This window comes from the organism of the source record quoted next, unplaced genomic scaffold (genome assembly GCF_019419815.1).
Source record: "Pyrus x bretschneideri cultivar Hongxiangsu unplaced genomic scaffold, Pyrus_bretschneideri_v1 Contig5, whole genome shotgun sequence".
Lineage (NCBI taxonomy): Eukaryota > Viridiplantae > Streptophyta > Magnoliopsida > Rosales > Rosaceae > Pyrus > Pyrus x bretschneideri.
In genome coordinates, this window is record NW_025999787.1 from 3,903,570 (window position 1) to 3,964,517 (window position 60,948).

Consider the following 60,948-nt stretch of genomic DNA (forward strand, 5'->3'; position numbering starts at 1 on the left):
TTTAAGGTCAAAGATCTCAATCCAATAACCATCAGGATCTTTTAATGAATGCTATACCTTTCATCTTTCCTGCAATCAACATCACGAAACTTAGGAATCAGAAATCAGTATATACGTCCCCATCATTTACTTCTTCAAATATAATGGTGAAAAATAGAAAATGCACCATGACAATGACCCCCATCATATTTTTGTTGCTTCACACATGCACATATGAGCACACACCTAGATATGCATATAAATCCTTAAAAACCATAATGCTTCTCAAAGTGTTTTGGTACAAACTTAGAAGTACTGCTGCTTTCAATTCAGGAAAAGTGATGATCTTTTGGTTAACTCAAACCATCTGCCTGATACTGAAATGTATCAATGTATGCACACAAAAAGGATCTACAGTGTCCCAATGAATGCCTGCCAATTATCTCTGCTAATGTTCAGTGAGGATACATCTCACAATTCCTAATATGTTCTACAAGATGAATGTTCTTACCATCATCAGGCTTTTTCACAAATTCCACCCCCAGACTTCCAAATCTCTCACACACCTTGTATGTATCATCAACGGTGATGCCAATGTGTCCTGAGAAACAAAATAAAACAATTAGGCCAATCACTGTGAATGCCAGAAAGAAGAATTGATTTAAAGCACACGAGTCCGCCAGAATCACTATGTACAAACTAGGAAAAGTACATGTAACATGTTTGAACGACCATTACCAACGCTTTAGAATTTAATTATTCCCCTAAATGCAGAAAACCACATCCTGTATGAATTTCAGTGGTTGCTGATCCTGTCTTGTAGTTTTATGATGGTATAGTAAACAAAAAGATTCCCGTTCACAAATCAAGCCTTCTTGATAATAAGGTCAACTGAGGATGGGAAGCCCTCATATCTTTTGTTAATAACATGGAAACCTTTTACTCACACTACACAACGAATCCAACAAATGAGTTCACTCTTATAATTTTCTTTATTCTTGAAAAATTGTAGCCTAACTTTTTTTACGGACAGAACTAAGCATTAGGAATGTATTTTAAATTCATGGTTCAGAGAAAGTTCAAATGCATGCATTTCTTAGAAGTTAGAACCATCAGTACTTGCGGCATAAGAAGACATGATATAATACGTGGCACTTGACATCAATTAGTTAATCAAAGTCTAAGTAAGAGAAGAAACAACTGTGTTGTAATACATAAAAATAAAAACTTATGTTTTAACACATTCATAGGACAACTAACATACCAAAGCACCGAGGTTCTGAATTCCCATTGTGATATCCTTTAAATTCTGGATCACTTTCAGTACCCCAATTACTGGAAATGTAAGTGATTGTCAGATATTACTGAAAACATTAGACAAAAATTGTGCAGAAAATAAGACCATGTCGGAAACATTAGAGAATCTCACTGTGTCAACTCAATTGTAGCTTTCCGACCAAAGGTCCAAACTGTTCTATCAACCGAGTTAGTTGGAGCTGACGCAGGATCCTACCCCAGAAAAGATCAAATAAAATTAAACGTCTCTGGAAATATCAGGAAAATTTTTAGAAACATACTATCACACTTTTACTGCATATAGGGGTTCCACAGATTAAAATGTGAAAGGCCAAATTGCTCCTTTAAGAAAAAACATTAAATGGGATGTCGGAGATGTGTCATATGATTGAGGGAATGGAAATACAGTAATCCAATTACCACAGTAAAACCTACAAGAGCACCTACTATAAAATTCTGTTACAGCAGATGGGACGTTATGAATTTTACCTCATAGCCCAAAAAGTACAAACTAAACTTCATTTCTGGAAAATCAAGCCTCTTAAGTAGCCTGAACAACAGTATAAATCACCATCAATTTCCACTTACAGAGTCAATTTTTTGAACAAAAACATCCAGTTACAGAATCTCCAGCCACAGGAAAGTTCATATATACAGATTCACACACACAATCATACACAAAACCATCAAGGAGGCAGACATCTCATGATAACATAAAACAAACCAACTGAAATCCTGCTATCATATCGCGATAAATCCAAAGAAACAACCAATGCACCCAAACTATGAAGCACTAGAAAACAGAACAATTCTGAAAAATTCTTCAACTTAAACAAAGAAAATGCAAATCTTATCTCATACTTAACATAAAAAAGCATAAAAAAACATAGAGAATTCAAACAAGACGCCGTAAAACAATAACAAAAACTTACGACATTCCCAACACACGCGAATAAAAGTCGTGACTCGCTTTCGGGTCCTTAATTCGGAACATCTGCAATCAAAGTCCATAGTAAAAAAATCATTTCTAAAGCAAAATTAAATACATAGAAAATGTCAGAAAAACAAAAATACAAGATTTTTATATATTCATTCAACGGGACGTGGTTGCATACAGTTTGCTGCGTGATGTAACCCCAAGTCGTTTCATCTGGGGTGGCCTGGAGGACCGGATTGTTGGCCGGAAAATCTTTCGGTTCGGACGCCATTGAAGAAGACAATCGGAATCGGTATTTCGGACCCTGCAAGCAAGACACATAAAAGTATGCGAGCAACCGGACTATCGAATCCCGAAGGTTAATATGTGGGATGAATTTGGACCTTGGGATTGGGGGAACAGAATGGGATTGTGTAAGGAGATGACGGGGAGGGTGATGGTGCCAAATGGATTAGGGAGAGACGGAAAAGGGTGGTTGTGATTGCAGAAGCAGAAGAAGCCATGGAGGCTTCTTGTGAGTGAGAAAGTGAGAGAGAGAGTAAATTTTACCTTGTGTGAGAAAGGAAACCAGAGGAGCGGGGGATTTTGGAGATCTCTTGCGCCTCAGGATGTTTGTTTTTTTTTTTTTTTTTTTTGACTTTTTAGCTGAAACGGTTGTGAAATTTGCATAATACATCACTTTAGTTTTTGAGATTGAAAATCAATAGAAATGATTCCTGAGATTGTCCACCATCCATTATTTTGGTTATTCCTTTAAAAACTCCATTAAGTGTCCCGGAGCTCTTGGTCAAAAGTTTAGACAATTTTCAAAGTTTCGTAGCTCTCGTTTCTTAATCAAATTTGACCCATAATATATCAAAATGAAGATAAGAAAGTGTAGAAGAAATTATATCTATTTGGAAGCCCAATGGTTACTAGAGATGGCCAGAAAATAGCCTAAAAGGTGACTGGTCAATGAGAAAACTGGAAAACTCGCCGGAAACTAGGTAAACTTTAAATGTTCATAACTTTTTCAATACTCAACGAAATCAAGTGATTCAAAAATAAAAATCATACTTATCAACAAGACAAAGAGAATGGTACCTTTTTTGACAGCTAATTCATCGTGGTTTGGTTGGAAAACGGCTCGAAAGTGGCTAACTAGAGACCAAGATAGCCACTTTCGAGCCATTTTCCAACCAAACCACGACGAATTAACTGTCGAGAAAGTACCATTCTCTTTGTCTCATTGATAAGTATTGTTTTTTATTCACTAGATTTCATTGAGTATTGAAGAAGTTATGAACGTTTAAAGTTTACTTAATTTCCGACGAGTTTTCCAGTTTTTCCGTGAACCAATCACCTTTCAAACTATTTTTCGGCCATCTTCGGTAATCATTGGGCTTCCAAATAGATATAATCTTATTCTACACTTTCCTATCTTCATTTTGATATATTATGGGTCAAATTTGGTTAAGAAACGATTGAGTTACGAAGCTTTGAAAATTGCCCAAACTTCCGGCCAAAAGCTTCGGGACACTTAACAGAGATTTTAACGGAATGACCAAAATAATGGATGGTGGACAATCTCAGGGACCATTTCTATTGATTTTCAATCTCAGTGACCAAACTGATGTGTTATGTAAATTTTAGGGACCATTTTGGCTAAAAAGCCTTTATTTATTTTTTTATTTTTTTTTTTTTTATTTTTATTTTTGGTGGAAACCTCATGGATAATTTTTTGTCTTTAAGAGAAATGATGGGTAGAACAAATTTGCATACTAAATGTCACTAATACAATGATAATTTTAGGAGTAGACATGGTTTGGTTCTGTGCGATTTTGGGGTAAAATTAAGATAGAACTTTTTGCAGTTCAGTTTGGCGGTTTTGAAGCCTGAATGGAAATGGATCAAATTGTTTGGTTGCGGTTCGGTCTGGTTTCAGTCAGTTTTAGTCTGATTTTAGATCATTTGTAACTAAATGCTTTATGCCGTTAATAGAGCCCAATTGAAGAAAATTCATGATCAACACACTAAATTCAATTTGAAATAAAGTTCAACATCAAAACCGCTTATGGCATTACTTTAGTACAACCCAATCGAAAAATTAATTTTACCATTCTAAAACTTAAGTTCAAACAAACTTCAATGTCAAAATGTCTTATGGCATTAATAGTACAGCTTGAAAAAATAAATTAGTCATGCAAGTCAACAAAAAAGTTTTGGTGTTTTAACTTTCAAGTGACTACGATGAGATGCATGGAGGAGGATGACTATGTCGAGTTTGTTGTTTGATTAAAGATAAGTCAATTGGTGGTGGTGGATGACTTTGAGATATATGGAGTAAAACGATTGTGGCAACGAAAATTCGGGAAAAAGGTGAACTCGGATCGCCTCGAAATCGTGACCAAACGGGGAGAACTTAAGGTGGGTCTTGTTTAGGGGGATGAGAGGAGATAGATGGTGGTGTTGGCAAGCTGATTTGTGGCCGAAAATGGCCAGAAAATCGACCTAATAATGCTGCCAGTACTAGGGTCGGCCCGAGAATCGGACATGGGATCCGAGTGTTGTCTAGGCCAACCTTCTTTCGTTTCAACTCCAATTCGGCAACAGTTTTTGCCTACGTGTGTGGGATTGAGCTCTATCCAACCAACTCAAGAGTTACCCAAAAGGTTGAGTAAATTGGAAATGAAAAAAATACCTCTCAATACACTTTTCTCAAAGAGTAGTGTTACACTTACTATCTATTTGTACCATTATTTAAACCATATTTCTACTAGAGCTAGATCCTATCAGCACATGTAGGATCCATCTCTGTAGAGAGATGGTACAAATGATGGCCCAAATAGATGGTAAGAATTATATTTTTGTTTCTTAAAATTAGAGAATCTAACGAACTAGCTTTAATTTAAACCTCCGAAAAACTTCAAAAATGAAATCAAATACTAAAATATGGGATGAATATCACAATCTCATCGTTTTCTACTATGGATTCATCTTTTATTCTAGTCATTTGGAAGTTGCCAATGGTTGGGCGGCTTAAGGTTAATATTGATGGGTCTTGAGCCAACGCATGTGCTGGATTTGGGAGATGTTTTTCGCTCATCGGAGAGCGGGCCACTTGTTGCTTTTGCATTTAAGGTAGATTCTAAACAAATAGTCAAGAAAGTGTCTACCTTGCTTATTGATGAAGGTAACGATGATAAGGCTTGAAAGGTTTCTACATCTGTTACGAAAAATACATGGATAATTGATTTTAGTGCTACTAAACATATGACTTGTGATTATAGACAAGTACAAGCCTTAAAACCATCTATCAAAATTGTCGTGAGTGTTGCCAATAGTAATGTTGCCCTCACTATCAGGGAATGCTCTGTTTCCTTTTCTGATACCCTTGATCTTGATACCATACTTGTTGTTCCTTTTTTTATTATAATTTATTATTTGTTGCTCAAATAAATGTCGCCCTATATTGTCTTTTGATTTTTTGGCCTTATTTTTGTGCTTTTAATGACATTCGGACTCACAAGACAATTGGTATGGTATTAGAAAGTGGAAGATCTACTACTTGGACTTGACATCGAACAATACTTGGATCTTGACTCAAGTTCTTGCTGTGAAATGATCTCAGAGGGGAGAGGAACAGAGCTTCGGAGGTTTGGTTGTGGTATCGTTGACTTGGACATGCGTCTTTCGGTTGTTTACCGAGGTTGTTTCCTAGCCTGTTTATTAAGGATGATGCTTCTAGCTTTAAATGTGGTGTTTATGAACTGGCTAAGATTCATCGTACTTTGTTCCCATCCAATTTAAATAAAAGTTCCGTTCAATTTATGATAATTCATTTTGATGTTTAGGGACCATTTAAGACTGCTACATTTGGTGGTGCTCATTAATTCGTTACTTGTATTGATGATTGCACACGTATGACTTGGGTTTGTTTGAAGTCAAAAAGTGAAGTTACTTCTTTGTTTCAGTAGTTTCAAAAGGAGGTTTTACTAGTTGGATGATGTTATTTATTAAAAGCGAATGAAGACATTGGGGATAAAGTCTTTAAAGTTAAGGATTGAAGAGGGAAAAAAAAAAAAAAAAAAAAAAAGGGCATTCATAGTACTATAGGATGCAAGAAAGAGGATATTTTTTGCTCTTGTCATCTATTTGAATATAGTGGATTTCTTTGTTGACATGCTATGGGTATACTCCAATCTTTGGGAATTTTTCATATCCCACCTCAATATATTTTAGAAGATATAAGAGTGTGAGAAGCACGTATACCACCAGAAAGTCTACTCCAAAGGATGTTCAGTAAAAAAACTGCATTTCAAGGAATTGTTCCAATAAGCTAATAAGTTGAGTGAGGAAAGGTCATTATCACAAAAGAGTTGAAATTGCATATATTGCATCATAAGAAGCCTTGGCAAAATGTACAATGACAAATCAATCTCTAAAAAGCTAGGGAGAAGTATCTCAACGTGATATGCATGACATTGATGATGAGAATATGCACAGCATGTATGCAATGTCAGTGCTTAACCCACAAGTATTGACATGCCCCGATCCCGATATCCCTCTAATACCATGATGAGCATGTGTTGGCCGACACCCAGGAATGACGAAGCCATTTTAAACATGTCTATAACTAAAACATATAATTAGAAAGAGATTCACAAATGCATAATCGCGTTTAAAGCATACAACTAATCAAGAATTAAGTGAAAGAATTATGATATAAACCAGAACCCAGGAATAGGTCCTACACAAATAAGGCTCGAGATGCCTAAGCGGAAGTGTCTTGACTTCTGGATTGTGTGCCTCGAATCTAAATTCTGAGGGGGCGCAAAAACATAAAAAGGTGAGTGAACCAAAGTTTATAATAATACTAATAATAGGAAAACCATTTTATTTCTGAACATACTAACCCCCTGTTTTGAAAACATATATAATACTACATATAGTAAGCTTTCTGAAAACTCTAGCATGCCATGCAATTATTTGTAAAAAAAAGTACGCATAAAACAATTCTCAATAATGGTGATATCGCCGCCCGAAGGAAAATTTGTAAATCTTAACCATACTGTACTCTCTAGGGGTATCATAGTCGGCTAAAGGCAGGACCGGTCCATCACCAAAGGTAAAGCTGTATGACATTGGGTTACGCCAGTGAAGAAACCATGGTTCATCATCCAAAGGTGAAGTTGTACGACTCCAGGTTATGTGCGCATAAGAGGATATATAACATCACACACCGACACTTGCCCCGGGCTAGTGAAGCTGGGGGTATATCATCAATATCAACAACTCCTTATTCGCCTGAAAGCAGTACATGTCCATCACCTGAAGATGAAGTTGTACGACACTGGGTTATGCTAGTGAAGAAAACCATGGTCCATCACCCGAAGGTGAAGCTGTACAACTCCGGGTTACGCCGGAGAAGAGGTATAGACATAAATCTTCTCAACTATGTCCTATGGCCATAGACGTCTACATACCTGTGTTGTGTGGATGTGTTGTATGATAACCCACTACATAAGCACCAAAAACATATCTCAAAATCTCACATCAAATCCGAAGTTCAAAAGCTCAAAGCCTTATCTCATCAATCCATGATAGCACATATTCATAAATTCGTAAAATAAATCATATTCGTAAATCCATAGAATTTCATATACGAAAATCCAACCATTCATAATCTTTCATAAAACATAAGTTCGATAAATCATAAATATTCCGTAAAAGCAATTTAAATAAATCATAATTATGAAAATCTATAAAACATATTATAAATCATGCTCATTTCATGAAATATGCAATGCATGCAAGCCTAAGAGTTTATAAAAGTATACAATTTAAGAAGGGGTCCACTCACAAATATTTTATTGTCCAGAAGTCGCTCAAGCTAGCAAGGATGGTGTCACTTCCCACAAACGCACCTAACCACATATAGAGGCCATTTAGTAAAACTCTACCAAAAGGATAGAATTTAGGAAAATGGACAGCGAAATTGGAATTAGGACGTCGAAATTAGTCTAGGAGGGGTCCTGGCCGAAATTCGAAAAAGTCAAAAGTCAATGTTGACCGGTCAACGGTCAACGAAAGTCAACGAGTCGGGTCAACGGGTCGTCAGGTTGGGTCGAGATGCTGGGTTGGATCCAGTTTAGATCTAGGTTCTAAGCTTAAAGGAATAGACCGGATTAGGCTAAAAGCCAATGGTTGGGCTGAGTTTAAGGATTGGGCTTGGGCTAAGGTTAATGAATTAGGCCTGGGTAAATGGGTTTGTGGATTGGGCCGAATACAAATTAGATTTGGGTCTGGTTTAAAGTTACGGGTCCAGTCGACCCGAATTAGCTCGCAGGTCACCGAACCCATCGAAGAAGAAAACCAGACTTTTGGCCGAGGAAATTTCCCAAGCTTTGGTGGAGCTCGATTCCTAACTATTTTTTCAGAGATTTTATGTCAAAATAAAGCTAAAGCAAAGAGAAGTAAGGATTTACCAATTCCATGACTAGCCGTGGCTGGAAAGTGGCTAGGAATACCCTACAAGAATCCTTAAAACTTTTAAAAATTCACCCTATAACGCAAACCAAGAAGGCTTAAGGTGATCTATGAACTTACCTTTGTCGGAGATGGTGAGAACTCATCGGAGTAGGATTCAAAATAGTAGGGGTACCGCTGTGTAGAGAAGGAATGAGAGGGAGAGACCTTTGTCGATTAGAGATTCCAATGAAGAGGTCTCGAGGGTGGTTGCCATCTCTTGCTTGCTAACAAGCCCTTCTATTCCTCAAGTCCCTATGGAAGTTCCTTGTGTGACCCATGATGAGGATGGTCCAGTCGTCACTGCGATGCTCATGTACGTGTGTGTGTGTGTTCACAGAGAATAAAAAAGAGAGAGAACTGAGATGAAAGATGAGAGCTGAAGTAGTTTAAGGGAATAAGGGTGATGGTGGTGAGGTAGTTGCTATTGTTGTATGTTTGTATGTGTGTGTGTGATGCTCGGGAGTGGAGAAGAGAGTGAAGGAAGAGCTGAGAAAGTTCTAAAGAGAGTGAATAGAGAGAGAGAGAGAGAGAGAGAAGCTTACAGGATAAAAAGAAGAATGAGAGAGTTCTAGAGAGAGAGATAGAGATGTCATAGGACTTAAAGAAACACCCTAGAAAATGGGGGAAGAAACTGCCACATGTCACCATCCCAGTGGTCCATGACAGGGAAATATCTTCCATTGTAAAATTACCAAAATATATGTATCCTTCCTAGTCCCATAAAACCTTCATTTTAGCTCCAATTTCGATTCCACAAGCGTCCACACGTTCGTAGCAACGAGTGTTACAAGGGTACGCCAATGGAATGAATCTCACGTGACATGGCAAGGCGATCACCAAAGTCAAAGTTTTGCCTCGAAAGGCATTTTCGTAAACATCTTAAAATTATAAAAACCGTGATAATTAGGGAGGGGTCGTTACAAGTATCAAAGAAAAAAGAAGCACTTAAGGTAATTTCCAACCGAAAGAGCTAAAACATAGCCCCATCTAGAATTATAACCTTGTAAAAAAATAATTTTTTAAATAAATAGTGTCAGGTCAGACTCATATACCATCTCCAACCGAATAGGCTAAACATAACCCCTCAATAATTTATTAGTTAATTTAATTAAACTACTGTTGGATGTTTACAAATCTAACCGTTGAATTTCTATCAATTATTGCAACTGAAAAGCTGGGTCTTGTAAAAAGGCTAAGAGGAGGGCTACATTTGGCCAACCTGATGACCCTTTGGCCAAATAATGGCCTAGAGGGTTTTGTAAAATTATAACCCAGCCACTCGATTGGAGATGAGTTTTTCGGCAAATCAGGCTTTTTTTTTATTTTTTTATTTTATTTTTATTTTTATTTTTTTAGAACTTTAGTTCCTTTATTGGAGATGGCCCCTCTATTGGAGAATACGAAAAGGAATAGAAACATATGGCCATTTTGATCACATTACACCAACAGAGCAAGATCAATGTACCATTTAGAACTTTATTGTTTTCTTTTATCGTTTATTAATATTATTTTTGATCTAGTTATAATTTCCATTAACATAATTCTTTTTTCTTTTATTTATTGAGCTTAGCTAGAGGTGGATATGTGCTTGACAACTCACAAACATATGTGCTTGATAACTCACAAACATATTACAGAGATTTCACATATTTTTAAATTGTATTTTACCTTATAATTATGGATGGTAACTAATTACATGAAAATTTAATGTATTTATTTACCATCCATAATTATAAGGTAAAATACAAGGTAATGGCATGAAAATATCATTTAATTATTTAAATTATTATTGTCTCACTCTTTATTTGACGTTTGAGTTCTCACAATTTCTAATTTTTTTTGTTTTTTAAGAAATGGGTCCCATCTTGTATTGAAGTCTTCTACAATCTGAGGCTTTCATGTGGGCTTCATCTTGTATTGAAGTCTTCTACCATTTGAGTTTTTTCATGAACATATTTATTTCTTTTTTATTTTTTAATGAAGTAGGCCTCAGCTTATATTGAAGATGGGATGAAAACACAACATGTCTAGCGAGTCTTGCTAGACTTGCTTTGCTAGTGAGTCCGGCTAGCAATTCCCATTGTTTAAAGATAAATGCTAAGGAGACTGCATTTTAGACAACTTTCCAAAGTCTCTCCCTCTTCTCTCCCTCGCCAAGGTCTATACACACAACATCTGGTTCCAGTCGCAAGCCCTCTCTTGGTTGGGGTCGGTAGCAACCTTTAAATTTACATTTCCTGCAACTCTAGACTTTCCTTACTTTCCTTGCTTTACTTTTGGTCCTTGTATCTGGTGATTTTGCATCTAAGGTCAATCTCAGTTTCCTTGAGCTCTGTCTTAGTTTCCCTGGGCTGTGTCTTAGTTTGTCGTTGTTCTTGTCTCAGATTCGAGATTCATGCTTTTTTCCACTCCAATGGTTGTTCCTAGTTGCAAGTCACCTTCTCAACCTCAGCCACTTAACTCATCTTGTGTTTCCTCCATCGATGTCATTAGGAGACATACTTTGGGTTTGTGTGGCTCTAAGGTATGGTTTGGCATTGAGGTGCTTAAAAAAAAATATGCTTATTTTCAAAGTTTTTATGTTGAAGGTGTTTGGTAAACTTAAAAAAAAAAAGGATTATTTTGGAAGTTACTATGAGAATAAGCTGAAATCATGAGAAAAGCTGAAGTAGCTAAATGCTGCTTTGGAAAACTGGCTTTTTTTCAAAGCACGCAGAGCTACAGTGCTCCCTTAATGAAACTTTCTAAAGTCCAATAACACCCTCAAACCAGAAACGATGCTCCTTTGCCGATCTCCACAAAACCCAAAAACGGATTTGCCGATTTGCACAAGAAATGGAAACATAGAAACCCTCCAGACTACCACAGCCAAAACCGATAATCGCAAAATAAAAAGAAGCATAAAACTCTCATTTTTCCTCTGTTACTTCAAAATCTGCAGACAAAAAGAACAACAACAATTCAATTTCTCCTTCTCCAAAGTTTACAACTTTGAATTTGTTTCAAATCAGAAAAAAGAAAACGAGGAGGAGATGGAAGAGATAACCTTGAGTCACTGCTTGCAGAAGGAACAGAGGCTGGATTGGAGACAGCGGGAAGAAGAGGATTGAGTCATTGCCTTCGTTATCCATCTTCAATTTCTTCTTCTTCAAAGTTTACAACTTGGAGACAACGAGAGGAAGAGAGGCTGGATTGGAGATAGTGAGAAGTGAAGCAAGGCTGGACTTGAGTCACTGCTCCAATGGTAGTTACCATGTCGGCTAGATGAAGAAGAAGGAGGAAACTAAAAAAATGAAGAAGAAGCAAAAGTAGAGAAAAAAAATAAAGATAAAAAATTGGGGAGTAGGGGAGAGTCGGGAGACTTCTACATAGATTATTAACAAATGAAGATGGATAAAACAAAGATAAGAGACTTCTAGAGACACTATTAATAAATAAAAGACATGGATTATTAATAAATGAAGATGAATAAAAGAAAGATAGGGCTGGTTTATTATTTTACATTTAACATTATACTTATTTTATACCTTTTTTGATCATTTCACATAGTCACAGCTGTTTTACATAAAAGTTTACCAAACACTATCATACTGCTTTTTTTTTTTTTTTTTTTTTTTTTCCAAAAGCACTTTTACAAAAAAATTTACCAAACACTTTGCTACTTTATTTCATAGTTGCTTATTCTCACAGTACAACAAGCAATTTTTTTCCAAAGCACAACAATATCAAACCAGCCCTTAAAGTATTTTTAGCGCTATTTGGTATGACTATGGGAGCGCTCATAGCACGAGTGGTTTTCCGCCCCTATTTTCTGTTTCATCTAGTTGGTTTGTTAGGCCTTCTTCTCGATGACAGCATGGTGGTGTGGCTACTTGGGTGGCAGCGGCTGGTCCCTCTTTCCAGATCTAGGTTTTATGTTTTAGTGTGTTATAGGCTCTCCTGTTGGGCTTTTTCCCCTGTACTTTATTTGTTTGTACTTTTGCTTGCTTGGTTGTTTTGGTTTGTGTACGGACTTTCCTAACCTTGTATTAGCCTTTGTTTAATGAATTTCACTTATTTTGATATAAAAAAAATGTTAAGGAGATTCTCTCAAGGTGAAGCTCTTGGACTCTCGCCATCTCATATTTTTAGTATAATGTTTTATAATGTTGACACAAGAGTTGTGCCAAAATATAAGGTAATGGAGAGTCTATAGAGAGTTCCACATTTGATAGAGTCTTGTTAGCATTTCTCTTGTTTAAAAATGGGAAAAATATAGTAATGAATCTATATTTATCATAATTCATTACTCTACTACCGCTTACTTCAGAGTTTTCACTTGCAGTATATTTTTGTCTTAACAAGAAATAATGATGAGACTTTCTCAAAAGTGGAATTCTTCATAGATTCTTTGTCACCCCATATTTTTGGCACAATGTTTTATAATGATGGTACGAAAATTGTTATTAAACTATGAAGTAGCAGAGAATCTATGGAAAATCCACTTTGAGAAAGTCTTCTTAGCATTTCTCTTTGTTTTAAAATAAATATGTAAGAGAGTCTTATTAACATTTCTCTCTGCCTTAGGATTCTCTTTATTCTCCTTCTATTTATACAGACACGAATAAGCCATATAAAAATAGGAAAACTAATGAAAAGTGCTTAAAAACTTTGAATTTTAACTATAAGGACAAAATAAAGAGTAAAGTGAATAGTAATATGATTGACTTTTTAGTGTAAAAATATGATTTTTCGTTAAAGTGAACAGTACTGTAGGTTTTTCGTTAAAACTCTCTATAAAAATATCTTATATAAGACAAAATAAATAGTGTGAAAAGAGAAGAAGGAAATCATAAGGGGGAGAATTCTATCCTTTTTTATTTACCGCTGCACAGATCCCTTCAGCTTCCCCGCCCATCCGCTATTTTCCTGATCACTTTTGAAAGCAAAAGATCAAAAAATAAACAAAATAAAAAAAATTTAAAAATTTAAAATCCATGATCATATTGGATAATGTTAAGAGATTAAATTTACAAATTAAATGATATGTCACTAATAAACATGTTTATCAACGTTTTCAAAATTTTATCTATAAATTTAGTATTTCTAATATTATCTTTATCTTATTAGAAGAAGAAAACAGAAAGTTCCCGATCATGCATGTCGATACAAACCAAGAACTTCCATCCCACACACGTCGCCATTTCTCCATTCCTCTTTTGGCTCGTCCTCAAATTGTTGTAAGTCGACTCGAAACAACTCAAACTTACCCATTTGGAACTTCTCCACCGTAACCCCAATGGAGAAATCTGGGTACGGCAGAGATGGCATTTTCCGGTCACTCCGGCCGCCGCTTGTCCTGCCCAGAGACCCAAATCTCTCAATGGCCTCCTTCCTCTTCAGAAACTCCTCCTCTTACTCCCACAAGCCAGCCCTCATCGAAGGCGAGTCCTCCGAAACCCTTTCCTTCTCACAGTTCAAGTCCAAAGTTATCCAGGTCTCCCATGGCTTAATCCATCTGGGAATCAAGAAAAACGACGTGGTCCTCATTCTCGCCCCCAACTCAATCCAATTCCCCATTTGTTTCCTCGGGATTATTGCGTCCGGCGGTATTGCCACCACCTCCAATCCCCTCTACACTGTTTCAGAGCTGTCCAAGCAAGTCCGGGACTCTAATCCTAAGCTGGTTATAACACTCCCGGAGCTCTGGGATAAAGTCAAGGGCTTTAATCTCCCAACAGTGTTCTTAGTGTCAAAGGGCTTATCGGGGAAATCCCACGTTGGATCAACCTCAAAGATTCTAACTTTCCATGACTTGGTCGAATCTGCTCGGTCTGTGTCCGATTTTCCATCGGTTAACATTAAGCAGACCGACACAGCTGCCCTGTTGTACTCTTCAGGTACAACAGGGGACAGCAAAGGGGTAGTTTTGACACATAAAAATTTCATTGCCTCGTCTCTAATGATCACAATGGATCAAGAACTTGCTGGGGAGATGCACCATGTGTTTCTCTGTGTTCTGCCAATGTTCCATGTGTTTGGGCTGGCAATTATCACCTGTGCGCAGCTGCAGAAGGGCAATGCTGTGGTGTCGATGGCGAGATTTGATCTCGAGAAGACTTTGATGGCTATTGAGAAGTATAAGGTGACACACTTTTGGGTTGTGCCTCCTATAGTGCTTGCCCTGGCGAAAAACAGTATGGTTAAGAAGTTTAACCTTTCGTCGTTGAAGCATATCTGTTCAGGGGCAGCTCCCTTGGGGAAAGAGTTGATGGAGGAGTGTGCAAAAAAATTTCCTCAAGGTGTAGTAGCTCAGGTACTTAATTATCATGCTTGTTTTGATTGTTTTTAACTTGTAAGTGTGATTAATTCGAATGGTTCGGTTATTTGATGATATCGACATTGTGTTTAGAGTTTGGTATTTGATTGAACCAAATGGCTATAGGCTACATTTTCTTGAACTAAATGCAAATTTTCAAGCAGTCATGGGTTAGGCGAGTTGGCTAAGGCACACACCTTTCTGCACCCAAGTTCGAATCCCCCTTTCATAGATTATAGTAGTTTAGAATATGGTTTGTCAACGATGAAAAAGGTGCAAGTTTCTAATGTGTGTGAAATATTGGAAAAATTCAAGTTAGAAGTAATTGAAAGTGGACGGCTACTTAACCCAAAATTCAATTCATGTGAGCTGAGAAAATTGGGTGCGGTAGAGGTTTTGAACCGAGTTTTGCAAAGTTAAGGTTTTTTCATGTAGTAGCTAGGAGGATAAAACTTCCTCACTGATTTGGAAGTTTCCTTGTTTTTCAGGGATATGGTATGACAGAAAGCTGTGGAACTATTTCGGTGGACTGTACGCTGGCAGGGACTCAACATACTGGTTCAACTGGTATGCTTGTTTCAGGAGTTGAATGTCAGATAGTCAGTGTAGATACACAGAAGCCTCAACCTCCTAAACAGTTGGGAGAGATATGGGTTAGGGGCCCTAGTATGATGGCTGGTAAGTGTGTTTGTCAACATTCAAAAATGGTCTTGCACACATGACCATATTAACCGTCTCACAGAAAGAAAATATTCTGCATTTTTTATAAGAGAAGTCACATTACTTACGACGGTCCTGCAATTTAATTTGACAGTTCATGGTATCTGAGGTTTATGATTATGATTTTCAGCATCCTCATTAATTATTAAGATGCAAAGCTCTATTGATGATGCTTTGTTCATCCCAAGCAGGGCATTGCATTTGCCATATAATAGCATACATCAGCACTGGAGACTCTTCTCCATAAGGATCATGTTCTCTTCCCGCAAAATGTTCACTCTTTTCCTCGCCGAAGAGTTGATGCGCAATGCTTCCAAATGTTTCCATCGTGTAAATTTAAGTTGGGTCTGCTGGCTTTAACTAAATACAATGCAATAATAACAATAACAATAACAGAACCATGCAGTAATTTATTTTCGATCTGAATTTCAGTTACCTCGTCGCTTATCTTGTTTAGCTTTGGAATGTTCTTCCTTTCTGTTTCATTGAGAACTGTCAGTTAAGGATGCCTCGGGTCAGTATAATCTTCAAATATAACAAGCCTGCAAACCTTTGCTGCCTATTTGGTTAAGTCTAATTGGTTTGCCTCTTGTGCAGATACTAGTAAGATATTTGTTCGAGTTTATTTAGCGTTTCGTAGGTTTTTGCTATAATCATTCATATGATAACACCATGATTGTTAAACTCATTTCAGGGTATTTCAACAACCCGGAGGCCACCAACGAGACTATAGATAAAAATGGTTGGGTACATACAGGAGATATTGGATACATTGATGAAAACGGACTACTTTATGTAGTTGATCGAATCAAAGAGCTTATTAAGTATAAAGGTTTCCAGGTAAATTATTTTGCTAGAGTTTGTACAATTGCTACATGAAATTTCTGCTGGTTGTCCCTGCAAATTTTGTAGCTATTTTTTTATGCATTACAAAACACTGCCATGCTAGTTTTCCTTTAACGTAATTGTCTCTGCAACTAGAAGTTAATTAATATCTTTCTGTTTGCTTTTTTTCGGAATGGATACATACGCTCTCCGCATATGTATTTCTATTCAATCATCCTTTCGTTGTTCTCTCGGTCCTTGGGCCTCTACTAGGTGGCACCAGCTGAACTTGAAGGGCTGCTAGTTTCTCACCCAGAAATATTAGATTCAGTTGTCATCCCGTAAGTTTGACACAAACAAAATTTGTCCTGACCGCCTCATGTTGAACTTAATTTTACGATGGGTTTATTTTCGTCCTGCAGGCTTCCTGATGCTGAAGCTGGTGAGGTCCCCGTTGCATATTGCGTACGCACGCCAAATAGTTCTCTGACTGAAGAAGATGTCAAGAGCTTTATTGCTAATCAGGTAAGTAGGAAATATCAAAGAAGGATTATTTGGAATCCAAATCGATTTCCTTGATAACGAAATTGCTCTTGTGGCAGGTTGCATCTTTCAAACGACTACGAAGAGTAACATTCATAAAGAGTGTCCCCAAGTCAGCATCAGGCAAAATCCTCAGAAGAGAGCTCATCGAGAAAGTGCGGTCGAAAATATGAAATTGTATCATGGACCTCCTCATTGATCTAATGTTTCCTTCTATCTGGAAGACTAGTTTGTAGAGGAACACTATATGTTCCATATCGAGTATACATACTTTTCGGTGATCCCATCTCCAACACCTGTGTCTGCAAGCGTGCGCTGTCCGATGCAACAAACGCACACTAAAAGAATAACTTTACAATGGATCTATGTAAGGAAAAAAAACATGCTGCATATGTACATTCATGATAAAAATAAAAATACAACCAAAAAATTGTTCAATTTAGTCGCAGCAGAAATATTCTTTTTTACCGTAAATTTGACGGAAAGAATCAATGATTTTTTTTTTTTTAATCCTAACTCATTTCAATCGTTAGTTGAAGCACAGTTATTACTACTAACTAATTCTCCCTTATGGTTAAGTTTTTTGAATTTTCCATCCAACATTCCATTAACTTTTGCCGCCTTTACAACTTCAAAGAGTAGAAAAATCATTTTTTCTCAATTCATATATTTTTTTTTCCTTTCTTTAAATTTTTACTCTCTCTCTCTCTCTCTAAAACTCTCTTACACGGTCAGGCCATGGACGAGACCTTTATCATTTCCAAACTTGAACGCCCGTCCTCAAACAATCAACCAGATCGGTGAAATCGGATCCCAAATTTGTGTTACGTGTGAAAAAAAGAGGGTGTTGATCGAGAATTTGGGTCTCTGGTGGGAGAAATTGTGAAGTTCGTGAAATGTGCGGCCATGGATTTAAGGCTAGTGGAAGAGGAGCCTTTGCCAACCAAATACGTAGGGTAAAATCGCAAGATGATAAATCTTTATTTTTGCATTGTTATCAGTGTGGAAATGATGGAAGTCTCCTCCATGGCCTGGTCGTTGATGAGTGGAGAGAGAGAGAGAGAGAGAGAGAGAGAGAGAGTAAACGTTTAAATTTAGAAAAAGAAAACTATGCTAAAATAAGCAAATTGACTTTTTACCCTTTGGAGCAGCAAAGGGTGATAGAGGTTAGCAAAATGTAGGATGGAAAATTCAGAAACTTAACAATAGGGGAAAATTGACTAATTATAAGAGTTTATGGGATAATTGGTGGAAATAAAGTGTATGGGAATATCGGCCAACCTTTACTAGTTCAAAAGGGAAATTGGTCAATACTTCTTTTATTGAAGTATAAATGGTTTTGCTAATTTCTTAGAGTTCAAGAAAGTTAAATGGTAGTTGAGTGCGTAGTTGTTATTTTGTCACATAGTCTCATAGGACATGTGGATTAATTAAGTTCATATATATATATATATATATTTAATGGAATTAATTTCATATTTTGTATATGTGGTACAAGAGTCATAGCTCTATTACTAGTCTTGGTCTTATAGAGAGATCAAATGTAAGGCTGAGGTTGTACAAAATGAGAGAGCGAGATTTCTCTTTATGTATTGGTTGATGAGCTCATTGGTGAGAAATGAATAGACATTCTCTAAAAATTCTCTATGTCATTCTTCTTCATTCCTCCTCGAAATCCAAAAGGGGAAATTTCTCCAAGCTTTATTCTATCTCTATGAAAAATAAAATACAAACACACAAATAATATACACTTTAGCATGGCCTCAAAGCCGGGTTCCATCGGTTAATTGGGCATGGAATCTGTGCGATTTCTGATTGAAACAAAGAAGTGAATCAAACCTAGTAAAGCTCGTGTTTCTTTAGCTATGTGTCTCACATGGCAGGATCTAGCAGTAGCGAGTTCCGTGCACTAACTACTTATGGCGAAAACTATGAATTTTGGAGGATTAGGATGAGAACAATACTTAAATGTCATGGGCTATGGGATCTTGTTGAAAAAAGGCTTGAAATTCCAAAATCTAAAAAAAAGTGAAGGATGAACTCATTGTTGAAATTACAGAAAACAAAGAAGGATAATGAATAAATTGTAGTTGCAGTGAAGACTTCTTTGAGTGAAAGATTGATGAAGGATGCAAAGGCATTAGGCCTGATTCAAAGGGCTGTCTTAGACGAAATCTTCCTCAAAATCTCCAATGAATAGATTTCGAATAGAGCTTGGGACATTTTGCAACAAGAGTTCAAAGGAGATAAGCAAACTAGAGGTGTAAAATTGCAAGGTTTGTGTTTAGATTTTGAATAAACTCGTATGCGTGATGATGAAGCTTTATCTATTTATTTTACTCCATTATTTGATCTCATAAACCAAATGAAAAGCTATATACAAGAGATTCCTAGAAAGGAATGTACAAAAATTGTTAATTAGTTTACCCATATCTTATGATTCAATATGCCTAGTGATTGAACATTCAAAGAACCTAGATACTATAGAGGTATAATAGGTTGTTGCCTTATTGAAAGATTTTGAACAGAGGATAGATAGGCACACTGAAAATCACACTGAGAGAGCATTTTCAAGCCTCAGTGTGACTCCCAAACACAATAAGTTTGGTAACCGTCTAAGTCAATACAAGGCACAGAAGAACTAAAAGACAAAAGAAATGAAATGGGAGAACAAACCTATTCAACAACAAAAGCAAAATATTGCAACCGATGCAACTAAAAACCCTTGGAAATATTGTGATAAGTTACACTTTGCATAACGTCAATTTAAAAGCAAATACATGTCAAAATTGTGATTGAAAGAATCGAAGTATAGGTTTGAGAATCATATTGCATAAGCTCAACTCAATTAATTTGAGTGAAGCTTTGACTTCATTTATATAGAGTTTTCATACAAGAGGTTGTTACATATTTGTTATCCATACAAATATTCATAATACAAGACCTATAACATATTACAATAGATAAAGATATGCTATAATCTCTGAGGTTGTGATAAGCTTGGACTGATATTCAAAGGGCTGGAACAGTTTGAAGTGGTAGGAGTTTGAGTTTCAAATGCAGATGAGTCAACTTGCTGAGTTGGCATGATCTGCGACTTGGATTGCTGACTAGGTTTATCACTCCCCCGCAAGCTCAATGGGCATTGTCGAATAAGAAGCTTAGAGAGAATGAATGAAAAACGAGAGGGTGACAACCCTTTGGTTAGTAAGTCTGCAAGTTGATCAGCTGTGGCAACATACCCAAATTCGATCTCCTTGTGAACCACTTTTTCCTTGATGTAAGGATAATCAACTTCAATGTGACGTATGCATGCTTGATAGACAGGATTAGAGGCAACAGCCAAGGCACTGATGTTATCACACCATAAATGTGGAGGGGCGACCGGAAGGTGAAGATCACGGAAGAGATGTCGAATCCATGACAATGTCACCAAGGTATAAGCCATTTGATGATATTCGGCTTCGGTACTGGATCCAGAGACACTTCGCTACTTTTTAGAACTCCAAGAGATAAGATTGGCACCTAGAAAAATGTAATATCCACCGGTGGAACGATAATTATCTAGATCACCAGCATCGACGAAAGATGTTAGAGCCAAGGAACTAGGCTTGTAAACAAGACTGTGATCATGAGTTCCTTTTAAATAACGAAGTATACGCTTGACTGTTGCCCAATGAATTGTAGTAGGAAAGTGCATGTACTGGTAAACCTGATTAACTGCAAATGCAATGTCGAGACAGGTGAACATAAGGTATTGAAGAGTGTCGACCACACTTTGAAAACTTGTACCATCCCAGAGAGGCTCACCTTTATGTAAACTGAGTTTGCATCCCGGAGCTGCATGTGTGGTCAGTAGCTTTGCATCAGCCATGTTGGTTTTCTTAAGAAGATCAAGAATGTACTTGGATTGAGACAAATACATGGCATGAGTAGTACGCTTGATTTCAATGCCGAGAAAATAATTTAAGGGTCCCAAATCCTTCATGGAGAACATGTTGCCGAGTTAAGTGACAAAAGATGAAATTTGTAAGCCATTGTTGCCTGTGATGAGAATGTCATCAACATAGATTAATAAATAAACCACAGTTTTACCATTGAAGTAGGTAAAAATAGATAGGTCAACAACTGAAGCAATGAATCCCAGGGCTTCAAGATGATGGGAGAAACACTAGAACTAGGCACGTGGTACCTGTTTTAACCCATAAAGTGATTTACGTAATCGACAAACATGCGAAGGAAACTGAGGATCAACAAAACCTCCAGGTTGACGCATATAAACTTCCTCAGCTAATGTGCCATGAAGAAAGGCATTTTGTACGTCCAATTGTCGGATTGGCCACTGGAAATGAAGAGTAATGGACAAGATGATGTGAATAGTTGGATAAGTCACGACATGACTAAATGTCTCGCTGTAATCAAGTCCTACTTGCTGATGAAAACCATTTGCAACAAGGCAAGCTTTAAATCTCTCAATGGAACCATCGAACTTTCGTTTAATTTTATACACCCATTTATTTAGCAGCACATTCATTGAACGATGATAGAGAACTAAGGTCCATGTACCAGTGCGTTGTATTGCATTGAATTCATCTGCCACAGCTGCCTTCCGTTTTGGGAATTGTTTTGCCTGAGAAAAACAGGTAGGCTCAACAATATCATGAGACAAAATAGTTCGAAATGCATACTTAGGGTTTGGTTTCTGTATGCCATCCATTGCTCGAGTTATCATACGATGACCATAAGTGGTAGGGTCAGAAAAGGAAGAATCCAAGGATAAACTTGCATTCACAAGTGAAGGTTCTAAAGTGGTAGGCGTTATGGGATGGGATGAAGGAGGAGTTGGGTGAGATATAGGCTATTGAGGCGTGAGGTTGGTGGAGGATAGAGTTATGGAGGGTGTTGATGGGCAAGGGGATATGGTGAGGATAAGACAGGTAAGGTATGGGAAGTTTGTGTAGGATTAGTAGACTGCGGCTGGTACGATGGGTGATAAGGAGGCAGTGGGTCAATGTTCAAGATAAGAGAGTACTCGGGAAGAGTCATAGGTGGAGCAAGAGTGGATTCTTTAAATGGCATACATTTTTCATCGAATAGTACATGGTATAAATGGAAAATACGACTTGTAAACATGACTAGACAGCGATACCCTTGTTGGTTTAAAGAATATCCTATGAAAACACATTTTTTGGATCAAAATTGAAGCTTGTTTGTGTTATAAGGACGATGGGAAGCAGGCACAACCAAAAACCTTTAAAAAAATCATATTAAGGAGGTTTGGAAAATAGTTTTTGAAAAGGACTCTCATCACCTAAAACATTGGTGGGTAATCCGTTAATCAAATAGTTGGCTGTGTGGAAAGCCTCGTCCCATAAGGACATTGGTATAGAAGCATGCGCAAGGAGAGTTAATCTTGTTTCGACTAAATGACGATGCTTTCTTTCATAAATTCCATTTTGTTCAGGGTGATGAGGATAGGTGAGCCTATGATTAATTCCATGGTGAGCAAAAAATTGTTTAAAATTATTGTTAACAATGTCACCTCCTTCATCGGATTGAAATGATTTGATGGTTGTGCTAAACATGTTTTCAACAAGTTTTTTAAAATCCAAAAATTTAGCAAAGACATCATACTTCAATTTTAAAGGAAATAACCATGAATAACGTGAGTAATCATCAATAAAAACAACATAATATTTAAATCCATTCATTGAATATGTGGGAGAAGTCCACACATCTGAGTGACTGAGTTCCAACCAAAAAGAAGAAACAGACGATGACAAATTGAAAGGTAACTTATGGCTTTTGCCCATGGGACATGAATGGCAAAATTCATTAGTTACAGTACCACTAATTGGTAATTTATTCTTATTAACTAAAAACTTTAAAACATGAGACGATGGATGACCTAGCCTAGAGTGCCAAATGGTATTAATCACTCTGGTTCCAACAAAAGCATGAACGCCAATATTATTTAATAAGGAACTCGAAAAAGGGTAGAATCCATTCATACTCCGCCCTTGGAAAATGGTCTTCCCTGTTTGTAGGTCCTGAACACAATAGGAATTAGGGTAAAGAGTAAGTGAACAGTTATTATCATTGGTGAATTGATGAATGGAAATGACATTGGTAGAAGCATTAGGGCAAAGTAAAGTATTTGGAAGGGCGAATTTATGGTGTGGTGTGTGAATGCAATAATTACCAATATGTGTAATATCCAAACCTGTTCCACCCACGACACCATTAACCTGATTAACACCATTGTAACAACAAGGATTGGTAACTTGACCAGGATCATTAGTGATGTGTGCATTGGCACCTGAATCAAACAACCAGTTTTGCAGTGGAGGGGCTGTAGTATAAGAAGATGACGCAATGGCAGCAAAAGCTTGAAGTTTAGGGGCTAGTACACGTCCCTTATAAGCCATATTCAAATGATTGAAGCAGTCTATCGCTGAATGTCCAGGGCGAGAGCAGATTTGACAATGTATACGAAGAAGAGGGTTACCTTGAGATGGATGTGCACCGAGAACCCCATCATTAACCACACGGAAGTGACCTCTAGGATGATGGTTGGGATTGGCTCAGTGATACTGGTTGCGCATGGGAGGTTGAGGACCACAACCTCCACGAACACATCCACGACCCCCTTGTGTCGCAACAAGGTCTATGAGACCAATGTCAGCACCAAATGAGCAATACAGCTTTTGCCGACGTTCAGCCCCCAAAAGTAGGGCTTCAAGAACATTATAAGGGATTGCTTCATCACGTGCCTGAGCAGAGGTAATAGTACTATTGTAGGCTGGACCAACATGGTTAAGAATAATAGCGACTAAATCCAATTCGGAAACCGGAGCACCAAAGAGAGATAAGGTATCAACCAAACAATTGATTTTATCTAGAAATTCTGAAATAGTAGAATCACCTCGGAAAGTATTCATTAACTCACTACGGAGTTGAAGGAGGCGTCCCGTGGATTGGGAGGCATAGCGATCACGGAGTGTAGTCCAGGAAGAGTGGGAACTGGTCTTCCTAATCAAGGCAGCCAACATTGTGGGATGAACAAAATAGTTGATCCATGACATCACCATGGCATCCTGCTGGATTCATGCATCATACTCAGGATTGATAGTATTTGTGAGATTACCATCTGCATCCTTTAAAAATGCAGGTGGGCACTTGCTTATTCCGTCGATAAAGGAAACAAGATTCCTACTTCGAAGCAGGGGTAGCATCTGAGCTTGCCAGAGAGGATAGTTAGTATGATCTAATTTGATTGTCAAAAAATTAGAGGCATTGGAAAGAATGGGAATGAGAGATTGGGATTAGGAGGCTATTTGAGTGATGGAGGAAAGAAAAAAATTAGGGTTGTCGTTTGACGTTAGCTCTTGGATACCATGAAAGAATCGAAAGTATAGGTTTAAGAATCAGATTGCATAAGCTCAACTCAATTAATTTAAGTGAGGTTTTGACTTCATTTATATAAATTTTCAATACAAGAGGTTGTTACAGATTTGTTATCCATACAAATATTCAAAATATAAAACCTATATCAGATTATAATAGATAAAGATATGTTATAATCTCTGAGATTGTGATAAGCTTAGACTGACATTCAAAGGGCTAGAACAATTTGAAGTGGCGAGAGTTTGAGTTTCAAATGAAGATGAGTTGACTTGCTGAGTTGGCAGGATTCATGACTTAGATTGCTGACTAGGTTTATGTTGAAGTTCCTTTCGAGTGCAAATATAAGGATAATATAATGGCACAAGTAAGGGTGTCGAACCACAAAGACTGATAAACAACTTAGTAAAATCTTTGACTCTTACATATTAACTTTAGTTAATGACTCCTATGATTTAAAGTTGGGGGTTTTAAGTAATTTTGGAAAAGAAATAAAGATAGAAAGAAAAGGGAAAAAAATTAGAACTTCCTAAAATCAAACCTAAGACATGAAATAGGTTAGAAACGTTTTTAGGACATAAATCTAACTTAAAATGAGCTAAGGCCTTCCCTTAAACATTCATGAATCAATGAGATAATCTTTTAACTTATCCATTTCAAATGCACAACTAAAATGTTCACATATCTAGCATGGCGTATAACTAGATTGTATGAATCCTCACTTCTTTGCATGTGAGATGCATGGCATATACATCAAACTTATATTTGTAGATGCAACCTAGCATGGCATATACTCAGATTTAGCACCTATAAACTCATTAAGAACGAAGAGGATTATGAACATCACATGAACCCTAGAACATGGCATTTATCCTAGATTTTCATGGAATTAGTTTACATGAGTAGTTCTAAACCTAACCATATGTTGTTAATGAATGAAAGAAGATATGGCAGTCATCCTTATAATTCTTAACAGAAAGCAAACATAAACAAGGTAGCTAAGCTTGGAAATTGAAGACAGAAAACTAATTCTAGCTTGCAAATGAAATTGATAAACTAAAATTGCATCATAACATTAATTCAATCATGTCTAGGGCTTCAAAGCAGCCCTAAGTATCCATAACCTAAATTAAAAACATAACAAAATACATAAAAACAAAATACCTAAAAAGTTAGGAAAGCTAGAACCTAGAAACAGCTCAAGGTGGAGGACTCCTCCTCCTCTTTGATGTTGTGTATCTCCTCATTTTTCCTCATTCAGATTATATGTATTTTTCTCCCATTAAAGGGTTTAGGAGTTTTCTAACATCTGACATATTTACATCCTTAAATTGACTCTCATCTATAGCTCATTACAATCAGCTTTTAGTATAGGAGTAACTGAAAACTAGCTATTACCAGAATTTGTAACTAAACAGCTCCTCTTTATTCTATCATAATTTCTTGTAGAAATCTCCGAATTACAAGCTGTAAAAACCATGAGAAAGAAGACTTCCAAGGCTTTCCAACCATATATGGCCCATTTTCTAATTCTCTCTGAGCACTTCGGGGCAAAGCTCGCAAATTGGCTGTTCTACAAGGACCTTTTCTGGCGAATCTTGGGCCACTTGTGGGCTATGGTCTGGCCTTGGGCGAGTTAGGCTTCAAACTATCCATTCTAAGCTCTTAAAATATTCAAAATAAGATGATTTCTTCAAGCTCTTACTTTCATCCTGAAATACAATACAAACAACAAAATACCTTGTGATGCATAGAGATTTTAAGTCAAAAACCTAAGTAAAAGAGGACATAAAAGTATAACTTTATGCACTCAACAGTTTATCAGTGACAAGTTTGGTCATATAGCCAACTACTACAATAAAAAGAAGATTGTTCAACATGTAAATTATGATAATCATGTTAGTGAGATTGCAACCATGTTTTATGCTTGTAATGCTGCAACTATGAAAATAATTGAGGTTGCTTGGTATGCAGACAGTGATTGTAGTAACCACAATTATTGATTGGCATTGATAGAAACATGACTACCAAGGTCGAAATGGGAACATGACAACCTGTGGATGTAAAGGTTGACACTGATAAGAAGATGTGATGTTTGTACCTGGACTGAAAGAAAACTTGCACAGTATTGCACAAATGATGAAGCATGGTTATTTTCTAACTTTTGGAGACTACAAAGTTAAAATTTACGATGATAGGTCATTCTCTAATCTTGTTGAAAAGGTACCTAGCTATGAAAGCAAATGGAACGTTTCCTTTAAAACTGCAGCCTGGAATGTAGATTGCCTTGAAAAAATGTGAGTCAATCTACAATGATATGGTACATGAGATTTAGGCATTTGAATGTCAGGAGTTTGAAGTTGTTGCAAGAACATGAAATGGTACCAGGATTTCTTGAAATAAAAGTGACTAAGGGAGTTTGTGATGACTGAGCACTTGGAAAACACAACAGAGATGCATTTCCAAGGGAAACAATATGGAGATTTTTTCCCAGTAAAGCTAGTGCATTCAGATATTTGTGTGGTCCTATGCAAATACATACAAAGTCAGTTGTGAAAGTATTGGTATGGAAAGGTGGTTGATTGTGGCATAATGAAGTTGATTGGTATGGTATGGAAAGGTAGACATTATTGGTATGGTATGCAAAATGAAGTTGCAGAAAAAAGTTGTGAACACTAATGTCTACCTTTAGAACAGGTGTCCCACCAAAGATCTAAACAAGAAAACTTCATTGAGGACTATAGTGAAAAAAAAGCCTAGTATTAGATACTAAAAGTGTTTCGTTCTCTATGCTATTCTCACATCCAAGTCAAGAGAGACCCAAGCTTGAGGAAACAAGTAATAGATGTCTTTTCTTGGGTTATGGAACTTGTTAAAAAGGGTTATAGACTCTACAATTTGAAAAGTGAGAAGATTGTGATCTCTAGAGATGTGGTATTCAATGAAAATGCTTGTTGAGTTTGGAAGACAAACACTGATAGAAGTATCAATGTACTTATTCCAGGGGAAGCAAGAGAAGTTCATGAATATGAAGAAAATTCAATTGAACCAGAAGAAGTGCAAATTGCTCCTCAATCTCCATAAACTTCACAGAGAGTTGAAGAGCAAGGATCAAGTATATATGTAGTAAGTACTAGTCTACAGTTATTTTCTAAAAACAGGGGTTGGTATGTTAATAGGACGAAATCAGCAACTTGTGACAACATGTGGGCTTGGCAGTAGTACATCTCTCCTATGAAGTAGGGTGATCATACTCTTTGTCTTTCCCTTTAGTTTTATTAATAAATTATCAAACTTACAGTTACACCTGCACATCTAATGGCTATTGTGTATACTATTGCTTTACCACTTTTGTCATATAGACTTAACACTCCGGTGTGCCCTTCGAGCCTTTGGGGAAGTTGAGTTTTAATTGTGTTTACGTGCATGGTTTATCTTGGGAATTATTGTATTTGTAGGGAAGATTATGCCGATTTTTTAGTAGAATTGAGCCTGAAAATTTTGATTGTCACATATGAACTACTTTATTTATGGCTTCATCACCACACGGTGTCGGTCAACATAGTCTGATATAGAAAGCCTTTCATTCTAATACCAATAAAATCACTTAGTAAGAATATTTGGTCACCTGTAAAGACTATCGTTGGCTCATTTACCATGAAACCATTTATATACATAATGGACCCCAGTCCATTTAGATGGAAAAGAAACTAAAAGAAAGAATTTGGATTACAACAGTAGGGCTAATTAGTTGAAATGAACTACGAAACACTAGATGGAAAATTGAAATGGATTAGAAACAAATTATATGAAAATAATTGAAATGGATAGGAAATTAACCATACACACGGAACTGTTTGAAATTCCTGGTTTTCTTCTTTTTTCTTGTAAAATCTAATACTTATTCATGTATCAAATTTAGGAGCAAACAGTATATATATTTGGTCCAATCAAGTAGCAATTGAACTGTATTTATAAACATTAACTGAACTAATCTCACCCATTTCAGAATCAAATGAGAATGTAAACTGTCTACCGTTTATCAACTTTGAGGCATGATTCTTCGGTTTTGGTGAACCTAATTCCGCAACTAACAGAAGCTGAAATGGAAAATCCTGATATATATTCGAAACTAAAGCACATATGCATATGCATATTATATCTTAGGAAAACTAACGAAAAATTCAAAAAAAACTTTAATTTTAATGAAAAATGACAAATAAAAGTGTAGTGAATAGTAGCAGGAAAGGTAAAAACGTGATTTTTCATTAAAATACTATAATCATGTATAATTAATCAAGAGACAAATTAGTGAGTTTACAAGATATAATGATTATAGTATATTAGTATTCACCTGCACTGGCGCGCGCACACACATATGAATGTTATCAAGAGACAAATTAGCGGGTTTGTTTTTAATGAACCAAAATGGCATTCACCTGCACTGGCACCTGCACCTCTTGCTTGTTCCTCCTCTTCCTTCTGATTTCCATTTTCCTTCTTTTCCCTTATTCCTTTCCTCTTGTCTTTTTTGCTCTCATATATCTAAAACCCTTTCCATTCTCTGAAGCTTTGGTTTTAGGGTTTTTCAAGGAAGGAAGAAACATGAACGAGCACAAGTGCAGGTGCAAATGCAGATAAAAGCAACATTTTGGCATCTGCGCTGTGCTAGCTCCTTCCCTTTTACAAACTTTTTCAGAGGCTGCGATATTTTCTATCCGGTACAATGAGACTTCCCCAAGCAATACGAGGATTTATAAGCAGATATTGTCTGGAGAGAGAATGTATGCGTCCGTGCAGGGTTTTTATCTAAATCAAAATAATTATTAAAGCAGATATTGACACATATCGAATAACCATGAGTTGTGTAATTAGATTACATTATGTGACATTATGGGTGGGGTAACGATTTGATGCCCTCCATTATTTTGTTATTATCCAAAACAATGGATAGCAAGAGAGACAAACAGACAGAGATGCAGAGCTTCTCGAACGAGGATATTCGGATTCTCTTTGTGAGGACTTTAGAAATCTTCTAATTATGCTTCTTCATCGTATATCGTGCAATTAAAATCATTTTAAATTTTATATTTAAAATTGAATACAGATAATATTTGACGAAAACTGACTACATAATTTACGATGAACGAACACAATTAAAAGATCTCCTAAACCGTGAGGATTTGAAGAAGATCATCATTCGAGCTTTTGTAGCATGAATCCTCTACCTATGTATGTCCTATATTAACCGGGAAAGAGGACCACGTGATGCAAGCCCCCAAGCACGTGGGATTTGATGTACTGAGTAATTAGAGGTTGCCACGTGTCGTCCTGACCTTAAAAAAACAAGTGGATGTGGACAGTCACATGGCCTCTTGCTTTTTGCCTGGGCATCGAGGTGGACTGGTGAGTGAGGTACTGTGTGTTGTCCAACTACAAATCTCTCACAGTCTCACGTTTGGCCTTTGGATTAAACGACTATTCTGTGCTTTTCATGGCTTTTGGTATATCGTAGGGTCGACTAAACAAGGCCAAGCTAGCTAGGCGATCGCTGTGGACCCAAAACTCCATATTCTATCTGGCCCTTGCAATCAGACAGAGGTGGGATATGTATCTCCCAAATAGAGAGATATGCAGTGTTGTCGAGGGTACACTAAAGATTCCCATGTGCACAGGCAATGGCGAAGCTAGGAATAGTCAAGGGGAGGGGCAGAATGTAGACGACCAAATCATTGTAGATAGTAGATAATATTAATGTAGTTAATAATCAAGGTTCTAACAAATGTTAGATGTTAATCAGGAGGCGAATTAAGACTTAACGCCTAGACGAAGGTTTAATTGAATTTAAGTAAATTCATTATATACCATATAAACAAGTGTCTTACACCTTAAAAGGACTATACTTGTATTAGAGATTCAAATTTATTTTCTCCTATTTATTATTTAACATATAAAATACAAGAATATTAGAAATTTCGCTTTACTATTTTAATGACTATGATAGTATGAGATGAAAGGTATTACTAGAATAGATTATACATTTCTAACATATGTGTGATACTTTCTAATTTTTATAAAACGCTAACCATAGATTAATTAATAAAAAACAATAGTATGAAATCTTTTGATAATATTGACAAAAATTAAAAAATGAAGAAAAAAAATCAAAAGTGGCTTCCAGCTGTAGTTCCATTCGTAGCCACAACAAATCAAAAATGTGCGTTTCAAGTTAAATAGGAAGCCACCTTCTTCTTCCTCGCAACTCATTTGAACCGCCACTCCTGCAACAGTCATGGCTTCGGCTCGCACCGGAAATGCCCATATTTCGATTGAATCTTTGATATTCACTGATAATACTTGGGCTTCTTTTCCGACGAGAGGCGCAATAGTAGAACCAGAACCGGAGAGCAACAACATCAGAACCAATCGGGTTTTCCAGCAAGGGGAGGGGCTAAACCAATGCTCTAGTCGTGTTTTTCCGACAAGGGGAATGACGGCCGCCACTCCTCGCCCTCACGTGGCTTCGCCACTGTGCACAAGGGTGTGCCAAAACAAGGAGGGGGATTCTCTCCCCTCCTATCTCTTTCCCCTTCCCTCTCCTCCTATTTGAATGGTTACGGTTTAGCTACGTCAACATCTTATATTGATTTTTTTATAGAGACTAGCATTTGCCTATACGCTTTATGTGTATGAACACATTTTTTTAGAAAATAAGAAGGAGAAAATGAGAGATATAACGTGGGGGGGAGTGGAAGGTTTTTGTTTATGGGCTTTTTTTTTTTTTAATATTGAAGGTATTTTAACATAATCTGTAGGTGAGGTTTCAATAAAAATAGTAAAATTTGAACATGTGAAATTACATTATTGCCCAACAGTTTTTTTGTGTGATAGAAGACTAATTTGCCTTGTCACCCTCTTTTGGTTGATAAAGAGGGTTTCATTAATTAATAGAGATAATAAAACAAAAAACAACATGTGAGAGAAGGGAAGGAAAGAGGATGGAAATAGGATGGGAGAGAATCTTCCTTCCCAACACAAAGGATTTCTGTTGAGCTGCTTGAAGCTGAATTCTCCTAGCTCCTCGGCTCAGATGTGTTAACGTGTGCATTAGCAGCCCAGCTCAATTGGTTTCTTAGTTGACTTTGTAATAGGGTTTCCAATGATTGCATAATTACCATGTAGTCTCTTGTAAATCATATATATATATATTTGCCTCCATAATGGAGTAGAATAATATGCAAAATTCCCAAATATTTAGCATGGTATCGAGAGCAGGACGATTCTAGGATTTATTTACATATATCCATCTGCTCTGTTTACTTGTTGGGCCGATCTAGCTAAGTCTGATAATTTTTGGGCCAAGGGTGGTCTTACACATTTCACACATACCTCTTATGAAAAACGTTGTGAATTCAAATGGCAGTGTTATCCACGTACTCATTTTTTACTTCACGCACATTTTTTGGTAATTTTTGTCATTTGATTTTCTTCAACTCGTTTAATTTGATGGCCGGAAATTGAGAGGGGTGTGTGGATAGCACCACACAATTCACATACAATGCAAAACAAGTGACCCTCTATCACAATGGTAAGAGAAATGTTGCCCTTACACCACGGCGTGAGTTGAAACCAAGTTGGCTCCGTAATCTAACATCTAATCTAAAATATATTATTAGACGAAAAATAAAATAAACAATGCAAAGGCCTTCACATGGAGAAATTTCTTTACATATCCCTCATAAAATTGATAGTTGTTGGCATTTCTAATTATTATGATACATAATGTATAACAAGTGCATAACTTTTTTTAATTTATTTAATTAATTAATTAATTAATTTTTATTTTTACAAATGACAAGATAGTTCATGCTAAAATCATTTAAACTACAAGATGGAGGATTTGGACACGAAAGCTCAATGCAAAAACGAACGCACCAAACTACGAAGGATGTGTTAAAATTATGAAATTTTTTAATATAACAGTCGCATGGTGACCAAATTACTTATCAACGTGATTATTCTTGGAAAATATTCGGTGAAACACATTCCTAATTGGAATTTAGCAGGAGGAGGTAGGTGGGGGTGTGGAAAAATTTGGAAAAGTCCTCTCGAATGATTTTTATGGTCCACAAATGCTTAAGACCAAGAGAAAAGCAGCCAAAAATAAAACTTCTTAGCGAGTTGATACTACGATCTAGTAATATTTATCTTTCTTTGTAAGTGAGAAAATTTATATTTGATTCTCAACAATGGCATATTTGAATTACATTATTATTAATCTATTATGAGGGTTAGTTCACCCCCTCCTCTTTAGTGTAAATAGTATCGTTTGTTAAAAAGGATGTGATATCCACACATTCCATTTTACTTCTCACATATTTTTTTAATTTTCGGCCGTCGGATCGAATGAATTGAAGAAAATCAACGGACAGAAATTATTAAGGAATGTGTAAGAAATAAAATAGGATGTGTGAATAGCACATCTTTGTTAAAAAAAAATTAAAAAAAAAATAAACCCCACAGAAGACCAAAAGTCTATGGGGCTATGGGCTGTTTCCACACAATCCCTGACTGCGCACCTCCAAAACCCACCTCAACTTCACCAAAATTACAGGGAAGTTTCATTCCTTGGTCGCCACGCGTAAAACGAAACCCAACTCACATGCCCACAAGCCTGAAGCACATGACATGTACGTGAAAATAGAGAAAATTTTAATTATGACGGGAAGACAAGTGGTATATCATTTATTTTAATAGGAATGGTGAGAAATTTTATTTTTTAACTTATTAACATTTTAACGCACATAGCCCATCATTTGCATAATGATACGTGGTGGACCACTCCAGTGTATCGGTCACATTGAAAAATCTCTCGTGGAAATGCCTCAATGACATTGACATCCATGCATATATACATGCACATCATACATACAAATACCGTCCATCCTACAACTGACGCGCAACTCTCTCTGCCTTTAAATACCCACTACCCTCCCCACCCTCTCACACTTACAACTTCTGCTTGCTCTCTCCCACTCATCAATTTCTGAAAAACCAGAGAGAAAAAAAATAACCGACTAATTTCTCAGAGGAAAACCAACCCACCATGGCCAAGGTCGCACTCCATTCCTCTCTCTCCCCCCCTATCTCTCTCTCTATGCTTTTGGGTTTTGTGGTATTTTGATTAATGGGTTTGTGTTTTGTTCTTGGATTAATGCAGAAGAAGAACGGCGGCGGCAACAACAATGCCGGCGACAACGCGGCCAGCAACGAGGGTGGTGAGAAGAAGAAGGGCGACGGAGGTGAGAAGAAGGAGGAAACCCCCATCACTGTCATCCTCAAGGTTGACATGCACTGTGAGGGCTGCGCTACTAAGATTGTCAAATGCGTCAAATCTTTTGGAGGTACATAAGAAATCCTTCAAAACCCATGCCTCACATTTCCTTCAAATTCCAGATTTCCATTTATTTTTTACACGATTTCCTCCAAATTTTTCACAGAAATGTTCATTTACTGCTTTCTGCGTCTGGGTTTTTATTTTTTACTTCCCACAAATTTCAGATTCACTCGTCAAAACCCATTTTCTCTGTTTTGATTTTTTTTTCTGGGTTTTTGGGTTTAATCCAGATTTTATTTTTTTTTCAAAAAAAATCCGAAGAAATTTGATTCCGAATATGCTCTGTTTCCTGCTTTAAGGGTTAGTCCAAAGTTCAGATTTGAACAAATTTTTTGATTTTTTTGTAACGGTGTCGTTTGGTTACAGACGTGGAGACAGTGAAGTCAGAGAGCGAGGCGAACAAGCTGACGGTGGTCGGGAAAGTGGACCCCACCAAACTCCGGGACAAGGTCGCCGCCAAGACCAAGAAGAAGGTCGACCTTGTCTCCCCCCAGCCAAAAAAGGACACCAATAAAGACGACGGCGGCGACGCCAAGAAAAAGCAGCCGGAGAAATCCAACGACGACAAAAAACCCAAAGAGGTACGTGCGTACTGCGCACTGGAGCACTACGCCCTGTTAACGTGCGCCTGCCTAAATATTTTCAATGATTAAATTTTTTAATTAAATGGGTTTGTATATGGGTGCGTGCAGCCTCCGGTGACGACGGCGGTTCTGAAGCTGAACCTCCACTGCCAGGGATGCATCAAGAAGATCCACAAGATTGTCACCAAGACTAAAGGTGACATTATCCTTCCACACTAACTAACTGCTACTTTGTTTTCTAAACGCCGCGGTTTTGTGACGGTGAATGTTTTGGTTTGGATTTTTAACGTGGGTGACGCGGCAGGGTACAACGACATGAGCGTCGACAAGGAGAAGGAGCTGGTGACAGTGAAGGGCTCGATGGACATGAAGGTGTTGGCGGAGAGCTTGAAGGAGAAGCTGAAGAGGTCGGTCGACATTGTCCCGCCGAAGAAAGAGAAGGAGAAGGGCGACAATGGCGGCGGTGGCGGCGGAGATAAGAAGAAAAAGGAGGGGGACGAAGGAATTGGTGGTGGGAAGCTTGAGGGAAACAAGATGGATTTTCCAGCGGGTCAGACCGGGTACTGGCAGCAGATTCCATACGAGATGGCATACGGGCCTGGATACGGAGCACCCGGAAACCCGATTCCGCCTCCACCGATGTACATGGGCTACCCGCCAGAGATGTTCAGCGATGAGAACCCTAATGCCTGCTCAATTATGTGAAGAAAATGCTGAATTAAGAAGCGATTAGAGTTTAATCAGAAGTTGATACGATGAAGAAGAAAGGGGAAGTGTAAATAAGTGAATAGACAGGGGTAGATACATGAGAGAAATTTTGGTGGGTCGGGTTCGTCTCTGAACCGGGTTGGCTAATAGAAAATAGAATATGCTACTTTTGGGTTCCCTTCCGATGTTAATTTTGGAACGCTACGATTTGTTTTCTTGTTATTAACCTACGGTTGTGATCTGATTTATTGATGCTAATGTTACTATGTTGGTTACAATTTCAAGTATTTACTCTTTGGAAATGTTGTTTGGAATTTGAAAAATCAAATGTTAGGACTATTTAGATATCAAATATCAAATTTTCTATACAGTAAATACTTTTAATATTTTTACTTAGAGGTTGGGAAACATAGTCACTTGAGGTCCCTCGAGCAATGCTTAAACTCTTCTCGTGTAAGATTTTATCTCAGGAGTCGGATTTTGAGCTTGTTTGAAACTACTTTTATAAAAAACATTTATGCTTAGGAGTATTTTCAATAAAAGCACTTCTATTAAAAACATGTTGAACTTTTAAAAAAGTTTCAAGTAATTTTAAAAATACTTTAAAACTGACACCCTGTTTTCTCGAGGTTAATAATTCTCGAAGTTGAGATAACGGCAACAATTGAATACTTCTCAAAAACGAATTTGGCTGCTTGTTTTGTTTTGTTTTTTTTTTTTTTTTGACACACAGTGTGGGCATTGTGTGTGTCCAAGTGGATTTGCTGGTGCAGTTTAATTATAAATAAAGTGGTATTAGCAGTTAACCACTCTGCACCCGGTGAGATCGAAGCACTAAAAAAGGGAAGAAAATGTTGGTAGTGTGCGGTTTGGTTTAGTGATATACAACCACTTGATCTAGAAGATGCTTAATTTCGAAATCTTAATATAAAATTAGCTTAATCCTAATTATAATATATAGTGTTTTTTTGATTGTTGAATATTCTATTTATAGTTGGGAGGACGAAGATGTGAACACATTGGTTTAACATTATTTATCACTTTGTTAAGGCATTGTATTCTTAATTTGTTAGGGTTTTTAGTTATAACAAACAATGAATTTGGTCCTATGCAACATCCCCAGCATAATTTTAGGAGATGAATAGGGTGTACAACTTTCTTTGTATACATCCCACATGTGCACCTAAGTCATCCCTCCTAATTATTTTTAGTTGTATGTTTACGTGCTTGGAATCGAAACTAAACATAAACTGCCAACGAGGGTTGGTTCAATGGTAAGAGTGTGCTTGTGGTTAACCTTTTATCTAAGTTCGATCTTCGCTGCCAACAGCTCTCGTTGGCACGAAATTTGTGAATTTTTATGTAAATTCATACTACTGACAGTTATTAAGTATGTACCATGCGTAAGTCTTTTTGTCTTGAGATTGCGGTACCACGTGTAAATTCATTTGAAATTTGTATATTTGTTTATTGAGCTGAATTATCAATAAATCAGCACTTAAACAGTATGTGGGCACTCATTCTTTTCTTAATTAAATATGTAAACAATGTCTCAATTGACAATATTGTAACCGTGGAGCAGAAGTTGTAGGTTTCAGTGGGCGTACGACGATACTGTCACAACATTCCTGCGTCCAATTAATGTCGTCCAATTTTGCCTATTTCCAAAGCAGAAGTGCGACTGTGCGAGTGGGACTGGCTCTGTCGATACCATAGACACAATTCACTGTGAGTCTGTGACTATGAGCAGTACCGTGGGAGGGAGGCTGCACAGCACAATAATTGTTCATCAATTTCAAGTTCGAAATTTGAGAGGGTAACGACTCAATTATTCCTTTCTTTTCTTTTTTTTTCTTCTTTCTTTTTTTGGACCCAAGAAGAAATAGTTAAATGATTAGTATAAGGTTTGATTGGGTTCGGGTTGGATTTTAAATTGCAACAGAACTAATGTTAATACTATAGTTTAGTTTAGTTTGTTGTTGGCACTAAATCTAATAGCATAAGCAAATCAAACCAAACTAATTATTTAGTGACCGATTCGGTTCGTAATTTCTCTGTAACAAATCAAACCAAAGTTTATATTGTAAATTGATAATTAGTGGAGGAAACTTCTTATTCTTGAAAATCAAAATATTTCGAAGAGGAATTTGATCTCAAATTAGAATGGTTACGGGAATTTAGTTCTTAGTAGAAGATAAAGACTATCAATGTATAAGTTTGAACATACTAGTAAAAAGGTGATAAACATTAAGAAAATATCAAGTATTACAAAATATATCCGATTTAATTGTATATCTGGCTTTTTTTTTTTTGAAACACTTGTATATTTGGCTTTTAAATGAGTTAAATCAAACCAAACTAATTACAATTACATTGACTTCAGTTCAAAATTATATTGTTATATCGTGAAAACTGAATCAACTTATTCACATTAGTTTTCGCATCTTATAATTCTTATTGCATTTCATTAAAGGTTTCATATAAGTTTTTTTTTTAAAAAAAAAAACCTATCCAAAAAGCGTTTAAGTTTTTACTAAACAGTTAAACGTGTTTACAATAAAAGCATTTTAATCGTAAACATGAAATGGTACATACAAAATTATTTGATGGGATTGTGAACGACCATGAGAGTCAATTCACGAGCCTGATTGTGCAAGAAGGAATCTCGGGAACGAATTAAAACAAGCCTTACTTTCTCAGTTTTCAGCCAAGCAAATTATCTATAGCCAACGGGCGTGTTTGTCCAGAATCCAATATCCTTGTCAGATTTTCTTTGTGAGGATTCCAGAGATCTGTGAATCATATCTGTTCATCGTACATCGTGCGGTTAGAAATTATTTTAAATATTTTTATTTAAAATTAAATACAAATAGTACTTGACAAAAACTGACCACATGATATACGATGAATTCATAATTCTTACCAAAAGAAACCGGAGAGAATCCTGTTGGGTTTGTCTATATGTGATGCGTCCCATTAGGCGTCGCTTGCCTGCGACTGAGCTGGCTGGACTTTCGTGCGGGAGAACATACAAAGTCTGAGAAAAGTGCCTTCACCCTCCCTAGTCCCTCCTCCCCTGCTGGGCTGTGTCCTATATAGTACCTCCGTATAGGACCAGGTCATTCGCCATACACCATGAGCCATGGGATAATCGACATTTCCTCGTAGGTACGTACGTCCGTGGTGATAGGTTATGAGTGGTTTTTTATTTTGTCAGGCACACGATTTCGGTATATTAAATATAATAACATAATTAGTTAAAAAAATTTCAAGTTTTCAACTAATTTTATTATTACATTTAATTCACTGAGCCGCGTTTCCAGTACATTAATTTTTTTTTTCTTCGTAAATTACCCTTTAAATCCAGTGGGGAGGGCTCTAGAAACACAATCGGACGCCCACACACAAAACAAAATCAAATTAATTTTGTTTTGGACTAAGTTAATTACTCTTACAACCCAAACTCACCCACAAAGCATGCCCTCTTTTTGCTCCAAAAGAAAGTTAGCCACCCTTTTTTGTTTTTCCCTTATTTTTCACTCTTTCCCTCTCCCTTCAAAGTTATAAAGTTACAACGTACAACTAAAGGTTGAAGCTACACCAAGCACTTACCCAGAAAGGAAAAAGACTGAATTCTCAAATACCTAGGCCAATAATAAAGATTTCTTTTCATAGAAAATTGTGTAAATTATAGCCAAAATTAATTATTAACCGCGTGATCAACTGATAATTAATAATTAACTCATCTAAAGGGGGTGTGCAAGGATCATGTTTTGGTCAAAATTCTCAACTTTTTTTCTTTTGATGTCTATTTTAACTAAGGATTGAATAAATTTGTTTTTTGGTTTCTTGCGTCTTTTTTTGGTGGATTCAGTTTTTTACATCTACATGCTTTCGACTCTTTGTGGCTGAAAAGTTCGATACCAAATATTATAAGAGACTAACCTATTTTATATTTATGAACTAACTCAAAATTCTCACCCCTTGGTTAAATATATTAATTTCGTATTCAACATAGAAATTATAAACGACATTAAATAGGAATTCTTGATTAAATTATACTCATAAGAAAAATCATAAATTGAGTTCAAGGCACACTCAAGTTAATGTGATTATTAAGCTAGTATTAATAATCACATTTGCTAATTACTATCTCAGCTAGTATTAATAACTTCAATTACAAAATGAGCCTCGAAAAAAGACACTTCATATGAGATCACGAGGTCCCTCGAACCAAACTGTATATAAAAGTATAAACTGAAAACCAAACTTAGCTAAGCGGGTGAGCGACACAGTTACAAAACGTAGGGATATGATCGAAGGATATTTCATACCATTCTTGCAAGTGTAAATTAAGGAGACACACGAGCTTGCATTACAAGGTCATGTGGTGTGCGGTCCATCATGAGTCACGACCCTGCAAAAATTCTTAAAAGGACGACTGGAATATTCATATTCATGGGTTATGTGTCATGCAACATACTACATCATGCATCCACCATGCCATGGCCATGTCAAGTGACAACGATGCCCACGGTTTTTGTCTGCCTCTGAGAAAGAGACGAACTTTCGCGAAAGCTAGGTGGGCTAAAGGGGATACTAGGAGAAAAAGGAAAGAGATGGCCCCTGTTATTATAACTTTAAAAATTGGTCCCTGTTTGTAATCGTTTGATCAAATTTCTATAGTCCGGATCTCCATACTTGATGGATTAGGAAGAAGGAATTCAGAGAGCATCAAAATTAATTTTGCCAACATTATTGTGATTGCTACCAATTTTAAATTTTCTTTCATGAATTAACATATTATCTATTATTCATTATGACCTAGTCCATTTTTAAGAATCATCTCAATTTTAATTCTGTCACTAATTATTACGGTCTAATGGTATTCATCTTCACTTGAAAGTGAGAGGTTTTAGGTTCGAATCTCGTGAATGGCGAATTCGATACCAAATTAGGCTGTCCATTGTGGTTTAGCCGAACTCCATCTCATCTTAGTGTAAAAATATTGATGTACTAAAAAACCTTAGTGTAAAAATATTGATGTACCAAAAAATCTCAATTTTAGTTCTTAATTTTTTTTTTAAATTGATATTTGTTTGGTAATTATTTTAATTTTTATTTAAAAAAATGAAAAACTTAAACCAGAATTTAAAAACACCAAACGGTAAATCTAAAGGTAATTACCAAATGATTTTTTAGTTTTCAGAAAATAAAAAAGTGAAAATAAAAACTACAACAAGAAATGCCAAGACGAGCCTTATGTATGGGTTAACGGACTAGAGCAACAAAGTTTTTTATATATGTGAGGTATTATACAAGTTTTAAAAGTTTTACAAGTTTGAGACTAATTTGATAACGATTCAAGATTTTGAATAATTTTATGTAATTTATTATTTTACATCAAAGAGTAATGCTGAGTAGAAAGCCAAATATATAATTGAAGGAAATACAGTATGAGAATTAATTGTATGAATAATCTACCTAGGCAACAACCTCACAAGTAGTCAACTTCAAGGAGAAAATATTTTCTTGTATGTATGCATACTAGTATTTAAAAAATAAAAATAAAGTTAAAGAAATGGAAGTGTAGTGCCTTTTTTTTCCCCTTTTTTTTTTACTTCCATTTTTGTATTATTCAAAATATACCGAGTATATAATTTAATTATATTATTTTGGGGGTGTTGAGATTCCAGTTTCCAAATGCATGTGATCAAAGGGTTCCCTTTTGATAATTGGAATCTTCTTTCTTTGACGCGATCAAGCGTGAGCTCAAACCCATGTGTGAGAGTGAGTATTTTGTAGGCCGTGTTAAAATTCAAAAGTAATGTTAGGAAGACTAAATTTGCAAATTAAATGATGTATCACCAACATGATATGAGTACGTTTATCAATGTTTAAGTAATAATTCAATCATTCACTTCCATGTCATTTAATTTACAAAATTTAGTCTGCAAATTTAGTTTCTATAGCATTATTCATACTCAAAAGGTTAAAGGTTGATGAAATAAAAGATGACCAATTGCAATGGAGAAGTCTCTTTCACTATCATGGTGTGTTTGGAGAAAGATTTAGGCTTTGTTTAAAAGTGTTTTTAAATGATGAAGCTTTTGGTGAAAATGTTTGGAATCAATTATTAGTAAAAGGTTTTTTTAGCCAAAATGATCCCTGATATTTGCATAATTTCTCATAGAAGTGGTTCCCAAGTTTGTTCACCATCAATTATTTTGATCTTTTTGTGAAAATTTTTGTTAAATAAGGACCAAGCTGACAAAAATATCCTAAATTTAATAAGCAATGTGCCAAAATGATTTGGCAAAAGTTGAGGGTGTTTTTGTCATTTTATCCTTATTTAATAGAGATTTTTCACATAATGACCAAAATGATTGATAGTGGACAAACTTAGAGATAACTTCTATTAATTTCAAATCTCAGAGACCAAAGTGAGAAATTATGTCAATCTCAATGACCATTTTTGATAAAATGCAAGTGGATCTTGGAAAAACACTTGAAGTGCTTTATGCAAAAAACACAAGTTGCAGAAAGCACTTCCAGTGCTTTTAGAACCTAAAAACTTTTTCTTCAAAAACGCTTTCAATCATTTTAAAAGTACTTTTAAACAAACTCATATATAGCATATGCCAAGGCCAAAGGCATGCAGCTATTCAAGTGCTCCATGCAGCTATGCAAGCACTCTTTCTTCTTATTTCTACAAATGTTAGAACATATAGATAAATTACACTGGGTAAATTTATTACATCTTTTTAGAGACGTGGCAAGTGAATATCTGAATGCCAAGTATGGCTCATAACAGTCTATCATCCGGCGGATAGAACGATACTTTTGCCGTATGAAGAGTTAATTTGCCAAGCCAAAATTTTCACTTTTTGGGAAATCCCGCCGATTAATATGTTTTTTGGTAAAATTTGAAAATGTACTCATCAGATAGGATTCAATTTTATAAAGCGAAACAACCTTTTGGTTAAGTTTTTCAGTTGGTTATTGGGTTTTTAACTGAGAAATGGATTGTCTACCCTCCTATTTTCATATTCTCTTCATGCCTTCATGTGATGTATGATTACGGTTAAGTAATGTCAACATTTTATATTAATTTTTTTTTATAAAAATAATAAAATAAAAAGTAATAAGAATATAAAATATTTACGTGGCTTAATTGTGACCACATAAACAAAAAGCTATGAAAAAAGTATGGAAATTGGAACGCAGACAATCCATCTCCTTTTAACTGATGTTTTAAAAGGAGTCTTATGTCTTGTAATTTGGGTGAATTCGATTGGACATTATAAAAGTTTAAGTTTTGGTTAGAATTGCGATGCAAATAATTTATTGTTTTTTAATTGCTGAGAACACCTAAAAGCAGGTTGAATTTTCATTGGTTGGATCAATTACCAATCAAATGTTTGAGCAAATTGGGAAAGGCATTGTAGATAAAGGAAAGGGATCCGGGGATGATTATTTTCTCAAGGATCTTAGGAATCTCGTGATCGTGATCGTTAATCTTATATCACGCAGTCAGTTTTCGTTAAGAACTATTTATATTTAATTTTAAATTTTAAATTTTAAAATAATTTTTGACCGTCCAATGTACGATGAACGATTATGATCACGGAATCCTTAGGATTCATAGGAAAATAATCCGGCGAGGATCCTTTTCCGTGGATAAATATTCAGTTTATCAATGGAATCATGCATACGTTGCTCATGATGATGAAGGGTTGAGGGCAAAGAAACTCCCAAAAGTTAGCCACATGCATGCAAAAAAGAAAAGCAAAATGACCTTCATCATTTCGTCACCATCAAAACTTTATCAACAATACTTGACTATTCAAGGATGAGCAGCTACTCAAAGTTCTTCGTATTTGAATCACAGAGTTTTGTGCTTATGATCATAACTGTTCATATTATGAATCATTTTGTAAATATCATCTCTGCAAAAAAGAAATGAATTAAAACTAAAGTTGTTTAGTCAATCTATTGTAGCAAATACAATTGACGGTTCATATTGCTTTTACCAATTCTGTTAATCTGTTTTTATACAGTTCGATGATTAAATGACCTTAGTTTTAATTTATTTATTGTTTAACCTTGTGAACGTTGACCGAGCTGAGAAGAAGCACTAGCAGTTCTTGTCAAATAACCGATTTATGAACCGTTCTAATCATAACACGAAGTTCTATGAATCAACAATGAACAATTTTGAGTGGGAACTCTTACTCATCTTTGAGTAGTCAAGTATTATTCAAACTTTATTAACCACGTTTATAATTACATAAATAGTGCTCAAATTTTGACATCTTTTATTTTTTTACGCAATCCTTCGAAAATCCTCATCTCTGTAAAGAATTAACTAATTCTAAGATCGTTTAGTCATCCAACAATTATCTAATAAACAAACAAATTGTGTTCCTCACTTAAACCCTAAATTTTAACAAGGTTAATCGAACACTTAAAAAAATTTCTAATTGAGTTATATTTTACAACATTGATCTTTTTTAAAATGACTTGAAAAATAAAGAGTTTTTATCGTCAAACAACATTACAGGAAAATAAAAAAGGCAAGAAAACTTGAATACGAAGGTAAGCTGGATCATCACATCATTTTAAAGACAGAACGTAGGCTTAAAGAATATACTAGCTCTTTGTACATAATTTAGGGTATATGGATATGTGCATAATAACTTGTTCTAGGGTCTGTGAATGAAATGTGAACCACCTCATCGGAACGCCGGAGGGGCACGGCAGACCGTCTCTGGATAGAGCATGGACCAAAGAAACTAGCAACCACATCTCCTGCCTGATTCGCTTCTTGACACAGCGGAAGTTATAGGTTAGGGATCATGAACGGTCACCATTAGATAGAATTCTAGAATGCCGGCAATTGTGAGAGAAACTTGTTTTTTGAATTCTTACTGAATGAAAGATGATAAATTACAACCCTAAATGTTGTTTAAATAGTCTTAACAAACCCGAACTCCAAAAGGAAATAAATTAAACAAATAACAAAATATAAAAAAGATTCTAAAATATTAAAACCCGAATTAAACACGTTAAACGACATAATTAGCCCAAACTTCGACTGGGCTCGTTGAAAATCAACGAGTCTTGTAGGCCTCGTCGTTTTCTTGAATCCATATGTTACAGGCCCAAAACCGACACGCCAACCTGAAAATTCCAAAGCATTCATTTTCGGGGTATGGGCAAATAATATTTTAACAACTGAATTATTATTTCTCCAATCACTTTTCTTAATTAAATGTCACTTCCTTCTTTCAACTCTTCCGCATCTAAAATAACACCAACTCGGTTCTCCGTCACTTCTCTCGGGACCCAGTTCCATAAAATGGAATGGAGACTCGATGAGGAGAGGCGCCAATTGGGTCCTTTGGGAGGATCACGGATTAAATGATGAGAACTTGGGAGTCAGACTCGCAAATAATATCAAAAGACTGATTTTCAATAGCAAGGGAGACAGCCATAACCGCTGCTCGAGCTTCAGCTCTAAGCGGGGAGGAGACACGACAACATGAAGTTCTGCCTGCGATCACAATTTCATGGGTGTCTCTGGCAATTGCACCAATGCCAGCCTTGCTAGACGTCGACATTCAGCTACAATCAAAGTTAATTTTCACTATACCAGATGGCAGGGCGACCCACGAACTTTTATCTCGAACATGGCCACTCCGGGCTGCCGTGGAGAATGAAGAGAGACTCTCTCGGAATTGAAGTTGAACAGGGAGAGAAGGGGACTCGTGGTTCCGATCAGAGCACACTCTCTCGGCCAACATCGGATTCTCACCAGAGACATCGACTGACTTAGAACCTCAACTTGATTTGTACGGCGAGGGATACTCAGGTCTGGCATGAGATAACTTTGGTGGAGGCAACTAGGAATTTCCTAGCATACCTCTACACCGCTCTAACCACTTCGATAGGGGAAACATAAGTAGTAGAAGAGTTCAAAAGAAGAAAGCGGTTCACTGTACAAAACAAGGATACATACTCCTGTATTTGCGGATTCTATACAATCAGCGCAAATCCTTCCTTTCTGTCACTAACAACTAGACGTAAACATTCAGCATATAGACACACACAAGGAATGCAAACAAGCGAATTCTTATTACTTACTTGGCTGAGAAGTATTTTCATCACTACCGTCAAGAATGAGTTTGACTCCATTGTCCTTAAGAGCATTGACAATAGCCCAAATCTTGGTGCGGTTCTTAAAACCCTTTTTCTCAACTTCGTTATTTACATTGACATGAATCCCTTGTCCCTGTCCCTCGTCAAGACCTTCCACCTTGAGTCGCCTAGCCAACACATCTCCAACAACTGCCGCTGCCTTTGCGTTGCAAGACCTTCCACATTCGAGTGAGCCCTTGATTGAATGTTCAACTGTAGATGCTGACACAACAATCCGACCATTATTTCTGTCCACTACGTTTGCTGTAATGTACTTCAGTGATATGAACAGCCGTAGCACATATCGCTTCACAACCGTCATTCTGGGGCAGTCCTGCTGTTTTTCGTTTAATAAAAGCAATTTCAACATTAGCAAAAGAATATTAGATATGGAACCATATATACACGGAGAAGAATTGGAAGACTAACAGTTATGTACCAAAGAAAAATACTAAACTCTTTGGTCGTTAATTCTCTTCAAGGGGAGTAGAGAGATACTCTCAATTATCACCCACAGCCACTGGTTAAGTTCTAACCCAGTTCATTTAAGCAGCTAACAACATGTTGACAACGCACTTGAATCAAACTCGTTGCACCTTCAACCCACTATTTATCAAACATGTAGAACCAGAGACTAATTGCTTCTACGCTTTTAAATAATATCAAACAAATTCCTTCAAATACATACTGCTAACATCGTGTAGGCCTGTCTTCCAGGTTCCGAAAATTATCAGTTCAAATGCATCTTAATAGAAAGTCGGTAGCATTTTGAGTCACACTTGGGCACACAAATTTAATTTGACTCACTCCCACCTAGAAAACCATCTGAGAAACAGAAACCTTGAGAGGATTGTGCATACTCTAGTTGCTCCCCCGCCTCAACAGCATCACACAAACACTGCTTTATTAGTCCTTAGTGGTTGTAAGACTAGTTTTTTCAGCAGGCTGATGATTGTAGAAAGGGAAATCCAACACTATCAGTTACTTTAGAGTTCCCCTTCTCCACAAAGTGAAGGAGAAAAAGAATCGAACACTGTCATCAAAACATAAACATATTTGATTCGACTCAACTCACAACACAATGATAGAAATATCTGATTAGTTTGGCCGTAGCTTGAACCCGAAGTAACACATGATTTTAAATTGAGCTTCTTTAACACTAGTACTAACGGTAAGAAACACCAAACCAAGACTAACGCGTGATTTAAGTTATAGCATTATTAAGTTGTTACAGAAAGAAGAAAGCTACAAAATTGCAGGAAACACATAAACCAGATGCAAGAACAACAACCCATCTTATGCTCTATTAGGCCGTCATTTGGTGTTTGGGACTGGAGTGGATTGGATAACTCGGTAAATTCAATTGAACGTTGAAGAAGGGAGAAGTAGGTTGCCATCCACTAATTCATTGAACATCGATTGAATTTACGGAGTTATCCAATCCCTTCCAATCCTAAACACCAAATGAGGGCTTAATAGGCAAGCTTCAATCAAGGACAACTAAAATTAAAAGTAACCCTTTCGTATGAAGAACCCATTGTTTGCCTAATCCTGTATTATTACTTGTTTATGAAGTGGAGGCAATAAAAACAAATTCACAACATGAAATAATTAATCATACAAATCCATTCTTGAAACATGATTAAACTTTTCTATTCATTCTAAAGGAACAAATATGAACAGACAATAGAGAGAGAGCGAGAGAGAGAGAGAGAGAAAGAGAGACAGAGAGAGCAGTTCATGTACCTGTCGGGAACAAAGATGAAAGCTTGGCCGTGTGGAAGCGTAGGAGTGAGTGTCACCGTGATAGCCGAACCAGGAAAGGAGGAGGAGGAAAGCCAACGGGTGGGCTGGTGTGGGTAGCGGGCTCTTGCAGGGCTCTGGTGGTTACTGGGCTACCGCGTTCAATTTTGACAAGTAATGGACACCCAAATATTGTCTTTGGAGCCCAAACTCTCCTTGGTCTAAAATTCAAAAAAAGTTGCAAACGGCGATATTTTAAATAGAAAACTTCATTCTAAGCCTTGACGAAGATGACTTTTAGACTAAAATCATGAGTAAGATCGAAATATAATTTTAGTCCATTGATACATTAATAACCTCATTTATTAACTACATTTTCATTTTTTAATTATTTTTCTTTTTCTTCCTATTTTAATGTATTAATTTTATTTCATTATAATTATAATCATTTCATTTATCGTAATATGTTTTGTTGTAAACATTTAGATAAAATAATTTTTGTTATACAATATATTTCAATGTACTTTGTCTTCTTCATTTAGGTACATTACATTCATTATAATACATTTTGGTGCATACATTTAGGTACACACATTTTGGTACATACATTTCGATACAAACATTAAGGTACATTAATTCAATATAATACATTTCAGTGCATACATTTAAGTACACACATTTAGGTGCATTAATTTAATATAATACATTTCGGTGCATATATTTCAGTACGTACATTTTGGTACTAACATTTAAATACATTATTTTAATAGAATACATTTCGGTACATACACATTCTTTCAAGTTTGAAGAATGTTAAATAAAATTAATAAATTTAAAAAAACTTTTTTTTTTTGTCAAAAAATAAATTTAAATTTGTATATTAATAAATTTAAATATTTAATGGGAGATATTAAATCAAATGCACATTAATTATTTTGAATTAAGGACACATCAAGAGACTATAATCAATATGTAATTTAGCATCAGGTTTATTTTAAAATTCAATCTTCTTGAAGGATTAAAGTTAAAAGACCCCTATTTTAAACTATCTAATCCACGAAGAGGATATGATTCAAAAAAATCTTAGCATTAAACAAAAGTGAAAAGAGCAGACACACAATCACCTTAATCAACTAACTTAACCTACACATGCTTTTAGATATAACCTTTAAACACCTTTTTAAGATTCTATCTAAAATATTCATCATTGTTTCGCCTAAAAAATTTAAACCGGTTGCACTTTTTTAGTCACTAAACACTCTCCCCCTTCTCTCCTGTTGCAGCACGGCGGTCGGAATGAAGTGACTAATGACATCATCAAACCACATATTGAAGATGACTATGGCCCATGGGCATGTTTGAGAATATTTTTAAAACCACTTAGAGTGTTTTGAACAACAAAAATTACCTATAACTATATTAGGCATAAAAAGCAAAATTATTTATGAGTCATATAAGTATTTTTTGTAAAATCACATGCAATTCAGAAGCACTTTCAAATGCTTTTTTATTAAAAAGAAAAAAAGAAAAAAGAAAAAGAAACTCTCTTCAAAATTTGAACGTCAAGCACTTATAATAAATAAACTTGTGAGCACACGTATTTCTTACAAAAACAATATCAAATAAACTCTAAATGTTAGGATACCATATTTCACATTGGAGATAATTAACATTATTAAAATCATGCATTGTTCTCTACCACGCATCATTTTTTATAAATAAACAGTTGAGATTTAACTAAGTAACGTTTTTATTTGTGTTTCTTTTGATGCTTTGGAGAGCAGATGGTTTCCTTCCTAGCCAGTTTTGTTGGGTTTTGGTACCTCAATTAGATTAAAGCGAAATCACTGAACCTGATGTGTCCAATAGGCCCATCCCCATCAACCCAAGCCCACTTTGGTCTCCACCCTAAACGACACCGTCCAGCCTGCTACAAAAAATCAGAACACCAAAAGAGAAGTCCCACATTCCCGCCTACCCAACTCACATGATGATGGGGGTGACTTATAATTACGATTTGGTAATATTTCTTTTTATTTGGAAGTATAAAGTTATAGGATAGAATCTTATATATATCGGATTCGATATTAAATTAGATTGTTCATTATATGATTTTGTTCAATTCATTTTTCTTTTAATATAAAAATATCGATATGTTAAAAAAAAAAAATATTAATAAAAAACAAAAAAAACCTATAGTGTGGAAGGCCTATAAGCGACGAACGACACGTGGAAAGCCACCCAACCCTAACCTTCCCCTTCCCTTATAAATTCTCAAACCCTCCACCTTCCGTTCCAGAAAACCTCCCCAACCCGACCGAACGGGTTTTCTCTTCTCTTAACTAACATACCGCAAAATATCTGTACACCCCCACCTGAGACGCAATCCCAGATCTGACCTCCCCACCGCCCTCCCTTTCTTCCCCGATCGTCTTCTCTTCTCCAAGGTCCCTCTCAATTCTCAGTCCCTAATTCCCTATTTCATATAATATATATACGTGTATATATAGATACACACATGTCTCTGTGTTTGGTTGATTGCAAGTTTTGATTTTGATGATGATTATGCGATGTGCAGGTTGATCTTTGAAAACGATGGTGTCGGACGCGAGCAAGAAGAAGGCGGCGCAGAAGAAGGCGGCGGCGGCGGCCAAGAGAGGTGGGAAGGCGGTGGCGGCAGCTGGTTCGTCCAAGTCGGCTGCGGCCGAGAACGGAGCCGATAAGCTTGCCAATGGAGTCGGGGCGATGCATATTTCGGATCGGAACTGCACCGGCGTGCTCTGCTCGCATCCACTTTCTAGAGATATTCGCGTATGTGTTTCAATACGATGTCGTCTTCATCTCTTCCATCTTATTAGCATATATATGGTCTTTGACATAGTATATTTAATATCATATTTAACAAAATATAACAGGGCATCTTCAGGAATTTTTCCTTCCTTTTCAGAAATTTAGATCATTTATGTGAATTGTTTTTACTCAGGTGATAGATGTTCGATGTTCCATTTAAGTTTATATATTTATATACTTAATTTTTTTAATACAGAAAGGTAATGTAAGATGCGATTGTCGTTGAATGTGGTAGGAGAAAATGCAATAGTTCCATGGGAGAAATTGTTTAGTTTTTGTAAGCTGCGAATAGGGTTGAATGTTGTAGGAGAAGTGTGATAGAGCAAGAAGAATTAGATTTAGTGTTTTTCTTTTATTTGCGTTGTAATTTTATTTATTAAAGTTTAATTCTTTAAGGTTTTGTAAAGAATACTTGATTTCCTAATTTTTTAAGAGTTTTAATCAATTTTCGTTGTTATATGGTTGGTTTTAGAATGGTGTCATGTTTTGAAAACTTTTTAGTTATTTTAATTAATGAATCTCATTTGCGCTCTATTTTTTAAACATCAGTTTCAGTTGATTTCCTAACTGGAATGGTTGGTGATAGCATGAAATGACATTTCTGTGACCATTGCAGATTGAGTCTCTGTCAGTTACCTTCCATGGACATGATCTGATAGTCGATTCTGAACTGGAGCTTAATTATGGAAGGTTAGTTATACATGTTTAATTCAAGTATATGTGTGTGTGTGTGTGTGTATTTTATGAATGGAGTATTTGTTATTCATATAGATGTGCTAAATTTGTGTATTCATGCTCCCTTTCAGACGCTATGGTTTGCTTGGGTTGAATGGGTGTGGTAAATCCACCCTCCTAACTGCAATAGGGCTCCGAGAGCTTCCAATTCCGGATCACATGGATATCTATCATCTCAGTAGGGAGATTGAAGCTTCAGACATGTCTTCACTTGAGGCTGTCATTAGCTGCGATGAGGAGAGGATAAGGTTGGAGAAAGAAGTTGAAGAACTGGCAGCTCAGGTGAGCTGTAGTAATATGAGAGTTAGATTTTGGAGTAATTTGGTATTAATTATTAAAAAATTGGGAAGTACAAAATGTAGAGTTTGGTTAGTTGTTAAGTGATGTGAATAATATAGGACCTAATAGTGGAATTTCAATGGTTGCTTTGTTTTAGGCAGCTTTCTACCTCACAGTTCTTATGACTTATTTTACTTATTTTCAGGATGATGGCGGTGGAGAGCAGCTTGAACGCATTTATGAGCGCCTTGAAGCATTGGATGCAGCAACTGCTGAGAAGCGTGCTGCTGAAATTCTTTATGGTCTTGGGTTTGACAAGAAGATGCAAGCAAAGAAAACTCGGGATTTTTCTGGTGGGTGGAGAATGAGGATTGCACTTGCACGTGCTCTCTTTATAAACCCAACCATCCTGTTGCTGGATGAGCCCACCAATCATCTTGGTAAGTTTAACTGGTTAGAAATTTTAGTTTTTGTGTTAGATTTTTCTTCATAATATGTTTGTCTTTCTAGTTTTATTCTACTGAATAAATTGATTTGCATGAATGAAAATGAGAAAAGCTTTGGGCTTCTACACAATAAGAGAAATAGAGTCTTTATTTATGGGTTATATTTCTTTTCTTTTTAAATTGTTTTAACTTTGCATGCCATCGTGTAAAGAATCTTTATAGTGTTGTGTGAGAAAGTGGGATGGAGAAGGAAAGGAGAGACCTAAAAGAGAAAGTACTTGGCCATGGTCGTGCTGGCTTTAGTTTTCTGATTTGAGATTTGAGTTGTTTTCTATGTTCTAGATCGTCTGTTGTATTGCCTGTGAAATCACATTACCTACCACTTTATTGGCCTAACCTTTTAGGTTCTATTTTTTGCTCATTATATGAGCAGGATAGTTCTCATTACAACTAGAGTTTTGTTGTAGCACCATGTTTGGCGGTGTAGTGGGTTTCATGTTTTTTATCTTGTAATAAAATGTATAGCCAATTTCCAAGATTGGTTTTATTGGCCCACTTATCAGTGGTTCAGATTGTACATAGAGGCTGAAAGTCATGTCAGGAATTTGATAATAGAAACATGTCCCTTTTTCCTAACTGTTTTTCTTTAAGTTTAAGGTTAATTGGGGGGATTGAATGGTAATTTTAATGGGTGTTATGTGATTCCTGAGCTGGCAAAGGGAGTTATCTGTGGCCCATCTCCTTTCCATTGTCTTGTTAATACAGATTTGTCTAGGATTTTTGGGACTATTTCATTGTAGTTTTCCGTGTTATCATGAAAAGGTGAAGAGAGATTGGATGCATTTTTCCAAATAGTACAACTTTGCGTAATGAAATTCTGACTCACCACCACCCCCAACTTTTTTCCTCTTGTTTAGGTTTACTTCTGATTGGTATTAGTTTGGAGAACTTAGTTCACTCTGGTGCTACTCAGTGTCTGTGCAGCTGTTTGAGTCCCTTAATATGTTATTATGTTCGTCTTTTGTTTATGTGAAGATACATATTTTATAACTTCAGTTGCTCATGGTTAGTTGTCTTCCCTTGGTAACAGATCTAGAAGCTTGTGTGTGGTTGGAGGAGATGTTGAAGAATTTTGAGCGCATCCTGGTTGTTATTTCACACTCCCAGGATTTTTTGAACGGTGTCTGCACAAACATCATTCACATGCAGAACAAGAAACTGAAGATGTACACTGGAAACTATGATCAGTATGTTCAGACCCGTTCGGAACTGGAGGAGAACCAGATGAAACAGTATAAGTGGGAGCAGGAGCAGATTGCTAACATGAAGGAATATATCGCTCGGTTTGGACATGGGTCAGCAAAACTAGCTCGCCAGGCACAAAGCAAAGAGAAAACCCTAGCAAAAATGGAGCGTGGTGGGCTTACAGAGAAGGTGGCAAGAGACAAGATTTTAATCTTCCGTTTTGTCGATGTGGGAAAGCTGCCGCCACCAGTGCTTCAGTTTGTTGAAGTCTCATTTGGTTACACTCCTGATAATTTGATCTACAAGAACATTGACTTTGGTGTTGATCTGGACTCACGTATAGCTCTGGTTGGGCCGAATGGAGCTGGAAAGAGTACTCTCTTGAAGCTGATGACGGGGGAGTTGTTTCCTTCTGATGGCATGGTCCGGCGGCACAATCACCTTAGAATCGCCCAGTTCCATCAGCACTTGGCTGAGAAGCTTGATGTGGAACTGTCTGCCCTAGCGTACATGATCAAAGAGTACCCGGGAAATGAGGAAGAGAAGATGAGGGCTGCAATTGGTAAGTTTGGATTATCGGGTAAGGCACAGGTAATGCCAATGAAGAACTTATCTGACGGGCAGAGGAGCCGTGTGATCTTTGCTTGGTTGGCGTTTAGGCAGCCCCAGTTACTGTTGTTGGATGAGCCGACCAATCATTTAGATATTGAGACAATCGACTCACTGGCGGAGGCGTTGAATGAGTGGGACGGGGGCCTGGTTCTTGTTAGCCACGATTTCAGGCTCATTAACCAGGTAGCTCAGGAGATATGGGTATGTGAAAATCAAGCCGTGACCCGGTGGGGTGGCGATATTATGGACTTCAAGCAGCACCTGAAGATAAAGGCTGGTTTAGCCGATTGAGACCGATATTGAAGTTCCATCTCGAGCTTGTTGTAGTTGATTTGTTGGCCTTGCTTACACTTGTACGAGACAGTACAGCGAGGAGGGTGTTTACTGTTTCTGAGACGTCTTCTCAGACTCTCTGACTACTATGACGGAAGACGAGATCGGAAATGGGCAAAGGCTTGGTTATTGTTTCAAGCCGGCGGCAGCTTCTATGGCCGTTTGCCCGGTTTGTAGGTGGTATTTTTGTTTACGTTCCCGCATGTTATTAGTATTATGCTTGGTTAGCAGCCGAGTCGTCGATTAAGATTATTATATAGTTTGTTATTTTTAGCTAGACAATATTTCCCCTATTGTATGTTCTCTTCTTCCCTGAAACTGAAAGGATATGTTGGACTGGCTTGGTTACTAGTCAGATCCAAATTTTATTTTGAGTACATTTTCTATGAGTTAAGTATTTGTTTCGAATGTTTTAAAAATTTGAGACCAATTTAGGATGACACTAACAAATTACCATCTTTCTGGCTTTATTTCAAAACTAGCCCCTCGCACACAGGATATCTGAGGGTGTGTATCATTTGAAGGAATTAAACAAGCCTTTATTTTTAATTCGGATACTCTTAAATTCATTCATTTTATTTTATTTTATTTTTGAACAAGCTACAATATGAGTTAATTACACTAGCATTTTTTTAAGTTTATCGAGTTTTCACAAAACTCTCTTCATGTTTAAGGCATTACACTAACATCTCCTCATATTTAATTCTCTTTCATACAACCCCTCAGTCAAAATTTTGTTCGTAAATTTACTAATTTACCCTTATTAACTACTTAAAATTAATAAAGAATTTTTTTTATGATTACATAAAAAAGTTATAAAACATTAAATACTTCAAAAAAAGAAAAAGAAAAAGTAAAAAAAAATGAAGAAGAAGACCATGTAGGCAAATCTCCCCCGTCCCCCGAAATCTCCCCTACCTTCCATTTCCAATCCCCCTCCAAAGTCATCCAATCACCCGACTTTCCCCGCACAAATCCTTCTCTGCTGGTTCCATAATTTCTTCCTCCTAAATCAGTGCGGAATCAAATAGTAGGAATTTGACATTAATTACAAATTATTATTTCATTAAACAGAGATCCTTTTGTGGTTGTTGAAAGTTTGAATGGGTGGTGGTGATGGAGGAAGAATGAGGATATGAAGATGGAGGTGGTTGCTCGATTGGGTGGGAGGGAAAGAAGCAGATGAGCAACTTCTTTTTTAATAAAATATTATTTTCAACGTAAAAAATATTTTTTTTTTCTTAATTTGTTTTGTTCACGTGGTTCTTTTTGTTTTTTAAGTGTTTTTTTTGTCAAACGAAATTTTTTTGTTAGATTAGTTACTGATGAGGTTTTAACCCACATTATCATGCAAAAGCTCTACACTTTTCTACCATTGTAGTAAATGATCATTTACTTTTTCTAAGTATTTAATATTTTATATAATTATAAAGTTTTTTTTTATTAGTTTCAAGTAATTAGTAAATTTGTAAGCCAAATTTTGACTCAAGGTGTTATATAAAAAAGAACTAAAATCTAAAAGGGTGTTTGTGTAATATGAATACTTGATAAATCTCAAGGCGCATTTGTGTAGTTAACCTGTAATAGTATCTACATTAAGGGGGAGAGGATGACTTAGCTTCACAACGGGCTAACAATAATGTTGTTCAAATTCACTTTTGGGAAGAATTGAACCTAAGACCTCTCACTTACAAGTGAAAAGAAATACTATTAGATCGTAGACAAACGATATCATCTACACTAAAGCGTTAGAGAAGTAGGCTAAGCTTCATAATGATTTACCAATAATATGGTTCAAATTCGTTTTTGCAAGAATCCAAAACCGTTTAAGGGGAAACACCATTGTCATAGGATATCCTATGGACTGGCGGTGAGGGTGATTGAGAGGGTTTACAGAGTTTTGGTCGAAGAAGCAGATTGTTGTCAAGAAGAGAGAGCAACAGCACACGCGTGTCAACATGGTTTTCGTCTAGATGACTTACATGTGTCCACATGGGCGTTTACCTCATTTTACTATTGAAAAATTGTGGAAGAAAAACATTAAAACAAGGGCAAATTTTTTTTTTTTTTTTTAACTAACTATATTTTTTATACTAAAGGGGTAGAGAGTAATCTGAAAATCACAATGAACTAACAATAATATAATTTAAATTCTTCTTTGATAAGAATTGAATTTAAAATCATTCACTTACAAATGAAAATCAATGCCACTAGATAGTCGTTTATAGAATTTTCTGGCTTCTTCTTGATAGACTAGAGAAATATTAAAAATGTAAACAATGGCAAAAGACCTCTGGCTCTGCCAGTGGATAAATACATAGATATTGAAAAAGGAATAAAAGGAAAAGCCAAAAACTCAACGTAAAAGATGGCAGAAAGACTAACTTATTATATACCATCATCCAAAATTAAGAAAGCTAATCTTGCTCAAGATCATCAGTAACTCCGCACCATAGATTCACAAGAACCCCAGTTAACATCACTAGATGAGCCTCTCTCTTCCTCTTGCCATTGCCGATCGTCTAATATCTTCTCGAGCTCGCTTGGCTGGCAAGGAATGGTTAGGGCACCTTCATGATCAAAGCCATACTCCTCAGCTGCTTGCTCCAATAGCTTCAAGAAAGTTGGGTGTGTCAAGTAACTCAATGACACCACAAATCTCTTTGGTTCGTCTCCATCCACCGCAATCACGGCAAAGTGACCCTCCATAACATCGTCGGGCACATTCGTCGAGTTAGCATCGGAATAATTTGACGGTTTTGATCTTCCCAAAGATAGGCTTCTTTGTAGCTTTTCTACTACAATTTTGAGCTTCACAATGCTCTTATTCTTCTTGCAAGTGCTTGTAGTTCTGGACTTAGCCATTTTTGTGCTTATAACAATTTCTTTTGGTTTATATGTTGGATTGATGGTATATTTGGTACGTTGGCTCACTTTGTTATATATAGGGTTAGGAGGATAAGATTGTACAGTTACTATGTACAATATGTGACATAGCAAGGAGTTAGAAAACCGACAAGTTGTTGCTGACTGGGTGGAGTTCAATCTGGGGGAGACCGTCCCATGTGAGTGTGGGTGACTTGTAGCTTCCAACTTATTACCATGAGACGTCCCTTTTCAATTGTCATGTCAGCCTCTTCCTTACCAAAATCATTAAACGGCACTTCTACTCTAGTGTACTACCACTCATCTTTTTCCATGCCTTCCTGACTTTCTACTTATACATCTCCTTAAGAATTTTAGCTGTTGTTTTATGGTTTTGTGAGAGGCATAGCCTAATGCTTTACGGGGAAGAATGTGGGTGGTTCCACTGAATCAACTCTATATCTTAATTACCTCATGTTTGACAAAACTTTTCTTTATTTGGGGATGTGGAGTGTGTTGTTCCACGGTGGAAAATTAAGTGACTTTGCATGTATTTAGCTACTCTATATAGTCAATTAGTTTCGGAATGGGACCTCAACTTCCTTAATGGTTGAGTGTTGTTTCACGTCGAAAAGTCAAAAAATTCACATGATCTTATAAGAAGTTGATTACTTCCCCACTATAAAGGGAACGGGTTTTTACAAATGGATTAGAGACGATATAGTAGCTCACTAGATTTCACGTTTGTTAATGAGATAATTGAGGCTAGCTTTGAAATTTTTTGTCCAAGTTGAAGTTAGAAGATGGTTAGTAGTGATGAAGGAAACTAATCTTTAGCAATAACTAATACATCTAATTTCTTCAACGTGGACAAAATTTGGAAGATTGCACTCATTTCTTACTTTAACATATGAATTTGGAAGTTAATATATGATATATCCAATCCAATCAATTCTAGCAGTCAGGATCGTGATCTACAATACTGTTCAGTTGGGTCATTTGCTCCTTATGTATTTTGATTAATGCATGACACATATGATCTTTCACTTTCCTTGCATAAAATGATAGCATCTCTGCAGATCCATGAAGGACCTGGAGGCCATACGCGTGCTTATATCGAAGCACATGGAGTACCCAGATTTTGGCACGGATTCAGCTTCCATCACACAACTTTTTTGACGTGTGAAATGCGTGTCGATATACTTTTTATTGCATTAAACCTTGGTTCTGTGGTTCTTGTTGAATTTCTTCATGCATGCATGCATTCCACCAGTTCCTCGTGTATATTAAGTAAATGTTTTCCTTTCAACGTGCCGAAGTTTTTCCATGTCCATGAAAGGCATCCTCGATCAGTTAACAGTTCAGGATTTGGCTTTTATGAGGAAGCATTTCTTATTTTCTGACTCTTATGATCTCTGTGGTGGATTCATAGAATGGAAAGGCAACTTGTCAGCCCTTGATTGTTCTAACACTGTTTTTTCATGTTGTTTTATAGTGTCAAAATATCATTTCTTTTAAAGTTTTAATTGATACTTTCTCAACTTGGTTTTCCCACATAGTTTTTGTTTCTGTTTTTTCTAAAACATTGGGAATAATATCCGGAGCATTCATGTTTAAAATAGAAGGCTAACTTGATCGATCAATGCGCCGTGGAATTATACGTTAAATTTGGCTTCCCATATAGCTTCCTTTTTTTTTTTTTTTTTTTTAATTTTTTTTTTCTCTTGATCTATTAATTTTTTTTCAAAATTTCATTCAACTTGTTAAGAATTTTATTTTCCACTTGTCATAAGGTAAAAAATTGAGTGCGCGTGTAATTAGTAGTGCCCTAGAAAATTCGAGAGATATGGTAATGAAGCTGTACTTATCCAGGGACATAATCTGTGGTCTACAAAAGATAGTGCCAAGTACTTGAACCTTTGCTCTTACTCCGTCCTTTTTGTCCTGCCATCTCAAAATATGAGTATTGTTAGGTAGATCAATTTTTTAGATTTACGAGTCATGTGATATGTCATCAATAAAAAATAAACATGTTAATTAATATATATTTAATAATTTAATTATTAACCATCATATCATATAATTTACAAATATAATTTAACTAGACGATCCGTAATATTATCCTCCAAATACATAGACAAGTGGTCAATTCTAATTCTTTAAATGATTGGGGTGTACAAAAAGGGCCAGGGCATTCTCTACGTGTGTCAAAATCAAGATGCCTCTCACAGTAGTGCAACAATTTAAATGCATCCCAAAATTTGAAGGTTATCTCAGAAACTAGCATAACCAATGCATATACCAAATTAAATAAAGAAAATATCATCTCGTAAACTAGCATATTTTGATACATAAGCTATGTCGTCATTCATGGTATGAACGATTCAACATTACAAACATCTAAATTTTCAATTCCGACAGTAGAAAGTTGATCACAGACTATTTAATATAAAAGATATACTGATTAATAGACTCGGAACCTTTTCGAATAGTCTGTAAATCAAGCTTCATCTTAAAGATACTCGTTTAAGAGATATTAGCAAATCTTTCCCGCGGATTAAGCCACATTTTCCTTGAACTAGAACTAAATCACACACCATATGGCATGTAACATCTCACATCGTCCAGGGGAGTGGATCCTGTAAGCCTTATATGTATATTCTCATCTCTACCTAGCACGAGGCCTTTTGGGAGCTCATTGGCTTAGGGTTCCATAGGAACTCCAAAGTTAAGCAAGTTCGCGCGAGAGCAATCCCAGGATGGGTGATCCATTGAGAAGTTCTCGTGTGAGTTCCCAGAAACAAAACCGTGAAGGCGTGGTCGGGGTCCAAAGTGGACAATATCGTACTACGATGGAGTCGAGCCCGAGATGTGGTGGGGGCCTAAGCTGGGATGTGACATGGCAAAGGGTGATAAAGTTGCCGTATTTCTCAATAATCATCAACCATTTTGTTTAGTGACATTACGTTATAGTCTTGAGTTTGAACCATTGTATTTATAAGTTTGGGGCATTGCATCACCCCAAAAGCCACCATTAGGTCATCTTATAAATATGGTTTTAGTGCAAGGGCCTCAAATGCTTGAATTTTGCACACGTAATTACTCACTCCCTCGTCTAGTCTTAATATGCCTTTTCAATCTCAAGGTCCACCATTTTTGTCGATGACATGTAATCAAAGAGAAAAAGCTCAGAAAGTATTGTGATAGCAAGGAAAAAGGTGAGTTTTGTGGGATCAAATCTAGCTGTCCAGCCAGATATTTTGCTATAGAAAGACCAAGTGATGTAGGTTCGATAAATAGTGACAAATCGTGCCATCAATTAATTTCAAGATTGATTCATTATTGAAAAAGGCCTTGACATAGGCTCCATGTGTTTTCTAAGCAACTAAATTAGTTAACAAGGTTGATACAGAAGGGAAAAACAAAAAGGACGGTACTACTTGAGTGAAAAACCAATCAATCAAGAGACAAACACAAAAAAACTGCTAATGTGTGTGGTTGTAAATTCATTTTTCAGCATATTCTGATAATGAAATTGATGTTACTGGCTAGAATCGACATCCAATTTATAGTATCTAGCACATTGCCGATGTTGTTGTTATCAAATATATCTGACTGATACATTTGGTAGTTGGTGTGTACTTTCCCTTGCAAAGTATTTTTGTCCAATTTTAGTGGTAGGAAAAAGTAACTTGGGACATATGAAACTTTCATTTAAAAAATTATGTTAAGGGTAATGTAACTTATAACAATTCTACAAGAAGAAAAATCCTAGCCGCCGACCTCTTGCCTGTAGTCTTGGGGTTGGCGGGAATCTTTCTTGATCTCTTCCCTTTCTTTCCCTCTATGTTTCAGTTATGGTCGCTCTCTTGCACTTTCGAGGAAAGTCTTTATGGTTGTGATCTCTCTCTCTCCCACTTTGTCCAGGAGAGTTTTCGTGGTTGTGGTTGTGGTCACGATTTTGGTGTTTGTTGTTCAACTTTTAGCAGTGATGATTGTTGTGGTTTATGCAATTAGCATATGACTACGAGGAGGACACTCGAGATTTTTGGAGGTAACTTATAGTAGAGTTTCTTTGCCAACATTTGCAAAATCATCAGAGGGCAATGCAGTCCTTCCTCATGGTGCCCTTAATTAAATTGCAAAGTTTAGTCTTCGTGATTAGAGTTTTGAGTTTAGGACCAACTGTCCGTTTTCTTTGAGGAATTGTATTCTCTTTTGATGAGTTTGCAATTATAGGGTTCAGATATTTTTGGCATGGCTTTTGCTATCAAAGGATTTTTATTTAGTGAGAGGAAATCGAACTTTGGACGTACCTAACCTAAAGGCTGCTAGTCATACAACTTGTGTGTATTATACTTATAGAATTTTCAAATACAAACTAGAAGGTTCGAATAAAACAAACAGCAAGGTCCTACCTACTCTACATATGCATGGAA

General features: G+C 36.4%; 6 protein-coding genes across 13 annotated transcripts in view; 3 read left to right on the forward strand and 3 right to left on the reverse strand.

The window, feature by feature from the left end:
- LOC103937519 (lactoylglutathione lyase-like) overlaps positions 1 to 2,816 on the reverse strand; it is a 4,750-nt gene extending 1,934 nt beyond the window's left edge. For 2 of the 4 annotated variants that reach the window (XR_007252734.1, XM_048569586.1), the window contains exons 1-7: positions 2,391 to 2,809; positions 2,208 to 2,269; positions 1,765 to 1,825; positions 1,409 to 1,488; positions 1,244 to 1,314; positions 491 to 580; positions 1 to 69 (exon numbers count right to left, since the gene is read on the reverse strand). The exon at positions 1 to 69 is cut by the window's left edge. Coding sequence is in view for 3 of the 4 variants with exons in the window: in XM_048569586.1 (XP_048425543.1) it covers positions 32 to 69; positions 491 to 580; positions 1,244 to 1,314; positions 1,409 to 1,488; positions 1,765 to 1,825; positions 2,208 to 2,269; positions 2,391 to 2,483 (495 nt within the window). In the remaining variant the exon portion in view is untranslated. Of the gene's footprint in view, positions 70 to 490; positions 581 to 1,243; positions 1,315 to 1,408; positions 1,489 to 1,764; positions 1,826 to 2,202; positions 2,270 to 2,390 lie in introns of all 4 variants that reach the window. The other 2 variants (XM_048569584.1, XM_048569585.1) reach the window with 2 other exon arrangements.
- Positions 2,817 to 13,484: 10,668 nt separating this feature from the next.
- On the forward strand, positions 13,485 to 17,558 carry LOC103928616 (probable CoA ligase CCL7). Its single transcript, XM_048569525.1, has 6 exons — positions 13,485 to 15,017; positions 15,509 to 15,698; positions 16,435 to 16,580; positions 16,839 to 16,906; positions 16,988 to 17,090; positions 17,168 to 17,558. Exons 1-6 carry the CDS (start codon positions 14,001 to 14,003, stop codon positions 17,279 to 17,281), a joined length of 1,638 nt encoding a protein of 545 aa, XP_048425482.1. The 5' UTR covers positions 13,485 to 14,000; the 3' UTR covers positions 17,282 to 17,558.
- A 15,911-nt stretch (positions 17,559 to 33,469) lies between these two features.
- On the forward strand, positions 33,470 to 35,485 carry LOC103928614 (heavy metal-associated isoprenylated plant protein 3). The gene is made up of 5 exons (XM_018642880.2): positions 33,470 to 33,627; positions 33,733 to 33,916; positions 34,276 to 34,490; positions 34,602 to 34,689; positions 34,798 to 35,485. The coding sequence occupies exons 1-5, from the start codon at positions 33,619 to 33,621 to the stop codon at positions 35,196 to 35,198; spliced, it is 897 nt and encodes a 298-aa protein (XP_018498396.2). The 5' UTR covers positions 33,470 to 33,618; the 3' UTR covers positions 35,199 to 35,485.
- Positions 35,486 to 44,429: 8,944 nt separating this feature from the next.
- Positions 44,430 to 47,285, reverse strand: LOC103964830. 5 transcript variants are annotated; one of them, XM_048568939.1, is made up of 4 exons: positions 47,148 to 47,259; positions 45,859 to 46,278; positions 45,348 to 45,738; positions 44,430 to 45,273 (listed from the first exon to the last, which is right to left on the reverse strand). In XM_048568939.1, exons 3-4 carry the CDS (start codon positions 45,721 to 45,723, stop codon positions 45,248 to 45,250), a joined length of 402 nt encoding a protein of 133 aa, XP_048424896.1. In that variant the 5' UTR covers positions 45,724 to 45,738; positions 45,859 to 46,278; positions 47,148 to 47,259; the 3' UTR covers positions 44,430 to 45,247. The 5 variants fall into 5 exon arrangements, with proteins under 5 accessions (XP_048424896.1, XP_048424898.1, XP_048424897.1 ...); XM_048568941.1 differs by having other exon boundaries at positions 45,841 to 46,278; XM_048568940.1 differs by having other exon boundaries at positions 45,831 to 46,278.
- A 2,144-nt stretch (positions 47,286 to 49,429) lies between these two features.
- On the forward strand, positions 49,430 to 54,038 carry LOC103928612 (ABC transporter F family member 1). Its single transcript, XM_009337686.3, has 6 exons — positions 49,430 to 49,591; positions 49,723 to 49,955; positions 50,611 to 50,684; positions 50,801 to 51,011; positions 51,214 to 51,448; positions 52,545 to 54,038. Exons 2-6 carry the CDS (start codon positions 49,740 to 49,742, stop codon positions 53,600 to 53,602), a joined length of 1,794 nt encoding a protein of 597 aa, XP_009335961.2. The 5' UTR covers positions 49,430 to 49,591; positions 49,723 to 49,739; the 3' UTR covers positions 53,603 to 54,038.
- Positions 54,039 to 55,865: 1,827 nt separating this feature from the next.
- On the reverse strand, positions 55,866 to 56,558 carry LOC103928611 (auxin-responsive protein SAUR50-like). Its single transcript, XM_009337685.3, has one exon. The coding sequence runs from the start codon at positions 56,507 to 56,509 to the stop codon at positions 56,081 to 56,083; it is 429 nt and encodes a 142-aa protein (XP_009335960.2). The 5' UTR covers positions 56,510 to 56,558; the 3' UTR covers positions 55,866 to 56,080.
- Between the last annotated feature and the right edge of the window lie 4,390 nt (positions 56,559 to 60,948).

Excerpts from the sequence above, each read along its gene's own strand:
- LOC103928616 (XM_048569525.1), top strand. The coding sequence starts at position 14,001 with ATGGAGAAATCTGGGTACGGCAGAGATGGCATTTTCCGGTCACTCCGG. Across the intron at positions 15,699-16,434 it reads GGGCCCTAGTATGATGGCTG|GGTATTTCAACAACCCGGAG; the intron begins GTAAGTGTGTTT and ends AACTCATTTCAG. Across the intron at positions 16,907-16,987 it reads TTAGATTCAGTTGTCATCCC|GCTTCCTGATGCTGAAGCTG; the intron begins GTAAGTTTGACA and ends TTCGTCCTGCAG.
- LOC103928611 (XM_009337685.3), bottom strand. The coding sequence starts at position 56,509 with ATGGCTAAGTCCAGAACTACAAGCACTTGCAAGAAGAATAAGAGCATT.
- LOC103928614 (XM_018642880.2), top strand. Across the intron at positions 33,917-34,275 it reads ATGCGTCAAATCTTTTGGAG|ACGTGGAGACAGTGAAGTCA; the intron begins GTACATAAGAAA and ends GTTTGGTTACAG. Across the intron at positions 34,690-34,797 it reads GATTGTCACCAAGACTAAAG|GGTACAACGACATGAGCGTC; the intron begins GTGACATTATCC and ends GTGACGCGGCAG.
- LOC103928612 (XM_009337686.3), top strand. The coding sequence starts at position 49,740 with ATGGTGTCGGACGCGAGCAAGAAGAAGGCGGCGCAGAAGAAGGCGGCG. Across the intron at positions 51,012-51,213 it reads TTGAAGAACTGGCAGCTCAG|GATGATGGCGGTGGAGAGCA; the intron begins GTGAGCTGTAGT and ends ACTTATTTTCAG. Across the intron at positions 51,449-52,544 it reads TGAGCCCACCAATCATCTTG|ATCTAGAAGCTTGTGTGTGG; the intron begins GTAAGTTTAACT and ends CCTTGGTAACAG.
- LOC103964830 (XM_009377813.3), bottom strand. The coding sequence starts at position 45,723 with ATGACGGTTGTGAAGCGATATGTGCTACGGCTGTTCATATCACTGAAG. Across the intron at positions 45,274-45,347 it reads TGAAAATACTTCTCAGCCAA|TGACAGAAAGGAAGGATTTG; the intron begins GTAAGTAATAAG and ends TCTAGTTGTTAG.